Raw genomic sequence first — 60,948 nt, 5'->3', positions numbered from 1 at the left:
AGGTGGTCTTTCCGTGGCTGTGGCTGAGAGCCATCCAGATGGGGAGAATCCCAAAAGGACAGAGATCCAGGGACAGGTGACCTACATCGTTCTAACCGCTCCTCCTGGCCTGGGCTCCCACCTCATCTCAGAGACACTGAAGTGATGTTGCAGCTTTTCTGCCAAGTCCCTTTGCTGGGTGACCAGCTCCTTCTGCTTCAGGAGGTCCTTCATTCTTTCTTCCAGGTTTTCCTGCTCCTGTGCATTAGAAGATTGTATTCTCAGTGGACTTTTGCTCACTCACATGCACACACATAAAGTCATGGAAGCACACAAGTACATGTATGCACACATACAAGCACACTGTAATGCACTAACATGTTTAATTTCCCAGCTAATGCTAATATAAAGAGCAATTACCAGAAATACTATTGAGAGGAAGATTAACTTTTGTTGGATGAGAAACAAACACAGTGAGTATGAGAGATAGGCAGTTCAGACACTGAATTGCCTGTCCTGTAACCTAATGCACAGGCAGGTAGACCTCCCGGGTCCTGGCCCATTAGCCAACTCTGCTTAGGAAGTTCCCCAAGCTGTGCAGTTTAGGAATTAACCCCAGCACAAGACCACTGCATGGTGGTGGACCAGACCACTGGTCTTTTTCAGTGCTTCCCAGTTGCCCTCAAGGTGAGCAAATTCCTCCAAGAGAAGCTCCCTTTACCACAGGCTGCCTCACTTCAGACCCAAAGCAATGAGCTCAGGAAACTAGAAAATCTCCACAACCAGGATGCAAAAGGAACAGTTCCTCCCTGTAAGGTGATCATTTCAGAAGTTTGTATGAGTAACAAAAGGCTGACTAAATCAGAGTCAAATGATATTCCATGGAAGAGCTCAACCACACTGTACTACACTCTTCCAATAATGGACATCTAGATAGTTTCTACTAGAGGCTAATCTGAGGAACACTGCTAAAACTCTGCTGCCCTCTAGCTTCTCTAGGGACATCTACTTCATGTTCTGGATCACTGTGTCATCTGGGGATTGCAGTTCAACCTTCTGAAGAATTGTGTGTGGCTTCTCACTGCGCTATATCATTTTATATGACCAGCAATGTCTGAGGGTTCTCATTTCTCCCAGCCCTCATGAGGCAGATTTTAACTCACAATGAAGAACTCTGCAGAAAAGCAGTTACTGAGTGCTGCAGGCACAGCACATGGTGAGTGCTTCAGACCATCATGAGCCTAAGTTGGGTGTGCTGAGACAGCCCCCTTCTCACACCTCAGCATGGCTAGGGGACTTCTGCTGGACTTGGATGCAGAAAGATGCACACTGCAAGTCAGACTCTCTCAACCAATAACATCCAGTCCAAGCTCCACAGCCAAGGTAAACTGAGCCAAGGTTAGGCAAGTGTGGAAAGAAAGTGGTAGCAGGCAATGTGGATGAGGACAAGACAGGGCACAGAGAAGACAAAGTAAGCCACAGACCATTGAGTATGCAGTCACCATTCACCCCGGGCAGAGAAGGGACACAAACTCTCAGCCAGCCAATCCTGCCTCAAAGACACAATGGCCTCAATTTCCTGTACCAAGTTCCTTTGGTTTGCTCCAAGGATTTCCTTGCAGATAAAAGCTTTTGACTCTACATATACTGAAAACCACTGAATTACAGCAGTTTTTCTATCCTTTCATTCTAGAGAGCTAGGTGGACATGTAGAAAGATGGGCAAAAGAATACAGAATTTGATAGATGCCAAGTGTGTGGGCACAGTACATTCTCAATAATGTTGGGTCTCCATCATCATTAAAGATGCTCATGAATAAGTTTGGAGAAATACACACACACACACACACACACACACACACAAGTTTACACATTCACACACAGAAGCACATACTTGCACTCATAAGCACCCATACTCCCAACACACACAAGCACTTACCCCTACACATACAGGAAACATGGGCACAGAAACACCCATTAACCCACACAAGGTCATAAACACAAACATAAAGGAACACTACTGTAGAAAGAACAGCCAGAATTCACACACACAGAGGTTCACCCTCTCAGTTGGACAGAAATGCAAACACAGATACACACACACACACACACACACACACACACACACACACACACATTCCTGAACATATGGCCAAGACAGGACTGCTGCCTTGTAGCAGCTTTTCTGCTCTGGGGGAGGTCATGGGTCTTCCCTGCTGTGTACAAGGCTCTTAGATTCAGCCAGCCTCTGCTACCCTGGCCTGCACTCTTTTCCTTCCATAAACTTTATACATCCCAAGACTCATTGATTCAACAGGTTGCAACTTAATCCATCATAATCTCTTCACTAAACTTACCCTAGCTCCTCCAAGAAGACCTGGATAGCTCAAATGAAAGAGAGTGACCCATGGTCAACACCCAGGTGATTGTCAAAAGACTACAGTGCATATGATACGAATTCAGCCCAATATCAGTCAGAAAGAGGCCAGTGACATCACCTGCAGTGCTTTTCAGGAACACAGCACTCCACACAGCTATGAGAGGGAATCTGTTCTAAGACACAGCCTTGCACATGATATAGTCAGCAACACAATGTCAGCAAAGAGATGCACTGTGGGATTCCGTGGTGTGAAGTCAATGAGAGAAACCAGACATTTCCTGTTGTGTTAGCTTTGTGTAGTGAAAAGGAAGAAGTCTAATTTTATGTTTAAAATAGCTGTATTGTTTGATTTTTGTTATTTATTAAAAAACACATATATACCAAAGCAATAAAAGTATATAAACACAACAGAAAGCAATTTAAACTTACTACAATTACATGAGACAAGACAAAAGGTCCCCCTAGGGAAGAGGGGAGCCTGAGTGCTGGCCAGCCAGAATGGCCCAAACAGAAATTTTTAGGTTCATTGAATGACCTGGGCTCAAGGGAACAAGAGTGAGCAACAGATGACAACATAGGATTTCATTATGTAGCCTCTGAACACACACATATGCACACATTTACACATGCCTGCATAGATCACACACCGACCACAGAAATCAAAAGTGAGCAGAAAACAAGGAAGGGTACATCGTATTGAGTGAACAACTGAACTTAGACTATGCACATCACATGTTTCAGCAGAGACTTACAACACAGCTATCCGTCACTTGGGAACTAAAAATTCCTAGAGGAGAGCACACAGCTTAGTCAAACTATGTTGAAGTGATTGGAGAAAATGTTCTCTTGAAGCCTCAAATCAGTCACTCCAACCCTCAGGCTGTCAAAGTCCTCCCACATCTATGGTCATCCAGTCAGCTCCAGACTGGAAACTCCAGGAGGGGAGAACTGTCCAGCACCACCCACAGAAAACAGGCTGACAAGCTGATACTCAGGCCTCTGACAGTATGAACCAAGAGTTAAGCTAAGGGAAGAGAGCACACTGCAATGTAGGAAGAAAGGAGAAGAGCACATGCCACCCCAAAATTGACCCCAAAATGAGAACTACTCACTTTGCACTGGTCCTGGGCTCTAATTCTTACAAGCTGTTTCCTACCTGTGATCTCACATGACATCTGCAAAGCAAATGAGCCACAGGCCACTGACCTAATCAATGAGAGCTCTGTGATATTCTCCAAGTAGCTCTCTGCATAGCAGACTGGTAACATAATAACATGTAGGTGTGTTATAGCTGACTGACCCATCTCTCTGAATATACTGCAGCTTCTAGCAGAGCAGGAGGGTTTGTTTGCCAATCTTCCAGTATCTTGAAAGAGGCTAACTCTACAGAGAGACTTGTGAATGATCACAGAAATGAACAATTGGATGGTATGGAGTTGGGATTCTGGATGGATGGTGGATGGTTACATGGGAGTCTCTATGTTTATAGTTGGACATTTGGGCAGCCTGCCCCTACTGCCTCAGCCTACCTGCTGCTGCTCAGCACAGGGGTCACAGATCTTCTCATGGGCCTCCTTCAAGAGCTTCTTCACCTCCTCACAGGTCTTTTGCAGTTCAATCTGCTCTTTCCACAGCTGTGTGTTCTGGATCCTCAACACACGTACAGTCTTCTTTAGGTGATTGCACTCTCGTAGGAACCGGCCATGGAGGTAACTGAACCACCAAAGAAAGAAATGCTGAGCCTCAGAGAGGCTGCATTTGCCATCTCTACTTCTAATGCCACTAACCCTGAAAAGTCGGAGGCCCCCAGACAGCACAAGAATGGAGCTCTCAGTAGCCAAGCCAGCATCACTCAAACGCAGGCCAAATCCAGAGAAAAACCAAATTCCCGAGAGATTCAAACTACTTCTGAAAACCCTGGTACCAAAAGGGATCCTGTGCCTCTAAGAACAGGGTGCAGCCCACACCTGTGCTTAACTGTTCATGGTCTTGGGAAAGCAACAGCAGGTAGAGGGCAAATACTCTCTGAAGGAGGGCAGAAGTCTTAACCAGAATAAATTCTCTCTACAGATCCCAGGCAAACCAGAACTGTGAAGCTCCAACCAGAGCCCTGGAGGCCCTGGGCTTCAGGACATCCCCTTCATGATGCAAAGGATATTCCTATCTAAGGGCTCCCACTCCTGGACAATGATGGAAGGGCCTCAGTGTTTTTCCACACTTAGCAAAACTGAGTCCAAGAGGCACAAACCCAAGGGTCACAAAGGAGGATGCTGGCTAAGAGGCACACAGGCTAGAACCAGAGCCTTCACTTTGAGTCAAGGACCAAGAAAGGCAGAAACATTCCCTCTCAAGCTAGTAGGCACTTACCTAAAGTATTCAGTCTCCTCAATCAGCCCCTTGCACTTGTGCAAGGCATCACTAATCTCCATGGGCAATTTCTGGAGCGCTGACATCACCTGCTTGTGTTCCATTTCAAGCATCTCGAGTTCAAAATTTAGCCTGTGGTAGGGCATGGACCCAGGAGAGAAAAAACCCATGAACAAAGGCCAAAAAGAACACATGAAAGAAGCTGTGCCATGGACTACCCCAGTCCAGTGGATGCCAAAGCTTGCCACTTAAACAGTGGGACCTCCTGGTGCTTATTAAACATCCTATCCTGTCCCCAGGACAGAACAGCCAGGAGGTCTATGGGGAGGAATCCAATGATGCATGAGCACCCACAGTGGGCTTGGAGCTATAGATAAGCGCTCTAAGAAGTTCCCAGGAGTCTGTGTCACATATGTGGACTCACTAGAAACCTATGGGGACATTCTCATGTCTTCAGAACAGGGATTCTCATTCCTGGGTGTCTATTGCTACATGGAGGACCAGAGCACACAATCAGTATTTCCAGGAGGGAGCCCCAACTTCAGAATGGTTTTGTAAACTTCACATGTGATTTGAATGTTCTACCAAGGTGAGCACAGAGCTCAAAGTGGGGTTCCCTGGCCTCAGCAGTGCCATTATCTGGAAACTATGTTAAATCCACAGACCATGCCCTCAGACTCTCAGGAACACACACACACACACACACACACACACCCCACATGAAATCAGGATACCCAAGAAATATTGGCATGTGGCATTGTCACAGAGTATAAGAAGACCAGAGGGGAGCTGTGATGAGCTCCAGGCCTTCCAGCCACACCCTGAGACGGATGAGTGGACCAGGCCCTTCCAGCTGCTGCCAGGAGCTTTCAGCACACGGTCATCTGCTGTTCAAGCACAAAGACTCAACACAAACTCACCGCACCTAGCATCTCCCACAAGCCACACCTGTCAAGACCTCTTGAAATGCATGATGAGAGCTCACACACTACTGTCCGTATCATTAGACTGTGATTCAAGCTATATGCTCTGCTTTTCATTTGGAGGAAGCAGGCAAGCCTGAGTCCACATCTCACTCCTACCCAGGCTCCAAGTTCTGCATTTCAAAAAAACTCATGAAATTTAGTTTAGGCAACAGGACACCATGGTGTTTTACCCTCCGATTCCTCAGGAAACCTGGGCTTGATACTGTGGTGTCATGATGGCCAGCAGAGAACTGGGAATAAAACTACCTGTTGTTCAAATCCTTGTTTGTGTAATTGGCCAGGATTCCACGTAGCTCATTTCTCTCACATTCCATATCATGTAGACGAATGGTGAGTTTCTCTAGTTTTTTCATTTCCTGCACCTGCTCCTGCTCCTGCTCAGTGAAGGTGGAGAGTTGGGATGGTGCTTCCCGAGTAGTCCCTGCAGGTAGACAAAGACAAATGAACTTGTATTCTTGAATCGCATAGGACCAGGGGAGTCCATGCTGAGTCCCAAGATGAAGCCTAAGGAAGAAAAAATGCAAGGAACCCAGTGAAGCTTTGGAACAGCAGGGCAGCTATCCTCAAACTGGGGCCCCTGAGCTCTGTCTCTGTCCTCAAGCACTGTGGATAATCATGTGCCTCCCTCCTTAATGCAGCCCTCTGGTCCTGGAAGGCCTAAGCAAGCCCAGCCAAGTAGAATTGGAGGACAGTGTCAGGTCATATCTGATGTGATGCAAGTAAGTCCTGTTGTCCCTAGTACTTAGCAGCACCAAGGCTTAATCACATGTGCCCAGGACCAAAGCATCTGAAGATCTGCTGTGTGTCCAGGGGAGTTTCTTCACTTCCTATTGGCATCAGATTCCCATGGAAACTGAAGAAATCCACTGGGATGAAGTGCAGCCACACCCTACCCAGAGAGAGACATCTCAGCAGTCAGTCTGTTCCTCCTGCCCTTCTTTGCCTCTAAGAATGTAATGAAAGAATTCCCAGCTGCAGCCTGGACAGTTCATAGCTCTCCAGAAACTAACCATCAGAAACTCTTGACTCTGGGTCTGCTCTTTAGAAAGCCAGAGAAACTGGATTGGCCCATTGTTACTCAGAAACCGCCTGCTGCTGAGCTCTACTACCAGAAATCTCAGTTCAAGTTCACTTCCTCCAGCACACTTCTCTAACTCTGCTCGGGAGTCACTGTGCCTTAGACAGAACCATCTATTTCTCCAGGTTTGACACTGAGGCCAGCTTCCTTCTTCCTCTCTTTGGTCTCTCCATGTTCTCCATTCTCTCTCCCAAGCAGCCTGCTCAGTCTTGCCAACATATCTATGAGAGCTGAATGAATAACCCACAGGCATTGGTGTTACCACAACACGGGTGACATCATAGAGATTACCAAGGACTCTCCAGGATAGAATAGAATCACCATAGAAGGGATGATTAGGGTCACCTCCAGCAGACCTCACCTATCCACTAACTAGCTCTTCTCCGCTGCACCAGAACCATGTTGCCATTCCCAGGAGCCTTCCCAGAAACACAAGGGAAGACCTTCAACACTTCCTCCTTACAAAGCCAGAGATCTCTTTCTGTTTCATTAGAGTATAATCACTACTTCATGTATGGGAAGATGAAGATTCACTTCAAAACACATCCCAGGAAATGACTGGCCACTTGTTGAGATCCCCAAACAATAACATGAGAAATAAAGTTTGCTAAATAACATGAGAAATAAAGGTCAGGATGGAGGAGAGGAAAGATCAGTCCCCTGATGTCAACAAGCACATTGTGGAGGATCCACAAGGCTGTTACTGTATGTAGGTGTGGTGGGAGCTTATGGGTGTCCTGTCAGAACAAAGAAATGTCCCTTAGTTAGTGAGAAAAATTTCCCTGAATCATCAGTCCAATAAATTCCAGCCAACACAATATTAGCCAATGTGTGATCAACTAGTGACATGTCAGGCTGGAGATGCTAAGAACTGGGGTTCTCCAGGTGAGCCCTGAGACAAAAAGAGCAAACACTCCCATTAATCGTCCATTCCTGCACTCAAGTTTGAGGAAAGATGAATGGCTAGAGGCAGGCCAGACACAGATATGTAAGGGCAAATGTGTCACAGTCATGGGAGAGTATGTAGTGTGTCACTGCTATGTTGCTTCACCTAGAGCTACACAAAGACTAATTTCTTGATCTGGAGCCACCTGTGACAATGCACATGCCCTTAGGAAGGAAATGGGCACAGCCAGCTTAAAGAATACTCATCGGAGCATGTGAAGGGCAGGCAAAGGACACAGGAGACATATTATTAGGGTTCATTTGCCCTAGACCCTTCCCAGAGCCGCAGTTCACACTTGTGAATTTCCTGGCAGTCCTGAAATGAGGAGCTAGCACCATGTTTAGCCTGGATTGCAAATTCTTCAGAAGTCTGGAGTGTGGATTCAGAAGTGTACTTGGTTGACCCCAGAACAAATGATTGATGTGGGGTAAACCATGTCCATTCAGATGTTATATCACACTGACAACCAATTTAGACAAAGTTAAGTATCTCAGTAATTCCCTATTCTAGAAGTCAAAGCACAGTACCTGCCCTATGCACCACCTCATCTCAGTCAAACCTGACCCACTGAAGGATGCTCAGGAAGTAACTGGAAGATGAGACTTTGCTCTAGCAGCTTCTCAAAGACAAGACTTGAGTCTCCCCCTCTGTGGATGTCAGTTCTCCCATCTCTCTATAGGGAGGAGGATGTCTCAGAAGTCAGCAGGTTTCCTCTGTCTCCCTAGACAATGTGACCCAGGGTGCATTCTCCTAAGGCTTATTCACAGCTACAGAGAATGCACTGTAGCTTTAGAGCCCTCAGCCAAGTGCTTTGAAAAACCAGGAGAAAATTGCTACTGTCACACTCAGGTAGTGTATGGATGCCTGCCTCACTTACTCTATGCTTCAGACTCTCATGTTAACGGGGAAGCCATGCAGGGCACGACATGATCATCATTTCACAAAGCAATTGAGAAATTGTCCTCACTGACAATCCAAGACACCCAGAGCTGGCAGGATGGGGAGAGTATCCGCCCAGGTCCACTGAATCTAACAGCTTTCAGGGTGAAGTGCAGACCTGTGTGCCATCAACGGCTGGTAATTCAGAAACCTCAGGGGCCCTTGAAAGACAGCAGCACTTGGGGGATCCTGCCCTGCTAGTGGCTGTGATGTCAAGTATGAGAACCTCAGGCTTTGCCAGAGCACTCTCCTTTCCCTATTATTACTGGCACACAACTACAGGACTCCAGTGTGTGTGTGGCAGGGGGTGGGGGGGGACACAGTTATGGTACAGATATCTCATTAACTCCTCTGTGCCTCCTTCCCCACTCAGAGTGAAAGCAGATGGTACCCAGCAAAGCAGCTAAAGCCTTGTCAATTCCTAAATCTGCCAAACTAACCATCATGGATCCTTGATCTGGTTCTGCTCTTTAGGAACCTAGAGCAGGATAGGCCTATTCCTTCCCACAAGTTCCCAGCTCTTGAGCCCTAGCTCTGGAAGTCTCAAGACCATCACATCCAGAAAGCTGCCCAGCCCTACTGGACTCACTGTGTCTTCCCCAGCACCAGAGATTTCTCCATGTTTTCCAGTGAGACCTAGGGCCTGCTTCTTTCTTCCTTGCTCTGGTCTCTCCATGCTGTGTATTCTCTCTTTCAACTAGACGCCTCAGGCTTGACCACATCTCTGTAGGTGAAACTTACAGCACTGAGCTAATGTCCTAAGCTCACGTGGTGTTGCTACAACACTAGTGACATCACGGTATTCCAAGAGCTCTCCAGGATACAGTGGAATGCCAGAGAAGAGACTGCTGATGTCATGGGTCACAGCCTTTGCTTCCTTGCTAATTGTTCCTGAATTGACCAGAAGTTGAGGTTTCTTTCCAGGAGTTTCTGCTGTGACACAGGGAAGGAAGGGAAGGGAAAAGGGAAGGGAAGGGAAGGGAAGGGAAGGGAAGGGAAGGGAAGGGAAGGGAAGGGAAGGGAAGGGAAGGGAAGGGAAAGGGAAGGGAAGGGAAGATAAGAAGGGAAGGGAAGGGAAGGAAGGGAAGGGAGGGGAAGGGAAGGGAAGGGAAGGGAAGGGAAGGGAAGGGAAGGGACGGGAAGGGGAAGAGGGGACGGGGAAGGGGGGACGGGGAAGGGTGAAGGGGGAGGAAGGGGAAGGGGAGGAAGGGGAAGGGGGGAGGAAGGGGAAGGGGGAAGAAGGGGGAGGAAGGGGAAGGAGGTCGAAGGGAAAGAAGGAGGGAGGAAGGGAAAGAAGGAGGGAGGAAGGGAAAGGAGGGAAGAAAGGAAAGGAGGGAAGTGAAAGAAGGGAAGGTAAGAAGGGAAGAAGGCAGGGAAGCTCCTCCTCCTTCCAAAGCTAGAGATTTCTCTCTGCTTCATTAGAATCTTTTCACTACTTCACCCAGGAGGAGTTGAAAGCTCATTTATAAATACTGACAAGAGTTGGCCCTTCCCATCCTATGGGGAGGCTACTCATTACCCCCGCATTTCCCCAGAATACTCTTGAGTAGGAGCAGTAGCAAATATTACTTAGAAGTATAGACATCGAAGAAACAGAAAGTAAATACAGAATAACCTCCAGGGGGCCTGGCTGTCTCTGCCCTAGGGTATTAAAGGAATGCCAAGGGGTGGAGCAAAAGACCTCCCTGCAGCACAGCCAAGTGCAGACTATCTCAGACACCTGCACTCAGGCCCGTGGTCCAATCATCCTCTCTATGCAAACCGGCTGGGTAAAGCCACTAGGAAACCTGCCTGCAAGCCACTCTGATGGTGTAAGCACACAGTGCTTGGTATGAGGTCCATCTCATGGAGTGGGCCTTTAATCAAGTTAGATATTGGTTGGTTACTCCCACAAGCTTTGTTCCACTATCTTGGATGCAGTCACCATTGTAGCTGGGTTGGTGTTTACTTTTCTCCTTTGATAGTGAGCAGAGTACCTTCCAGGGCCATGGAATCTAGCCCATAGGTGGTGAGGGATCTAGGGAGACATCAGCTTGACTGATCCATGTTCAACGAGTTGTGATGGTGTCATCTTCAAGAATAGCACCTTCCTGTCAGTTTATGGAGAGCAACCAATAGCCTTACAATACCTTGGGTTTTATGGGGTCCAATTGGACCCATTAGGCCAACCAATTGACTAAATGTAACCCATTGCCAGTATTGGTAGCTTCATTTGGTGACAAGAGATATCCAGTTGGGGTTCTGTCTCCCTGCTTTTTGGATTTTTCTTTTTTTGGCGATTTCATCTAGTTTCCCTTCATATATGTATATATTTTAGAGTGGTTCTTCTCCACTAGGTTTCCATAAGGTCCTTCAAATGGCCCTTAATTTTACCTCTCCCTCCTTCTATTTCTTCACTTACCCTTTCTTCTCTCTCCCTTCTCATTTGACCATCCTGTTCCAGACTCTATCCTTCATCCGTCCGTAACAATCTATTCTATTCTCCCTTTATGGACATATATCCCTCCCTGAGAGTCTCTTACTCTATACCTAAACTTGGTTATGCTGATTGTAGCTTAATTATCTTTAACTCAACAGCTAACATCCATATATAAGTGAACACATACCATATTTGTCTTTCTGTGTCTGGGTTATCTATCTCACTCAGGATGACTTTTTCTAGCTCCATCTATTTTCCTTCAAATTTCATGGTTTTCTTTTTTCTTTTTAACTGCTTATAGTAATAGCCCATCTCTGTAAGTGAACCACATTTTCTTTAGACATTCATGTGTTGAAGGACACCTAGGATGTCTCCACTTTCTGGCTATTATAAATACAGTAGCAATGAACACGGTTGAGCAAGTAAGTGTCTCTGTGGTAGGTGAAGCATCCTTTAGGTTTACACCAAGAGTGGCATAGCTGGGTCTTGATCGATTCCTACCTTCCCCAGAAACAGCTACACCTATTTCCATAGTGCCTGTACAAGTGTGCATTCCCAACATCAGTGGATGAGTGTTTCCCTTACTCCACAATCTGGCCAACATTAGATGTCCTTTATTTTATTAATCTTATCTGTTCTGTCTCGTGTAACATGAAGTCTCAATGTAGTTTTGATTTGCATTGCCCTGATGACTAAGGGTACTTAACATTTTTAAAAATTGTTCCCAGACACAAGAATTTCCTCTACTGAAAATTCTCTATTTCTGTAACTCATTTTTAATTGGGTCATTCATTTCCTGACACCTAGTTTTTTTTTTTTTTTACTTCTTTACATATTTTGGATATTAGCCATTTATTGGATATATAGTTGATAAAAATCCTTTTCCCAGCCTTGTGATAGTAGTGTACACCTTTAATCCCAGCACTCATGAATCAGAGCCAGGCGGATCTGTGTGACTTCGAGGGCAGCCTTGTCTACAGAGCAAGCTGTAGGACAGGCAACAAAACTACACACAGAAACCCTGACTCAAAAAAAAAAAAAAAATACAAAAAAATCCTTTTTCCATTTTTTTAGGATGCCATTTGGAATAAATCAGTATTAGTGGCAGAATAGATAATGCCCCATGGGTGAACCCACAAGTGGACAGACACATTGGAGTTAACAGAATTCATTAAAGTTATTTAATAAATGATCCCTATATAATAATCCACTCTTTACATTAATAATTTAATGAATATACTTCAATGTATTTTTACTTATTCTTTGAGAATTGTATAGACTGCATTTTGATCATATGCACCCCACAACACCTCCCAGTTATTCGCCCCAAATCTGCCCTCACATCTGTGATGCCCAACTTTGCATCTTCATCATTGAATTACCTTTTAACAACCCCAGTGGCAGACTCTTGAAGAAAGCTGACTCTCCTTCTCCCAGAAGCCATTGTTCATCTGTAGGTCATCAGGTAGGAGGAGAGGCTCAAGCACCCTTCCCACTCTGTGCTGGAAAGTTGACCAGCTTGATATTGTATAAGTGACCACAGGTGCTGTGGGTCATGAGTGCAGTGGTCCTGTCATGGCCAGAAGACACTGTTTGCTCTAATTCTCCATGAACTCTGGCTCCTACAATCTTTCTACCCCATCTTTCATGATGGTCTTTGAATCTTGTGGAAAGGGTGTAATACAGATGTCCCATTAAATATGGCTGAAATCAGTGAAATAAAAAGAAAAATATAAAGATACAGTGAAACAAAGAGTCGATTCTTTTTTTTTTTTTTTTTTTTTTTTTTTTGGTTTTTCGAGACAGGGTTTCTCTGTGTAGCTTTGCGCCTTTCCTGGGACTCACTTGGTAGTCCAGGCTGGCCTCGAACTCACAGAGATCCACCTGGCTCTGCCTCCCGAGTGCTGGGATTAAAGGCGTGCGCCACCACCGCCTGGCTAAAGAGTCGATTCTTTGAAAACACTAACAAGATGGGCACACCTTTAGCCAAATTAACCAACAGGAAGAGGAGGATGAAAATAATAAAACAAGGAGAAAAAAGGAGACATGGAGGGGTCAATCCTTAAGAATCTTTATTCCACCAAACTGGAAAAAGCTTTTCAAAAATATTGATGAATTTCTAGATGTCTGTGATCCACCAAAATCGTATCAAGATAACATGAATAATTTAAATAGTCTCATACTAATTAATGATATAGAAGCAGTAATTAAATATTGCCCAACTAAAAGTAGCAAAGAGCAGGACAGAATCAGTGTAGAATTGGACCAGATATTTAAAGAATAACTAAAATTCCTCAGATTATACCATAAAATAAAAAACGAAGAATCTCTTCCAAATTCTTCTTTATGCCAGGAATACCCTGATGTTGCAAGGGGGAGAGAGATAGATACTTAGATAGGTAAGAAGGAAAATAAATAGATAGGTAGAATGATAGATAGATATATGGATGGGTAGATAGAATTATAGGACAATCACCCTGATGAACATATACAAACAAATTCTCAATAGAATACTTGCAAATCAAGTTTAGGGTCACATCAAAAAATAATCATCTACCATGATCAAATTGTTTTCCCTCCCGGACTGCAAGGATAATTCAACTGACATAAATCAACATATTTATTCTACCACATAAAAGAAATAAAGAAACTACATAACCATCTGAGTATATGAAAAAAAACGGCCTTTGTAGAAATCCAACCTCCGTTGATGATGAAAGTCCTGGAGAATCTAGGGATATAGAGGATATATTTAAACATAATAAAGTCCTTGTACAACAAGCCCATGGTAACATCATGCTAAATAGAAAACAAACTCAAAACAATTACAAAAAATTCAGGAACAAGAAATGGATATTCACTCTTTCTGCTCCTATTCAATATAGTACTTGAATTCTTAGCTAGAGCAATAAGACAACTGAGGTAGATAAAGAAGATACAAATAGAAAAGGGGGAAGTCAGAATGTCCTTATTTGCAGATGATATGATTCTAAACAAATAAAACTAAAAATTTTCAGAAGTCCCTTAAGGCTGATGAATACATTCATAAAGGTGGAAGAATGCAAAACTAACACAGAGTAGTCAGTGGCCTTCCTGTATACCAATGACAAACCTACTGAGAAAGAAATCAGGGAAACAATTCCACTCAGAATAGGCTTAAAACACATTAGACATTTGGATAGCATACTTTTAAAGACACTATTAATAAAACAGCTATGGAGTACCCAAGAGAAATCTAAATATATTCAAGACCCTTAAAGCTGATGTTCTGAGAGACCTTCAAGACTGAAATGAATGGAGGTTTTTAAAGCTTGGTGGATAAGTACGTAATAGAAAAGGTCATTTTGGCTAAATTGATAATACTAATGCAATAAATCTTGAATAAGGAAATGTGAGTATAATAAATCACCCTTTTCTGTGGAACTTCATAATCTAACAATAAATGCACTGTTATGTGGCAAAGGATAATTTATAAAGTGGAAAAGGCAGGAACATCAAAGGTACTTTTAAAGAGAGAAAAGTAGGGAGGCATGCCATATTAGCGAGAAATATGTCATATGATAATAAAAAAATAAAAAAACCACTTTAGTAGAGTTATGTAAGCAGTGGGTGAGATTGGTAGAATGGATATTGCAACAGATACAGTGTTTCCAAACTTTGTAATTGGTGAAAAAAGAGGCTACAGGCAACATAGAAAATGATGGAATATCAGAGTATGTTCAGAGAATATGTCAAATGTTCTAGTTAGCTTTCTGTTGTTCTGATAAAAGTCCAAAAGCCAATCTGGGAAAGTAAAGTGTTTATTCACCTCACAGGTTACAGTCCATCATCAAGGGAAGCCAAGGCAAGATCCCAAGGCAGGGGCTTGAAACCACAGAGGAACACTGCTCACTGCCCTGCTCAGCTACCTTTCCTCTATGGCCCACACTCACATGCATGGGGATGCCACTACCTACAGAGGACTGAGCCCTGCTCCATCAGTTAGCAATCAAAAAAATGCCAAAGAAGCATACCTACAAACTAGTCTGAAGAAGTCAAACCTCAACTACTTGTCAAGTAGACAGCAATGATTAGCCATCATAGCAAGCCATAAAGGGGAAAACATTAACTTCAGCCTACTGCAAAGAAAATAGACCCTCTACGAATAGAATTCTATGTCTAAAGTGAAGTTTCAAATGTATGAAGAATAATTTCAAAGAATTTATGTTGGAAAATGTATCTCTCTTTAAAATGAGTGACAATGACTCAAGCCACAAAGGAAAAGTTGGTAAACTTGACTATTGAAGCCCCTTCTGGAGGCTGCAGGGTGGACATGGGTGGTGGCTGTTGGCTGTCAGCACCTTGGACCATCCTTGCAGTGTTTTGGTGGAGGAGTTCCCATCAGTAGCCCTACCTCTTAATGCAGAGACCAGGTCCCAAATACAAGCCTGAGACATCAACTGGATACCAGAGCTTTTGTTCTAGAGAAATGGAGGAGTCCATTCTGCTTGATGATTTGGGGAAGGCTGCATCCCATTTTCAATGTTGTAGATGATGCAATCTTCTGAAGCAGCACCAGGAACATTGTCTAAAGCCAGTATTCTTGGGGACACACACTGCAGTGCCCTTGCTCATCATGGAAGTGTCAGTGGGAGCTCTGCAATAAGACTTTCTCTGGAGTATTATGTGCTTCCTGGTGCTGATGCTTCCAAATCCTGCCTCTTTAACCATCAGTAAACTTCAAATCCCAATAAAACATTTTGTGCTTTGAAAGCAATTGGAGTCTTCTACCTGTTGTATACAACAAAGACTCCACAGAAGTCTTCCCAGGTTCTCCTGTTTTTTTGTTTTTTTGTTTTTTTGTTTTTTTGTTTTTTTTTTTTTTTGGTTTTTTTGAGACAGGGTTTCTCTGTGTAGCTTTGTGCCTTTTCCTGGATCTTGCTTTGTAGACCAGGCTGGCCTCGAACTCACAAAGATCCACCTGCCTCTGCCTCCCGAGTGCTGGGATTAAAGGCGTGCGCCACCACCGCCCGGCAGGTTCTCCTGTTTTTAAGAGGGAGTTTTTGGCTTTTTTGTGTTGTTTTTCCATTTGTCTTTCCTTTTCAGGATGCATGGAGTGAGCAAGAAGGGGTCTGGAGGATTTAAAGTCCAAAACACATGGCCTGAGGAACCCCACTCTTTCTGACTGCTGCATTGTGTTTGCTGTGTTGGGCCTTTCTTCCTTTTTCTTTAAAGGACACCCATTTCTCCCTCCTGGAGCCCATTTCCACCACAGTTACTACCAGGCACATCGTACTGATTTCCATGTCTAATCTCCTATTGTATAGAAACTGGATTTCCAGCTGATCCCCTCCTTCCCAAGAACCAGAGATGGGTGTTTAGCCCTATTTCAGCCACCCATGGCCACAAGGAGGCCAATAAAGTCATCATGACCATGGGATCTACAGCTGAACCAGATGTAAAATGGTTATTGTCACTCCATCCTTTCACTCTCTAAGGGAGCCATTTGCTCAAGAATATTAGTGAAGAGGGAAATATGACCGTGATGGCTATTCTTGGTTGTCAATGAAAATATATATGATATTAACTAAAATCAAAATATATAGATCACATATATGGGGGATTTCATTTGAAGTAGGAGGATCTACTTCTAGTCCTGCTCTTTGAGGTAGGAAGTCCCACCTTGAATTCAGACTTTACCCAGATGTAATCTCGATCACCCCTTCTGCTAGAAGGTTGTATAATGAAATGGCAGAAGGAAGATTTACTCTTTCTCTGCCTGCTCTTGCCTTGTGAGCACATGCATTCCTTCACTGGAATTAGAACCTACTTCTTTAAGATTACAGCATAGACTACAGACAACTAAGACATCCAGTCTTGTGGACTGAGCAACTACTGGATTCTTGGACTTTCCATCATAGCCATCCTTGTATAGTCTGGACCACAGACTGGAAGTCATTCTAACAAATCCCTTTTCTAGACATAGAGAGCTTCAGGTTATAACTTCTGTTACTCTGGAGACCCCCGACTAACACACCAAGCATGCAGAGAGGACATTCTAGAGCACTTTGTGTCTCAGCTATGTCACAGATTCCCCAATGGCCACCTTCCCTTAACCCTTCTTCAGGTGATGCTCTCAAATGGAATGCAGAGTAATACAATTAAATGAGGGCCTCAGACGGAGAGATTCTAGGGTAAGTGAGGACCGGAAACAAATCCCCGTGTCTTAGCTTTTGTGGGCCATGACTGGGCACCCCCACCGACATGAAGATCAGAGGACAATTTGTCAGAGGTTTGTTGTCTCCATCAATCATGTGAGTGCCACGGAAGAAACTAAGGCCTATAGGCCTGGCAGCAGGTACCTTTGCCCACTGAGCCAATTGTCCAGGTGATCACAACATCCATGGAATTGAATGAGTTTTGTATCTATATTGATGATCTATTGTATATATGTTCTTTATTCATAGAGAGTAGATTTTTTTTCTACTCTTGTTTGACTGCACCAGTTTGGGATCCCACAGGATTAATCCCTCCACACATTAACTCTCTGATTCAGTCTCAGAAGTCAGATCTGGTCCAGGGGAGCTTCACAAGAATACAGCACTCATCTGGAAGGAACCCTTCTTCAATATACAGTGAGATCTGCTGTGGGAAAAGAGCAGCATCAACCATCCCTCACCCTTCCTAGCCTTGCACAGGTGTGCTCTCCATCAGAGGCACATGGCTTTTGCTGCAGGCTTCATCCACTCTGGCTAGTCTGAAGCTTCCTCCCAACACTTAGCTGGAGCATCAAGAGGGACTCCTAACCACACCTCCACCACCAGGAGGATCTTCTCATTTCTGCATTTTATCAGATGGCCCTAATCTTTATTGTCATCCAATGTGAGATGTGAGAGATCTGCTCCAACGCTGACAATAAGTGATGCTGGAGCAGGATCCTGAACCCATGAACACCTTGCATGGTTGCATGGCATCCTAAGACAATTACCACCATGCCTACATCATGTATTTGTCCCTATTGAACTCCTGAACTTTCTCTTTTTGCTTAGGGCTGATTCATTCCAACTAATACAGCACACGTGGCTAGAAAGAAAAAAGCCAAGTGTAGGAGCTGAAGAGATGGCTCCTTTATTTTGAGTAATTGTTTCTCTCCCAAAGAAAAAACAGAGCAGCTAAAAAGCATCCTTAACTCCAGTTTCAGTGGAATTTGATGCCCTCTTCTGGTCTCTGGTGTAATTGCATGCATGTAGTGTAGAGCCCTTCAGCAGGAAAAACATCCATACATATAAAGAAATCTTAAAAAAAAAAAAAAAAAAAAGTTGCACTAATGCATCATTAAGGCCTACAGCAGCAAAAAAAAATGTGAAAACTTATCTTTGAATTCAATCTGTCTGTTATTTGGTTATCACAAGAGCTATATTTTAAAGAAATCAGAGGCAGATAGCTCTGGTTTTTTAATTTGTTTTTATTTAATATTTTATTGATTCTCCTTTGGTTTCATATCCCACATCAATATTCCACTCTTCCAAATACCTATTCCCTTGCATCTGTGCTCTGCCCTTGATACTTCCCATCTAAAATAAAACAATATAAAGAAAAATGCAAAATCCAAAATGAAAAGAAAACAAACAAAAATCTTGCTGAGGAATCTGTATTGTGGCCCAGTGAGTCATACAGTACACCCTTTCGCCTATATATCTGTTCTTGCAAGTATTCCTGGCCTCTGACTTCTCCTACACTGTCAATAATCCACCCTCACTGGGGCTCCTCTTGGATATACAATTGATGTCTGTGTCATAGAGATCCTGTAGCTCTGATCTGCAGATCTGGGCCATTCACATGCTCCTGCAGTTCATAGATGAAGAGGGTGTTAGGGTGGGATAACTTATAGCCCTGGTTCTGAACCTGGGTGGTAGCTGGGTTAGTGAGCCCACCAGCTGTCCCTGATCGTCACACCTGAGCAAGCTCTCCAACTCTGCCCCAGCTAAATCACCAAATGTAGCAGGCAGAAAGAACAGAGGACAATTCTCCTCATTGCAGGCCCTCATATCTGGGTCACCCACATTTAGACCACAAGAACCAGCTCTGCTGTTTGGACTGGTAAGGTGCTGGGCCCACTCTCCCAATTGTTGCAGATGGTCAGGGGCAGACCCAGCTCTTCTGTTCTCATGGCCCAGAGGCCAACTCTCCACCAGCTTCAGATAGCATGTGCTCAGGTGGGGCAGGCATCTTTCCCTCACCCTTGACAACACAGGTCAGAAGAAGGGGAGCAGAGTCAGCTCTTCTGCTCTCACACCCTCAGGGCCAGCTCTCCTGCACCACCACTAACAAGGACAGCTCTACAGGCTGCTCAGTCCAGGTGCAGGATCCACTCTTCAAATGCTGCAGTTGGTGAGGGGCAGATCCAGTTCTCCCTAGTGCTGCAGCCCGTGAGGTGCAGGGTTAACTCTTTGAATCCCTATCCTGTCTTCAATGGTAACAGGAGCCACTGACACCAACATAAACTGAGGATGTGGCAGGGCAAATAAATGTTCCAGACATGGCCCTTAGCAGCAGCCTAGACCAGGAGGCCACCATGGCCCCTGGTGGCAGCACAGGCCACTGAGAGCTGTATGGCCCTGGAAGGAGGACAGCCCTTGAGACTAAGATGTTCCTGTGTGTCTCTTGATTGGCAACATGGGCCACAGACACTGGCTGTATTTGCAACATGGACCCAGACATGTTGCTAGGCTGCTTGCTGGGTCTGGATGTCTCCATAGCCTTTTTGGTAATGCAGGTCACTCAGATCAGCATGGACCCAGCAGCAGTACCTAAGTGGGTCCATGTGGTAGCCCAGATTCCAAGCATCTGAACTGTCTTTGATGGCGTCTGGAGCCTGGGACATCAATTCAGACCCTAGTTTAAGCAGGGCCGTGGACACAGATGTGGCCCTTGGCAACCATCCTGGCACAGATGTGACTATGGTTCTGTGTGGCAGCACAGTCCTCTAAAACACACACGTCACCTGTGGATCATATCCTTTAACAGTACCATAGTCACAGGTGGTTCCCAGACTGAAGGTGGCTGCAAAGCCCTCAGTGGTAACAGGAGTCACAGATATCAACACAGATGCCCACTTCTGTGTCAGGACCATGGACAAGATATGGCCCTTGATTGCCCATACAGGGACATCACCAAGGCCCGGATGGCAAGCAGGTCTAGGAGTTTTTGCATACTCCCTTAGTAAATGTTTGGATTTCCTGAGAGGCATTAGAGCAGTATTGTTGTGTTTCATTATTATGGTTCACATGATCATTTCATGAAATGTGTATACAGAATACTATAGTTTAGGGATAGCTAAAGTTATGTCCAGAAACAACAGTATGGATACTTTTTCTATCATGAAATGGGTATACACAGAGATGGCAACACCATCCACATCCAAAGTCCTGTATATCCCTGGCTTGGCTGGGAACTCACTATGTAACCCAAGCTGGGCACACTAGAGTTCTGGAGTTACAGATGGTTCTGGAGTTATAAGAGTAAAACATCACACACGACCTAGAAATTGATATTAAGAATGAAGAGTTGGAAACTGTCTGTCTAGAACAACTTGACATCAACACAGTCAGTCTTCCATAATGGATTTCACACCACACGGGGAGGTCTAAGGACTCAGTCAGCTTGCCAAAGTCATGGACATCAAACTGACAGAAAAAGTTTGCTCACCAACATCTCTACCCTTCACATTGTTGTATCCTTCACAAGGAACACATTCTGTTGAATGTCAGGGTTCTCAGTAACTCTTGTCTCAGGTTTTCTGTATCTCAAACTTATTTGTTATGCTTTCTTTTCTTCAGGAGTACTGAGTCAACAGACCATGGATCTGATGGGGCTGGACCACCTGGAGGTCAGCTGGTGTCTGTCTCAAGGATGAGATCTCAGCTGAAAAGGGTGTCTTCATCTGAAGGGACCTTGACCCTAGTGTGGAGAATGTCACAGGATCAAGGTGTATGCGGCTTCTTTGGCTTCCTCAGTTGTCCCTCAAGAGCTGCTGTCAGTGAAAGAAAGGCTATCATACCTAGAACAGCTTTGCTGGGACACAAGTAGACAAACTTTGAGCTCAGAGCAATACTGACCAAAGAAATCAGTCTTAAGAGTGAAGAGTGGGAAATCACATATTTATTAAAGAATATACAGTCATTTTACTCAATACTATATTAAAGAGGGAACAATATAAACAGTAAACAGCCTTATCAAAATACCAAACAACAAGAAAAAAAAGAAAGAACAAATGAATTAAAAACCACAAACCGTAACAAAGAAAACCAAAAAAAAAAAAAAAAAAACCCAAAGCAAACAAAACCCAATAAAAAAATCAAACAAAAAAATTAAGCTAAGCAGCTTTCTTAATTAAAAGATTAAAAGATTAGGTTTATCATGCAACAGATTTTGAGGCACAGTCTGACAGCCTGTGACTGGCCTTGGAAACATGGTAGAAAGGCAGACACAATTGTAAAAAGCCTTTTCAAAGCAAGTATAGCCATGCCTCCTTGGAATCTTGTAGGGTGTCATCTTCTGAGGAGGCTTCGATCCAAGGGTGGAGAACACCATGGGTTCAAGTTGTTTGTGGTATCTTTGGCCTCCTCAGTTTTCTCCAAGCTGCTGTGTGAGAAGGAAAGGCAATCAGTCCCAGAGACATACTGGCTGGGCCACAGGCTAGACAAAATCAGGGCCTATTCACACTGGGAGCCAATGTCAAGAGCCCCCAGTCCCCATGAATGCCATGGTTGCAGGGGTTGGAATGCAGTGGTGGCTCACTTGCCTGTGATACTTCCTGCTCCTGCTCCAGCAGCTCTGTCTGCAGGAGGCTCTCATCCTGGGCTGTGACATGTTCAGCTCAGCCTGGAGATTTTCTGACCTAGAGGAGGAAGGCAGTTAGGGAACAGGCCTGGTGGGGACCTGCTATGAACCAGCTCTAGTCAGCTGGACAGTACAGCGTGACCTTTCAGCAGAGGTCATTCCCTGCATTTCCCAGGAGAGTAGTGTCAGACTGCACCTTAGCTTGGATTTTATTCTGTGTTTTAATATCTGCTAGAAGATGAACAGAGAACTACATAGTGCTGGACAAGAAAATCGACACATTTCTCCAGTTGTCTAGATACATTATTTGAGAAAAACATAACAGTGTATCAATGTCTGAGTGACAGTTCAGGGCAGATGTACATGGCCCTGCTTAGATACCAGGTAAATGAGCGACATGGGAAACTGAATGTAGACCCCCTAGAGAGCTTACAAAATAAAAGCAGTGAAGGTTCTGATCATTCCTACAGCACAGAAACCTGCCTGAGATCATCACCTCAACCCCTAAATAATCTTATGTCCAGAAATGTCTTTTCACAGGAGACAGATGCACACTGCAGAGAGCCTGTAATCAGCAAGAGTGTGCTGCACACAGATCGACACAAAAGTAGGAACTTCTCAGTAAAGGCGATGTTCTGGAAGGAAAATAAAGTAACAGGAGCACACACTGTCCTCCCAAACTAACCCTCCTCCTGCTAGGTTGAGGACTACCACAGGGAGATTTGTGGGGAGACACAGGGGACACTGAGAAGATACCAGAGAGCTCAGGAGGGAATAAGGGGTACACACTCCTCAGTAACACTAAGGCTCAAACATAGTGTTTCCTAGAGAAGTTCTTGTTGACTGGGCCAGCATAATACCCTAAGGTGGTTTTTCCCTGGTTGTGTCTGAGAGCCATCCAGATGGGGAGAATCCCAAAAAGGACAAAGATCCAGGTACAGGTGATCTACATGGTTCTTACTGCTCTACCCATTTTGGGCTCCTACCTTATCTCAGAGACCCTGAAGTGATGTTGCAGCTTTTCTGCCAAGTCCCTTTGCACGGTGACCAGCTCCTTCTGCTTCAGCAGGTCCTTCAGTCTTCCATCCAGGCTCTCTTGCTCCTGTTCATTAGAAGATTGTGTTTTCAGTGGAGTGTTGCTCACTCACATTCACACACAAAAAGTCAGGGACACACACAAGCACATGTATGCACACATACTTGCACACTGTAATGCACTAACATGTTCAATTTCCCAGCCAATTCTAAAAGAAGGAGCCATCACCAGGAATACTATTGAGAAGAAGATTAACTTTTGTTGGATGAGAAATGAATACAGTGGGCATGAGAGATAGGCACAATACTTTCTCAATAAATTTAGTCTCCATCATCATTAAAAATGTTTCATGAGTAATTTCAGAGAAAAACACATGTGAGTTTACACATTCACACACACAAACACACACTTGCACTTTTAAGCACCCATACTCCCAACACACATACAAGCACTTACCCATAGAAGGTCATATACAGAAACCAAAGGAACATTAATGTCCAAATAATAGCCAGCATTCACACACATACAGAGGTTCACCCACACAGACAGAAATGCACAACACACACACACACACACATACAAATACACACACACACACACACACACACACACACACATACACACACACACTTCCTGAACCTAGGATGGCCAACGAGAGGACTGCTGCTTTGCAGCACCTTTTCTGATGCAGGGGGAGGTCATGGGTCTTCTCTGCTGTGTACAAGGCTCTTAGATTCAGTCAGGCTCTGCTACCCTGGCCTGCACTCACTTTTCCTTCCATGAACTTTATACATCCCAAGACTCACTGATCTCACAGGTTCCAAATCAACTCACCATAATCTCTTCACTAAACTAACCGTGGCTCCTCCAGGAAGACCTGGATAGCTCAAGTGAAAGAGAGTAACCCATGGTCAACACCCAGGAAGTTGTCAAAAGACTACAGTGCATATGATATGAATTCAGACCCAATGTCAGTCAGAAAGAGGTCAGTGACATCACCTGCAGTGCTTTTCAGGAACACAGCACTCTGCACAACTATGAGAGGGAATCTTTTCTGAGACACAGCCTTGCACATGATATAGTCAGCAACACAATGTCAGCAAAGAGATGCACTGTGGGATTCCGTGTTGTGAAGCCAACGAGACAAACAAGGCATTTCCTGTGGTGTTAGCACTGTGTAGTGAAAGGGAAGAAGTCTAGTTTTTATTTTTAAAATAGCTGTATTGTTTGATTTTTGTTATTTATTAAAAAACACATGTATACCAAAGCAATAAAAATGTATAAACACAACAGAAAGCTCCTCCCTCCTTTTTCTTTCTGAGCAATTGAAACTTGTGACAATTAGATGAGACAAAACAAGACAGATGGTCCCTTTGGGGACAGGAGACCCAAAGAGTGCTGGCCAGCCAGATTAGCCCAAACAGAAAATTTCAGGTTCAGTGAATGACCTTGGTGCAAGGGAACAAGAGATTAAACAACAGATGACAACATAGGATTTCATTATGTAGTCTCTAAACACACCCACAAGTGTACACATTTACACATGCCTGCATAGATCACACAGACCACAGAAATCAAAAGAGAGCAGAAAAAAAGAAGAGGACATCTTATTGAGTGAACAGTTGAGTTTAGATTATGCACATGAGATCTTTCACAGAGACCTGCAAACAGCTATCCTTCCCTTGGGGACTAAAAATGCCTAGGAGAGAGCACAAAGCTTAATCAAACTATGTTGAGATGATTGGAGAAAATGTTCTCTTGAAGCCTCAAATCTGTCACCTCAAACCTCAGGCTGTCAAAGTCATCCCACATCTATGGTCATTCAGTCAGCTCCAGACTGGAAACTCCAGGAGGGGAGAACTGTCCAGCACCACCCACAGAAAACAGAGCTGACAAGCTGATACTCAGGCTTCTGACAGTATGAACCAAGAGTTAAGCTAAGGGAAGAGAGCACATTGGGATGTAGGAAGAAAGGAGAAGACCACATGCCACCCTAAAAGTTGACAGTGAAAAACATTCACTTGGCATTGGCCTAGGGCTCTAGTCCTTGCAAGCTGCTTCCTACTTATGATCTCACATGACCCCGGAATGCAAATGAGCCACAGGCCACTGACCTAATCAATGAGAGCTCTGTGGTACTCTCCAAGTATCTCCCTGCATAACGGATTCCTAATATAATGACATGTAGGTGTGTGATATCTGACTGACCCATCTCTCTGAATGTACTGCAGCTTCTAGCAGAGCAGGAGGGTTTGTTTGCCAATCATCTAGTATCTAGTAAGAGGCTAACTCTACAGGAAGACTTGTGAATGATCACAGAAATGAACAATTGGATGGTATGGAGTTGGGATTCTGGACGGGTGGGTGGATGGTTACATGGGAGTCTCTATGTTTATGGTTGGACAGTTGGGCAGCCTGCCCCTACTGCCTCAGCCTACCTGCTGCTGCTCAGCACAGGAGTCACAGATCTTCTCATGGGCCTCCTTCAAGAGCTATTTCACCTCCTCACAGGTCTCTTGCAGTTCAATCTGCTCCTTCCACAGCTGTATGTTCTGGAGTCTCAATACATGTACATTCTTCTTTAGCTGAGTACACTCTCGTAGGACCCGGCCATCAAGGTAACTAAACAATCACCAAAACATGATGAGCCAAAGCAAGCCTCCATTTGCCTTCCCTACCTCCATGAAAAGTCGGAGGCCTGCAGACAGCACATGAATGGAGTTCTCAGTAGCCAAGCCAGCATCACTCAAATGCAGGCCAAATCCAGAGAATAACCAAATTCCACACAGATTCAAACTACTTCTGAAAACCCTGGTACCAAAAGGGATCCTGTGCCTCGGAGAACAGGGCACAGCCCACACCTGTTCTTGACTGTTCAAGCCTTGGGAAAGCATCAGCAGGTAGAGGACAAATATTCTCTGAGGTGGGCAGAAGTCCTAACAGGTATAAATTCTGTCTACAGATCCCAAGCAAACCAGATTACTGGAGCCCCTGCCAGGGCCCAGAGGACCTGGGCTGCCAGAATCCTCTTATGCTGCAAATGATTTTTCTGTTAAGGGCTCCTGAGTTTGGATGGACTGTGATGGGAGCCCTCAGTGTTTTCTTACACTTAGCAAAACTGAGTCCAAGAGGCACAAATCAAAGGTCCAAAGGCAGGCAACTGGCTCAGAGGCACACAGGCTAGAACCAGAGCCTCACTTTGGGTCAAGGACAAAGAAGGACAGAAACAGTCCCTCCTAAGCTATTGGGCACTTACCTAAAGCATTCAGTCTCCTCAATCAGCCCCTTGCACTTGTCCAAGGCATCACTAATCTCCATGGACAATTTCTGGAGGGCCGACATCACCTGCTTGTGTTCCATTTCAAGCATCTCAAGCTCAAAATTCAGCCTGTGGTAGGCATGGCCCCAGGAGAAAAGAACCCCATGAACACAGGCCATAAGGACAATATGAATGAGGTTGTGTCAAGGACTACTCCAGCCCAGTGGATGCCACAGCTTGGCATTTAAACAATGGGACTTCCTGGTGCTTATTAAACATCCTATCCTGTGCTCAGAACATAACAGCCAGAAGGTTTAAGGGGAGGAAGCCAGAGCTGCATGAGCACCCTCAGTGGGCTAGGAGCTATAGATAAGCGCTCTAAGAAGTTCCCAGGAATCTCTGCCACATATCTGGACACACAAGAAAGCTATGATAACATTTCTCCTGTTTCCAGAACAGGGACTCTCATTTTGGGTGCCTATAGCCACACAGAGACCAAGAGCACACAATCAATATTTCCAGGGAGGAGCCCCACTTCACAATAGTTTTATAAAGTGCACAGGTGATTCCAATGTTCTATCAAGGTGAGCACAGTGACCAGGAGGTGTGCTGTTCAAAGTGGGGCTCCCTTGCTTCAACAGTGCCATCACCTAGAACTATGTTAAGTCTTCAGACCCTGTCACATTCCCAGACTCTCAGGAACACACACACACACACACACACACACACACACACACACACACACACATACACACACACACAACCTACATGAAATCAGGATGCCCAAGAAATATTTGGATGCAACATTGTCACAGAAGACCAGAGGGGAGCTGTGATGAGCTCCAGGCCTTCCAGCCACACCCTGAGATGGATGAATGGACCAGGCCCCTCCAGCTGCTGCCAGGAGTTTTCAGCACACAGTCATCTGCTGGTCAAGTACAAAGACTCACCACAAACTCACAATACCTAGTATCTCCCACAACCCAACACCTGTCAAGGCCTCTTGAAATGCATGTTGAAAGCTCACATGCTACTGTCCCTATCCCCAGACTGTGATTCAGGCCACAGGCTCTGCTTTCCATTTGGGTGGAGCAGAACAGCCTGTGTCCCCATCTCACTCTTACCCAGGCTCTAAGTCTGCATCTCAAAGGAACTCAGGAAAATTAGTTTAGGCAGCAGGACACCCTGGAGTTTCAGCCTCCTGTTCCTCAGGAAACCTGGGCTTGATACTGTGGTGTCAAGATGGTCAGCAGAGAACTGGGCATAATGACTACCTGTTGTTCAAATCCTTGTTGGTGTAATTGGCCAGGATTCCACGCAGCTCATTTCTCTCACATTCCATATCATGTAACCAAATGGTGAGTTTCTCTAGTTTTTTCATTTCCTGCTCCTGCCCCTGCTCCTGCTCAGTGAAGGTGGAGAGTTGGGATGGTGACTCCCCAGTAGTCCCTGCAGGTAGATAAAGACAAATGAACTTGTATTCTAGAATGGCATAGGACCAAGAGAGTCCATGCTGAGTCCCAAGAAGAAGCCTAAAGAAGAGAAAATTCTAGGAACCCAGTGAAGCTTCGGAACAGCAGGGCAGCTATCCTCAAACTGGGGCCCCTGAGCTCTGTCTCTGTCCTCAACTGTGGTGGTATTGTGTTCCCCAAAATATTATACACCCTAATAAACTTATCTGGGGTCAGAGACAGAACAGCCACTAGATACAAAGGCTAGAAAATGGTGGCACTCACACCTTTAATCCTAGCACTCCAGAGGTAGAAATCCCTCTGGATCTCTGTGAGTTCAAGGCCGCATTGGAAACGGCCAGGCATGGTGACACACGCCTTTAATCCCAGAAAGCCAGCCTTTAATCCCAGGGAGTGGTGGTAGAAAGCAGAAAGGTGTATAAGGTGTGAAGACCAGAAACTAGAAGCATTTGCCTGGTTAAGCTTTCAGGATTTGGAGCACAGTTCAGAGCCATTCGGATATGAGGACACAGAGGCTTCCAGGCTGAGGAAACAAGATCAGCTGAGAAGTTGGCCAGGTGAGGTTAGCTGTGGCTTGTTCTGTTTCTCTGACCATCCAGCATTTCACCCCAAGAACTGGCCTCAGGTTTTATTTTATTAATAAGAACTACTGAGATTCATGCTATAATCAACCACTGTGGATAATCATTGCCTCCCTTCCTAGTGCAGCCCGTACTGGTCCTGGAAGGCATAAGCTAGCCCAGCCAAGTAGAAGTGGAGGGCAGTGTCAGGTCATATCTGATGTGATGCAAGTAAGTCCTGTTGTCCCTAGAGCTTAGCAGCACCAAGCCCTGATCATATGTGTCCAGGACCAAAGCATCTGAAAATTTGCTGTGTGGCCAAAGGGGGTTTCTCTCCCTTCCTATTGGCATCAGATTTCCATGGAAACTGAAGTAATCCACTAGGAGGAAGTGCAGCAACCCCCTACCCAGAGAGGGACAGCTCAGGTGTCCATCTGTTTCTCCCAATCCTCTTTCTCACTCAGAATGAATTGAAGAAATTCCCAGAAAAGCAGCTGCAGCATGAACAATTCACGGCTCTCCTAAAGTCACCCTCAGAGATTCTTGACTCTGGGTCTGCTCTTTAGAAAGCCAGAGAAGCTGGACTGGCCCATTACTACCCAGAAACTCCCAGCTGCTGAACCACACTACTAGGAATCCCAGCTCAAGTTCTTCTCCTCCAGGAAGCTTCTCATCCACTGCTCAGGACTCACTTTACCTTCCTCTGAACCATCTATTTCCCCAAGTATTACACTGAGACCAAAGGCCATCTTCCTTCTGCCTCTCTCTGGTTTCTCCATGTTCTCCATTCTCTCTCCCAAGCAGCCTGCTCAGTCTTGCCAATATGTCTATGGGAACTGAAGGAATAACCCACAGACATTGGTGTTGCCACAACACTGGTGACATCATAGACAATACCAAGGATTCTCCATGATAGAACAGCATCTCCATAGCAAGGACTATTAGGGTCACCTCCAGCAGCCCTCACTTATCCATTAACTAGCTCTTCTTCAGTTCACCAAAAGTCATGTTGCCCTTCCCAGGAGCCTTTCTGGAAATGCAAGGAAAGACTTTCATCACCTCCTCCTTACAAAGCCAGAGATCTCTTCCTGATTCATTATAATATTTTCACTACTTCATGTATGGGAAGTTGAAGACTCACTTCAAAACACATCCCAGGCAATGACTGGCCCCTTCTTGAAATCTCTAATCAATAACATGACAAATAAAGGTTGCTAGGGAATTAAGTCAGAATGGTGGGAAGGAAAGAACGATCCCCTGATGTCAACAAGAACATTGTGGAGGATCCACAAGGCTGTTTCAGGATGTGGATATGGTGGGAGGTTGTGGGTGTCCTGTCAGAACAAAGAAATGTCCCTTAGTTAATGCGAAAAATTTCCCTGAATCATCAGCACAATAAATTCCAGCCAACACGATATTAGCAAATGTGTGATCAACTAGTGACATGTCAGGCTAGATGATAAGAACTGGGGTTCTCCAGGTGAGCCCTGAGACACAAGAGCAAACATTCCCAGGAAGAGTGATGGTCCATTCCTGCACTCAAGTGTGAGGAAAGAAGAATGGCTAGTGAGAGGCCAGACACAGATATGGAAGGACTAATGCGTCACAGTCATGGGAGAGTATGTAGTGTGTCACTGCTATGTTGCTTCACCTAGTGATACACAAAGACTAATAAGCCCTTCATCTGGAGCCACCTGTGACAATGCACATGCCCTTAGGAAGGAAAAGGTCACAGCCAGCTTAAAGAATACTCATTGGAGCATGAGAAGGGCAGGCAAAGGACACAGGAGACATATTATTAGGGGTCCTTTGCCTGAGACCCTTCCCAGAGCCGCAGTTCACACTTGTGAATTTCCTGGCAGTCCTGAAATGAGGAGCTAGCACTATGTTTAGCCTGGATTGCAAATTCTTCAGAAGACTGGACTGTGGATTCAGAAGTGTACTTGGTGGATCCAAGAACAAATGATTGATGTGGGGTAAACTATGTCCATTCAGATGTTATATCACCCTGACATCCAAGTTAGACAAAGTTAAGTATATCAGTAATTTCCAAGTCTAGAAGTCAAAGCACAGTACCTGCCCTATGCACTACCTCATCTCAGTCAAACCTGACCCACTGAAGGATGCTTAGGAAGTAACTGACAGATGAGTCTTTGTCCTAGCAGTTTCTCTAAGACCAGACTTGAGTCTCCCCCTCTGTGGATGTCAGTTCTCCCATCTCTCTATAGGGAGGTGGATGACTCAGAAGTCAGCAGGTTTCCTCTGTCTCCCTAGACAATGTGACCCAGGGGACATCCTCCTAAGGCTTATTCACAGCTACAGAGAATGTACTGTAGCTTTAGAGCACTCAGCAAAGTGCTTTGAGAAAACAGGAGAAAATTGCTACTGTCACACTCAGGTAGTATATGGATGCCCACCTCACTTGCTCTATGCTTCAGACTGTCATGATAATGGGGAAGCCATGAAGGGGCAGAACAAGGTCATCAGATTCACAAAGCCATCCTCACTGACAGTCCAAGACACCCAAGGCTGGCAGAATGGGGACAGTCTCAGTCCAGGTCCACTGAATCTAACAGCTCTCAGGCTGAGTGCAGACTTGTGTGCCATCAACAGTTGACCCAGGAACCTCAGGGGTCATATGAAGACAGCAGCACTTGGTGGATCCTGCCCTGCTAGTGGCTGTGATGTCAAGTATGAGAACCTCAGGCTTTGCCAGGGTACTCTCCTTTCCCTATTATTACTGGCACATAACTACAGGACTCCAGTGTGTGTGTGGCATGGGATGGGGCGGGGACACAGTTATGGTACAGAAATCTCATTAACTCCTCTGTGCCTCCTTCCCCACTCAGAGTGAAAGCAGATATACCCAGCAAAGCAGCTAAAGCCTTGTCAATTCCTAAATCTGCCAAACTAACCATCATGGATCCTTGATCTGGTTCTGCTCTTTAGGAACCTAGAGCAGGATAGGCCTATTCCTTCCCACAAGTTCCCAGCTCTTGAGCCCTAGCTCTGGAAGGCTCAAGACCATCACATCCAGAAAGCTGCCCAGCCCTACTGAACTCACTGTGTCCTCCCCAGGACCAGAGATTTCTCTATGTTTTCCAGTGAGACCTAGGGCCTGCTTCCTTCTTCCTTGCTCTGGTCTCTCCACGCTGTGTATTCTCTCTCTCAACTAGATGCCTCAGTCTTGACCACATCTCTGTAGGTGAACCTTATAGCACTGAGCTAATGTCCTAAGCTCACGTGGTGTTGCTACAACACTAGTGACATCACAGGGGATTCCAAGAGTTCTCCAGGATACAGTAGAATGCCAGAGAAGAGACTGCTGATGTCATTAGGCACAGCCATTGATTCCTTGCTGATTCTTCCTCAAATGACCAGAAGCTGAGCTTTTTTTCCAGGAGTCTCTGCTGTGACACAGGGGAAGCCATTCAGCTCCTCCTCCTTCCAAAGCTAGAGATTTCTCTCTTCTTCATTAGAATCTTTTCACTACTTTACTGATGAGGACTTGAAAGCTCATTTATAAACACTGACAATAGTTGGCCCTTCCCAGTCTATGTGGAGGCTACTCATTACCCCCCCACATTTCCCCAGAATACTCTTGAGTAGGAGCAGATGGAAATATTTCTTAGAAGTTTAGAGGTGGGAGAAACAGACAGAAAATACAGGATAACCTCCTGAGGGCCTGGCTGTCTCTGCCCTAGTGTATTTAAAGGAATGCCAAGGGGTGGAGCAAAAGACCACCCCCCAGCACAGACAAGTGCAGACTATCTCAGACACCTGCACTCAGGCCCGTGGTCCAATCATCCTCTCTATGCAGACCTGCTGGGTAAAGCCACTAGGAAACCTGTAAATGGACTCTAATACCATTCTAATACCCACACCCAATAATATGAGAAGTAAAGCATTCCAAGAAATTAGTCAGGATGATGTGGAGGAGGAGGAGGATTGAGTCCCCTGAAGTAAACAAGCGCCTAGAGAAGGGTAAGGTTATGGGAAGGTGGCCATTGGGAGTTTGTAATTTACCTGAGATGCTTATGAGATCCAATCTGTTCTAGAATGTCCTCTCTATATGCCCGGTGTGTCAGTCAGGGCTCTGTAGCACAACAGAAGTTATAAAATGAATCTCTCTATATATTGAAAAGGGATTTGTTATAATGACTTACAGGCTGTACTCTGGCTAATCCAACAATGGCTGGCTATGAATGGAAAGTCCAAGAATCCAGTAGTTGCTCAGTCTACAAGTCTGGATGTGTCAGCTGTCTGCAGTCTATGCTGTAATCTCAAAATGTATACTCTAATGCCAGTGAAGGAATGGATGTGCTAAGAAGGTGGAGGAAGCAGAGAAAGGAAAATCTTCCTTCTTCCAGGTCCTTCTATATGCGTTCAGCAGAAAGCATGGTCCAGATTATATCGCAATTAAAGATCTGAATTAAAGGTGTGACTTCCTACCTCAAAGATCTAGACTAGAAATACATCTACCTCCTTCAAATGAAGCAGAAATGGCCCACAGCTGTGCCCTCTATTTTCTGGGTGTTAGTTGACCGTAGATGTAGTCACACTGACAACCAAGAACAGCCATCACAGTTGTATTCTCCTGTTCACTGATACTCATGAGCAAATGACTTAGAAAGTGAAAGGAAGGACTGATGATGATCAAACATCACATCTGCATCACTTGTAGATCTCATGTCATGATGATGTTCAGTGGCCTTTTTATGACCATGGATGGCTAAAATAGGATGAAATACCAGTCTGGTTTCTTGGGTAAGAGAGATCAACTAAAAACCTGGTTACAAAAGAATCCAGTCTATCTCTATAACTGAAGGTTTGGAATTCAAATAATTATGTTATGTCTGGCAGGAACTGTGTTGGAAAAGGGCCCAAGAGGCAGAAAATGGTTACTTTTTAAAGAAATAGGAAGAAAGCAAACACACTGGACCTGTCAGAAAGAGTAGGCTGTCAGGAGCCTGTGAATTTGGACTTGAACTCCTCCAGGCTACATCTTTTTTTTTTTTTTTTTTTGAATTTAAGACTTTACTTTATTCAGCAAAATCGTTTATTTACGGTGGGGAATACTGGTTTGATTTCGTCAATAAAGAAACAAAAGTCCAACAGAGACAGTACTGCACTGCAGGTGCTTCTGTAGCAGGCGACCACCTCTTATCCTTACCTGTTCTCGGGAACACCAAGGGTCACAGTGCCACAAGGACACTGCTATAACAACATACCACACACAGGCCAGCAAAACCCTGAGAATTTTGTAATGCAATCACCAACTTTTTCTTTTTTTATAAACGTATAAAAAAACAAAAAGTCGTGCCGGGTGGTGGTGGCTCACGCCTTTAATCCCAGCACTTGGGAGGCAGAGGCAGGTGGATCTTTGTGAGTTCGAGGCCAGCCTGGTCTACAGAGAGAGAGAGAGAGAGAGAGAGAGAGAGAGAGAGATCCAGGAAAGGTGCAAAGCTACACAGAGAAACCCTGTCTCAAAAAACAAAACAAAACAAAAAAACCAAAAAAAAACAAAAAAAAGTCAGCAAAACCAGCATTATGACGTAGTAAACAGTATCAGTGAACACCTTACCACACCAGCTAGTCACCAAGTGACCTGCTCTTAGCAGACCACCAAACAGTACAGAATCCCAAAGGTGAAAAATACACCACTTCTAGAAGACAGCAATGATCTGATAAGGATTCGATGTCATGAAGGAAAAGGGGGAAAATAAAGGGATTGCAGAGTATAGCCCCTATTAGAACAAGCTAACTTTCCAGATTTTCCAAATTAAAAAAAAAAAGAAAAAAACAAACAAAAACAAAAAACCACTTCAACATGAAGCTACAATACAAAGTTTTTCATTTTTCTTTGTAAAAAATTCAGTTTGCCATTCAATCCTGGGTCTTTAATGAGAAGGAAAGCTTTGGCCTGGACTTCCCCTTGCCACATCTTGCTTACTCCATGCATTCTGAGAAAGGAAAACACTCCTACTGAAGAAAGGAGAACCCTGGGAAGACATCTGTGGGGTCTTCATTGTAAACAACAGCTAGTAGCCTCCTACTGTTTTCTAAGCAAAAACGATTTATTAAGTTTGAAGTTTCTCTGGTGGTCAAAGAGGCAGGATTTGGAGACAGCAGCAACAGGGAACAAATCACACCCCAGAGTTAAATCATGTTACAGAGCTCACCACTGACACTAGCATGATGAGCATGTGTACTGCAGTGTGTGTCACCAAGAATAATGACAATAGACAATGTGCCTGGTGCTGCTTTAGAAGCTTGCAAGATTTATGGCTCTGAAAATGGGATACAGCCTTCTCCAAATCATCAAGCAGAAGGGGCCTCATCCATTTCTTTAGAACATAAGCTTATAAGGGGCAGGAATTCTGATGGGAAGTCTTCCATCAAAACACTGCAAGGATGATCAAAGGTCCTGGCAGCCAACAGCCACCCCCCATGTCTACCCTGCAGCCTCCAGAAGGGGCTTCAATAGTCAAATTCACCAACTTTTCCTTTGTGGCTTGTGTGATTGTCACTCATTTTAAAGAGAGTTACATTTTCCAATATAAATTCTTTGAAATTATTCTTCATACATTTGAAACTTCACGTTGGACATAGAATTCTATTCATAGAGGGTCAATTTTCTTTGCAGTAAGCTGAGATTAATGTTTTCCCCTTTGTGGCTTGCTGTAATGGCTAATCTTGGCTGTCAACTTGACACGTAGTTGAGGATTTGACTTCTTCAGACCAACTTTCAGGTATGCTTCTTTGGCTTTTTTTTTTTTTTGATTGTTAATTGATGGAGCAGGGCTCAGTCTTGTGTGGGTAGCAGCATGCCCAGGCATGTGAGCCTGGGCTATAAAGGAAAGGTAGCTGAGCAGAGCAGTGAGAAGCATTCTTCTGTGGTTTCAAGCCTCTGCTTTGGGATCTTGCTTTGGCTTCCCTTGATGATGGACTGTAACCTGTGAGGTGAATAAACTCTTTACTTTCCCAGATTGGCTTTGGGACTTTTATCAGAACAATAGAAAGCTAACTAGAACATTTGACATATTCTCAGAGCATGCTCTGTTGGCCCATCCTTTTCTATGTTGTCTGTATCCTCTTTTTTCACCAAATACAAAGTTTGTGGACACTGCATCTGTTGCAATATCCAGTCTACCAATCTCACTGACTGCTTATATAACTCTACTAAAGTATTTTTTTAATCTCATATGACATATTTCTCTCTAATATGGCATGCTTCCCTGCTTTTCCCTCTTTAAAAGTACCTCTGGATGTCTTTACTTTTTCCACTTTATAAATTATCCTTTGCCCCATAATAGAGTATTTATGGTTAAATTATTAAGTTCCACAGAAAAAGGGTCATTATTGTATTCACATTTCCTAATTCAAGATTTATTGCATTAGTTCTTATCATATAGGTCCTTCACTTGCTTGGTTAGTGCTGGAGAGGATATGGAGCTAAGGGAACTCTCCTCCACTGCTGCTAGGAATGCAAGCTTGGACAACCACTTTGGAAATCAATATGGCACATTTTTAGAAAATTGGGAATCAATCTCCCCCAAGATCCAGCTATACCACTCTTGGGCATATACCCAAAAAATGCTCAATCATACCACAAGGACACGTGCTCAGCTATGTTCATATCAGCATTGTTTGTAATAGCCAGAACATGGAAACAACCTAGATGCCCTTCAACTGAAGAATGGATAAATAAAATGTGGTACATATACACAATACTCAGCAGAGAAAAATAATGACATCATGAGGTTTGCAGGAAAATTGATGGATCTAGAAAAAATCATCCTGAATGAGGTAACCCAGACTCAGAAAGACAAACATGGTATGTACTCACTCATAGGAGGATATTAGATGTAAAACAAAGATGACTAGACTGCTACTCACAACTCCAGGGAGGCTACCTAGAAAACAGGACCCCAAGAAAAACACAGGAATTGCTCAATGACAGAGAAATGGATGAGATCTACATGAACAACCTGGACGTGAGTAGGGGCAATGAAGGGCAAGGTTCAAGGGAAAGAGAGCTTAGGGGAGTGGGAGATCCCAGTTGGATCAAGAACAGAGAGGGAGAACAAGGAATAGGAGATCATGATAAATGAAGACCACATGAGAATAGGAAGAAGCAAAGTGTTAGAGAGGTCCACAGAAATCCACAAAGATACCCCCACAACAGACTCCTGGCAATGGTCGAGAGACAGCCCGAACTGACCTACTCTGGTGATAGGATGGCTAAACACCCTAATTGTCGTGCTAGAAACCCCATCCAATGACTGAGGGAACCAGATGCAGAGATCCACGGCCAGGCGCCAGGTGGAGCTCCAGGAGTCCAATTGGCGAGAAAGAGGAGGGTTTGTATGAGTGAGAATTGTTGAGACCAAGGTTGGAAAAAATACAGGGACAAATAGCCAAATGAATGGAAACACATGAACTCTGAACCAATAGCTGAGGAGCCCCCAACTGGATCAAGCCCTCTGGATAAGTGAGACAGTTGATTAGCTTGATCTGTTTGGGAGGCATCCAGGCAGTGGGACCGGGTCCTGTCCCCAGTGCATGAGCTGGCTGTTTGGAACCTGGGGCTTATACAGAGACACTTAGCTCAACCTGGAAGGAGGGGACTGGACCTGCCTGGACTGAATCTACCAGGTTGAACTCAATCCTCAGGGGAGTCTTTGCCCTGGAGGAGATGGGAATGGGGGTGGGCTAGGGGGAAGGCAGGGGAGGGGGGATGTGCGGGAGGGGGGAGAGCAAGGGAATCCATATAAAATTAAATTAAATTTAAAATTAAAAGAAAAAAGAAAAAAGATTTATTGCATTAGTATTATTAATTTAGTAAAATTGACCTTTTCTATTACCTACTTATCTACCAAACTTTAAAAACCTCCATTCATTTCAGTCTTAAAGGTCTCTCAGAACATCAGCTTTAAGGGTCTTGAATATATTTAGATTTCTCTTGGGTACTTCATAGCTGTTTTATTAATAGTGTGCTTTAAAAGTATGCTATCCAAATGTCTAATGTGTTTTAAGCCTATTGTGAGTGGAATTGTTTCCCTGATTTCTTTCTCAGTTTGTTTGTCATTGGTATAATGGAAGGCCACTGACTATTCTGTGTTAGTTTTGCATTCTTCCACTTTTATGAATGTATTTATCAGCCTTAAGGGACTTCTAATAAATTATTAGTTTTATTTGTTTAGAATCATATCATCTGCAAATAAGGACATTTTGACTTCCCCTTTTCCGTTTGTATCCCCTTTATCTATCTCAGTTGTCTTATTGCTCTAGCTAAGAATTCAAGTACTATATTGAATAGGAGAGGATAGAGTGAATATCCTTTCCTTGTTCCTGAATGTTTGGGAATTGTTTTGAGTTTTTTTCTCATTTAGCATGATGCTGCCTTGGGCTTGTTATACAATGACTTCGTTATGTTGAAATATATCCTCTATATACCTAGATTCTCCAAGACTTTCATCATCAACGGAGGTTGGATTTCTACAAAGGCCTTTTTTTTTTCATATACTCAGATGGTCATGTAGTTTCTGTCTTTTATTCCTTTTATGTGGTGGAATAAATATGTTGATTTATTATGTCAAATTATCCTTGCAGGTCTGGGGTGAAGACAACTTGATCATGGCAGATGATTATTTTTATGTGATCCTGAACTTGATTTGCAAGTATTCTATTGAGAATTTGTGTATCTGCTCATCAGGGTAATTTCCTGTAATTCTATCTACCCATTCATCTATCTATCCATTATCTATCTATCTATCTATCTATCATTTTACCTATCTATTTATTTACTTTCTTACCTATCTATGTATCTGTCTCCCTCCCTCTCTCAACATCAGGGTATTCCTGGCATAAAGAAAATTTGGAAGAGATCCTTCATTTTTTATTTTATTGGATAGTCTGAGGAGTATTAGTTGTTCTGTAAATGTCTGGTCCAAATCTACACTGATTCTGTCCTGCTCTAGGCTTCTTTTTGTTGGGCAATTTTTAATTTTTAATTACTGCTTCTATATCATTAATTAGTATGGGAGCATCATGAAAGGTGGGGCAGAAAGATTGTAGGATCCAGAGGTCAGGGAGGACTAGAGCAAACAGTGTCTTCTGGCCATGACAGGACCACTGTACTCATGACCCACAGCCCTGTGGTCACTTATACAATATCAAGCCAGTAAATGTTCAAGCATAGAGTGGGAAGGGTGCTTGAACCCCTACTCCTAACTGATGACCTAAGGATGAACAATGGCTTCTGGGAGGAGAGTCAGCTTTCTTCAAGAGTCTGCCACTGGGGTTGTTAAAAAGTAATTCAATGATGAAGATGCAAAGTTGGGCATCACAGATGTTGGGGCAGATTTGAAGTGAATTACTTGGAGTTAGGGGGTGAATATGATCAAAATGCATTCTGTGAAATTCTCAAAGAATAAGTAAAAATACATTGAAGTATATTCATTAAATTATTAATGTAAAGAATAGGTTATTATATAGGAATCATTTATTAAATAACTTTAATGAATTCTGTTAACTCCAATTTGTCTGTCCACTTGTGGGATCACCGATGGAGCATTATCTATTCTGCCACTAATAGTGTTTTATTCCAAATGGCAGCCTAAAAAATGGGAAAAGGATTTTTTTGTTTTTGTTTTTTGAGACAGGTTTTCTGTGTGTGGTTTTGGTGCCTGTCCTGGATCTTGCTCTGTAGACCAGGCTGGCCTTGAACTCATAGAGATCTTCCTGGCTATGCCTCCCAAGTGCTGGGATTAAAGGCATGCACCACTACCACATGGCTGGGAAAAGTATTTTTATCAACTAATTATCCAATAGAGGGCTAATATCCAAAATATGTAAAGAACTAAAAAAAAAAAAAAACCTGGATATCAGGAAAATGAATGACACAATTAAACTTGAGTTACAGAACTAAACAGACAATTTTCAGTAGAGGAAATTCTTGTGTCTGGGAAACACTTAAAAAATGTTCAGTATCCTTAGTCATCAGGGCAATGCAAATCAAAACTGTTGAGACTTCACATTACATGAGGCAGAAGAGATGAGATTAATAAAATAAACGACATCTAATGTTGGCCAGGATATGGAGTATGGAAAACCCTCATCCATTGCCGGTGGGAACGCACACTTGCACAGCCACTATGGAAATAGGTGTAGCTGTTTCTTGGGAATCTAGGAATCGATCAAGACCCAGCTCTGCCACTCTTGGTGTAAACCTAAAGGATGCTTCACCTACCACAGAGACACTTACTTGCTCAACCATGTTCATTGCTGCTGTATTTATAATAGCCAGAAAGTGGAGACATCCTAGGTGTCCCTCAACACATGAATGTCTAAAGAAAATGTGGTTCACTTACAGAGATGGGCTATTACTAAGCAGTTAAAAAGGAAGAAGAAAACCATGAAATTTGCAGGTAAATGGATGAAGATAGAAAAAGTCATCCTGAGTGAGATAACCCAGACACAGAAAGACAAATAAGGTATGTTTTCACTTATATATGGATGTTAGCTGTCAAGTCAAAGATATATCAGTATAACCACAGGTTAGGTATAGAATTAGAGACTCACAGGGAGGGACAGATCTCCATAAAGGGGGAGTAGAATAGATTGTTATGGATGGATGAGTAATGGAGTCTGGAACAGGATGGTCAAATGAGGAGGGACACAGAAGAGGAGGTAAGTGAAGAAATATAGGGAGGGAGAGGTATAATTAAGGGTCATGTGAGGGATCTTATAAGCCTAATAGAATGGAACCACTCTAAAATATACAAATATATGAGGGATCTAGATAAAACAGCCAAAAAAAGAAAAAATCTAAAAAAATCAAGAAGGCAGAACCTGAACTGGATATCTCTTGTCTCCAAATGAAGCTTCCAATGCTGGCGATGGGTTACATTTAATCAATTTGTTGGCAAATGGGTCCACTGTAAGTAAGTGAAAGTGGGCCTGAAACTTCATTTGGTTTTCTTGATTTTGTAAGCAAGGCTAAATGAGGCTCAAAAAGAGTAGATGCAGAGTCAGGCATGGTGGCATACCCTTTAATCACAGCACTTAGGAAGTAGAGGCAGGCAGATTTTTGAGTTCTAGGCCAGCCTGCTCTACATAGTGAGTTCTAGGAGAGCCAGAGCTACACAGAGAAACCCTGTCTTGAAAAACAAAAACAAAAACAAAAACAAACAGAGTTGAGGTACTGTTTTCTTTTCTGTTTGGGAACAGCTGTCATTGAAAAGACAGTACAGAATGGGGCACAATGGTTCAGGCCTGTAACCCCAGCACATAGTTGGCAGAGGCAAGAGGATGACTGTAATGTTGAGTCCTGCCTGGTGTACGTAGGAGATTCCTAGGCCAGCTAGAGCCACGCAGCAGACGGTGTCTCATTTTAAAAGGAAACTGTCTCTTCTCTACAGTTTAACAGAGTTTAGAATTTACCTGTGAAGCAGTCTGAGCCTGGAGCTTTCAGGGTAATGAGGTCAATTACTAAATTAGTTCCTTGTTTGTTATGGCTTCACCACGATACCTGACAGAAACAATTGGGAGAGGAAGGGTTTATTAGGGCTCACTCTATCACAGCAGAGAAGGCATGTGGGGAAGCTCAGTCTGTGGAGTGGGAGGCTGAGGCTGTTTCTGTGGCACCTTCCATGGCAGCATACCAGGAAGCTGCCCATAGGCTCAAGGAGCTAGTCCAGAAGTAGGCCTAGGCTAGGCTTTATTGCTCAGAGGCTCAGCTGTAGGGACCTACTTCTCCTAGGGAAGTCCCTCCTAATAGTCCCCAAACTCCCAAGGTTGGACCAGCAGCTGGAGGACAACTGTTCAAAGCACCAGCCAACCCTGTGAAGAGGTTCCTGAGATGCTGGGAAGCAGTCTTTAGCTGGAGGAAGTAGCTCCCCAGGGAGAGAGGTAATCAGGGTATATCTTGTCCTATCTGTTCCCTTCCTGTCTTTATGTCTCTGCTTCCAGGCAGCCATGAGGTAAACAGCTCCCATTCACCATATATTCCTATTATGGTGATCTGCCCAAGTCAACCAGGAATTGAACTCACCTGAATTCACAGCAGGAAAAACCCTTTTCTCCTTAAGCCAGTGGTTCTCAACACTCCTAACACGGCAACCCTTTAATACAGTTCCTCATGTCATGGTGATCCCTGAACCATAAAATTACTTTGTTGCTACTTCATAACTGTAATTTTGATGCTGTTATAAATCATAATTTTAAATCTGATATGCAGGATATCTGATTATCTGATTAAATTTAAATCTGATATGCAGGATTTCTGTGAAAGTTTCCTTCCACTCTCCCAAAGGGTCTGTGGCCCACGAGTTGAAAACCACTGCCTAAGCCATGCTTTCTGCATTTTCAGAATATTATTATAAAATAGGATAAAATATTTTAAATAGAAGTCATGTCAGGCAATTTACTATAGTACACCAGCATATTATTTTACATCTTAACTCTTTATAGAGAAGCTTAATAGCTAATATAAAGTTTACACACAGTGGTAGGTAGCATCTGTTATCTGAAAGCTAATGTACATTTTGCCTCATGATGTATTTCATAGGAAAGATGAGGTAGTTAAGCATTTGTTATGAGTACATATAAAAGTCATCTTTTAACTTTATTTGAAAACGCCAGGTCAATGGGATCAGAGTCTGTCAGTTACCTAGGCAAAATACATCCATGGCAAGAGCAGCCTCAGATGACAAACATAGTTTACAGCTTTCTATGAACAAACCCAGTTCCCTATAGCACTCATTCCAAAAGCTGTTATCAAATATCCATTCTTGAGTAGTCATGAAAATATTAATAACAATTTCACATATTAGAGGAAGAGCTCTGCTCACTTTAGTAAATAAATTGGATGGCTTAGATGCAGGACTACAACAAGATTCAGAGTAATGGATTCAACTTCTATTGTGTGGCAAACGGCACTGTAAATATTTACTCAAGATCTTCCTTCCCCATCTAGATCAAGGCTGAATGGCAGTACCACCCTTTCAGTTCACAAGGCATTTGGACCACCAGCTTCCTGTCATTCCCCTGTAAGTCCTGTTTGAAACAGTGTGGCCTCTTCTTGGATAATGATTCTGATTTTAATCAAGGATGAATCAAAGATGTTGGTGTGTATACTAACTTATTTCCTCATATAAATCTTACATCATTTTACAACACAATACTAATTTCATTAGGTATATCACACAGATTTTTTATATTTTGACTTGTCTCTGCTAGTATATGCGTATGTTATTCCTAAGAACTAAAAATATTAATATTGTGATCCTATTATCACTTGTGTCCCTGAGAACCAGGAATTTAACATTCAAAGCCCTGACTTTGAACTCTGACTATCATTATGAACACATGACATATTTTACCTTTTTGGATTATAGAATATGCTCAAATGTAAAAACATCATAAGCCTTTAATATTGCCAAAGAACAAATGTCACATATCAATTAAAGGTTTAGATATTTAAATGTATTTCCTATTTAGTCTTGTGAATTTTGAATACATTCATCATCTGCAATTACAGGGACTTCTCATAAAACAACAATTGTTGGTGTTTGGACTTAAGTTATACCAGCAATATGATCCCTGCCCCACATTCAGCTGCCAGTGCTCCAAACTTATGGCAGACATGTTAGACTTCATCATGAGTGTATAGTCACAAAACCCAAACCATTAAGAACTACATACCAAACAGAGTTCTTCCACGCCACAGTTAAACTGTCAAGGAAAAAGGAGTCGAGAAAAATATGTAGGTTCTGAGGATTATCACATCAAGAACAATAACCTTCAAGAATAAGAAATTGTCTAGGGATGTATAGTTGGGTGGCAACAGAGACAGGTAAGAGATTACTTTAAGACTCAGTGTAGCTGTTGCTACTGGTGGGAGAGAGAACATTGCCATTGGATGGGGTACCTGAAGAGCTTCTGGGGGACAACAGGGTTCTCTCTTCAATCTGCCTGTTGATTGTGAGACATCCATTTATCATGAGCTGTAATTGGAGTTATCTCCAGTCCCGCCTGGGCTCACAGCCATTCAGACACAAATAAACACACAGACACTTATATTATTTAAACTGTTTGGCCTAATGGCTCAGGCTTCTTGTTATCTAGTTTTTATATCTTAAATTAACCCATTTCTATTAATCTATACTTTGCCACGTGGCTTGTGGCTTACTGATACTTTACTCTTGCTTCTCATGGCAGCGGCTGGCAGTGTCTCCTGACTCAGCCTTTCACTTCCCACAATTCTCCTCTCTCTTTGTCCCACCTATACTTCCTGCCTGGCTACTGGCCAATCAGCATTTTATTTATCAATCAATCGTAGCAACACATTCACAGCCTACAGATATCCACAGCAACAAGCCACTAAATCCTGCATTTGTTTTGGGTGTTTTAGCTGTTTGTTTTTAAAATACAGTAAGAGCTGGTGGGATATGGCCTAGTTGATAAAGAAACTGGCTGTACAAGCCCAATGAATATAACCCTAGAACTCACCTAAAATCCAGAACCATGGCATACATCTGTGATTCCTTCACACCTAGTGGAGAAATGCTCTGCAGAGACTGGAAATTGCCTGGAAGCTGGAAGGCCAGCTGGACTGGAGTTCACAGTACATCTAGGGAAAAGAGAGCCCCACCTCAACACGGTAGAAGGAGAGAGCCAACTCCTGAGTGATATCCTCGGACACCAACAGGTGTCCTAGTTAGGGTTCCATTGCTGCAATCAAACACCGTGACTAAAAGCAAGTTGAGGTGAACATGTTTATTTGCCTTACACTTCCACATCACTGTTCATCACTGAAGAAAGTCAGGACAGGAACTCAAACAGGGCAGGAACCTGGAGACAGGAGCTGATGCAGAGACCATGGAGGAATGCTGCTTACTGGCTCACTCCCCATAGCTTGCTCAGCCTGATTTCTTGTAGAGCCCAGGACCATTAGCCCACAATGGTCTGGTCCCTCCCCTATCAACCAATAATTAGAAAAATGCCCTAAAGTCTTGCCTACATCCTGATCTTATGGAGATTTTTTTCATTTGAGGCTCCCTTCTCTCTGATGTCTCTAGCTTGTGTCAAGTTGACATAAAATTAGCCAGTACAGCAAGTAAGCTGTGGGATGTGTGTGTCCACCTTCTCTCTCTCTCTCTCTCTCTCTCTCTCTCTCTCTCTCTCTCTCTCTCCCAACACACAATGTTCTAATTTTCTTTTATCTTGCTGTGATTCAACACTCTGGTCAAAAGCAAATTAGATAAAAAAGGATTTATTTCATCTTACAATTCCCAGGTCACAATCCAGGGGTGGGAGGGGAATTCAGGGCAGGAACTCAAGGCAGGAACAGAAACAGAGCCCATGGAGGAGTGCTGCTTACTGACTGGTGTTCTTGTTCTTACTCAGCTGCCTTTCTTATACAGCCAGCCCAGGCTTACCTGCTTAGTGATGGCACACCCACAGTGGACTGGGCCCTCCTATATCAATCATTAGTCAAGAAAATTCCCGCATAGACATGTCTATGTGGCAACATGATGGAGGTAGTAGTTCAGCAAAGGTTCCTCTCCAGCTTGTCAAGTTGACAGAGAAGGTGGCCTCACATACCCACAAATAAATATTAAAATACAAATAAAGAGAATTTGGTTTAATGAAATAAAAAACCCATGTTTTCTGCCTTATATTTTGCATTTTTTTAAACATGGAAGCTTATCACGCTGGGCAAGATTTCCAGCAGTGTTTTATATCCCCCAGGCCCTGTAACCTCTCAAGTGTGTTCATGTTGGGATGGACACGTGCATGGAAGCCAGAGGACAGCTTCCAGTGTTGTCCAACTTTCTTATTTCTTTTTAAAAACTAACGGGGTCCTTTGTTGTCTGGAGCGCTCCATTATGTGGTGGTATTGTGTTCCCCAAAATATCGTGTACCCTAATAAACTTGTCTGGGGTAAGAGAACAGAAAAGCCACTAGATACTTAGGATAGGCAGTGGTAGCACACGCCTTTAATCCTAGCATTCCAGAGGCAGAAATCCATGTGTTCAAGGATGCAGCCAAGCATGTTGACTCACGCCTTTAATCCCAGAAAGCAGCCTTTAATTCCAGGGAGTGGTGGTAGAAAGCAGAAAGGTATATAAGGCGTGAAGACCAGGAACTAGAAGCATTTGGCTGGTTAAGCATTTTGGCTGGTTAAGCTTTCAGGCTTCTAGCAGCACAGTTCAGCTGAGAGCCATTCGGATATGAGGACACAGAGGCTTCCAGTCTGAGGAAACAAGATCACCTGAGAAGTTGGCCAGGTGAGGTTAGCTGTGGCTTGTCTGTTCTGTCTCTCTGATCTTCTAGTGTTCACCCCAAGAACTGGCCTCAGGTTTGATCTTATTAATAAGAACTTTTAAGATTCATGCTTACACCATTAGGCTAGGCTGGCTCACCAATGAGGCCCAGGGATTGCCTTGGCCCTCAGTTTCTAATGACCAGCATACACCACCATCCCCAGCTTCTCCCCCCCCCACCCCCCACTTCCTGCCTGAGCTAGCTCCCGAGCCCTAACTTAACACACCTTTAATTCTGCTTCCCCACTGCCAGCTCGGGGGTTTTGCTTGTTAAACTTACACAGAGTCAAATTTATTTTTTTTAGTTTAGAGTTCTGAGTTTGGACATAGATGTAGTATTGTGTAACCATGACCAGAACCAAGAGAGAAGACACCTCTGTCCTCCCAGAATTCTCTATGCTACTATACTTTATATATACTATACTTTTATATATACTATACTATACTGCCCCCCACCCTGCCCTACCTCTTACAATTTTACCTTTTCTGGAATGTCAGGGGATGACATAATACAATAAATAGCCCTTTGAATCTTGCTTATTTCATTAGCAATAATGCATTTTGTGTGATGGCATGTATCCATTCTTGTTCATCACTGCGTACTAATTTATTTCTTCTTTTATTGCCTATTTCTCCTTTGGTTTCTTTACAGTTTTGTGAAATTGATATGGAGACTGCCTATATTGAGAGGAGAAAGGAGATACCAAAGATAAGAGACCAGACACCCCTCCCCACCCAGAAAGAGGGAGAACGATGGAGAAGGATATATCCTAATGATGTTCCTGTGCCCTCAACCCCAGAGGCTCTGGTGTAGTGTTCTGTGTGTATAACTTGGGGATTGCTTTTGAACTTACTCCCCAAGTGTGTTTCTGCTCTTTGCATACATAACGCTCCTCCATTCTCTTTGATACTGAGCATAAACTTTAATTTTTTTCCTGCAGAATTATATAGGAAAGCTGCCTTGTTTTGTATAAAATCCCCATAATAATCATCCCATCTGCAATGATGTTAATTGGCTTAAGTTTGGAACACATACATAAAATAGGGATGTTTTATGATTAAATGAACAATACTTTTGACACTGAATTGTTCTACAGTTACAATTCCTTTCTTGTACAACACCATGTTTCCTGCAGTGAATTGTCTCATTTTCCGATTTTCTGTTTCCCATATACTCTCCTGTTAGTTCATCAGTAGATGAACAGATCCTGACCATCCTTTCCTTTCTTCCCTGCAGTCCTCATCCCTGTCCTTTCAGTCCTGGTGGCAGGCTTCTTCTACACTATCCTGAGAACTACATTCCGTATGCTGTTGGCTGTATGCTTTCTGTGGCACCCTGTACTCCCTGTCGCTCTGTGCCCTCATGTCACTGAGACACCCCTTTCAGTGGCTCCCACTGGAAAGGTACAGGGCAGGTAAACTTTTTTAAAAAAATGGTTATTGCAAACCATTGTGTTCTGTGTTCATTCTCGACAGCTTGGGCATTCTTCCTGCCCACTGACGTCATTCCATCCTTTTTGTCTAAATCCCAGTGCAAATCACAAGAAGGCAGGAGCTGCTGTAATACAGACTAGCTTGTCAAAATTTCATAACGGCATCCCTGGTGTGATCTTTTCAGCCATGTTGCTTGATGCTCAGTGGACTGTACCTACACATGACTTCTTATATCATGGAGCCCTACTGTCTCATATTTCTTCTCTGGCACTTTCTATCCCTTCCCTTTCTCCATTCCTGTTCATGTCAGTGACTACTTGACTGATATCTTGGATTGATATTTATATTTTCTATCTGCTATTATTTATATCTTTGCCTTTTTGGCCACCTCTCAATGTAGAGTTGATGGCGTCATCTTTCTTGCTGTTTCCAAATAGCCTCTCCTTTACATAATTTTTCAGGTATGATCTTTTCTAATCCCATATATTCTCCTGCTGTATTCTCTAGGCTCCTTCTGGGAGATTTTCTCCTTGGTTGCTTGGTTTTCTCTTTTAAATGCTGGAAGATTTTCCTCAATTTTTTGTGTGTCCTCTATGTCTGTTTGTATTTTGCAGTGAGACGCTAAGAAACAGGACAGGGTTAAACTCTCCAGTGCACGGTCAGGGACTGTCTAATGGCTGGGGCTTCCTTACAGTGACTCAATGGAACATGTGTGTTGAGGTTTACGAATCTCTCTTGAGTCTGTACAAGAATGGTTTTCCATGTCAAATTTTAGAAATGAATGTTCTACAAGCTCCATATTTCATTTACACAGCTATAAGGAGAAATTGTGTAGGAAATTTACGTGGAAAATACTGGAAACTTCAACGATAACACATATGGTGATAATCAGCTAATTATAACACAACAGGAGAGAAAATTCAATTTCCCATGATGAATAAAGTTTATAACTTAAGCAAACAAACAATTAACTCTAGCAAATAGATTTTTCTATGGTATACAAAGGTTCAGGATTATGACTTATGATAACTATTGTGTTTCAGAGCTTACACATCCTGGAGACTGTCTGCCCTTAGAAAGCAAATATTTAAGAGGAGGTATAATTCTGCTTTCAGCAGTCAGAGCATGTGTAAACTCAAAAATCCACCAGAAGACAGAAGGAGGACTTTGCCCTTTTGGTTCAGAATCTTATTGTGTTCTTGATACCGTGAAATGTAAAGTCCTCTGATTATTCATCTCTCGCTGATGTACCAAAAATAACACTACACTGAATCTGAAATAGTTAATCTAATTAAGCTCTAACTTCTCATCAAATACATTTTGCCTTGTTAACTACTACCCCTTTGTCATTTTAACCACATATAAATTAAATTGTTTTCAAGATAATAAATTTTGAGAGATTAGTCATCTTCTGAAAAATGTCCAGTCTTCTGCTTCGTGTGGGGACAAGAGGATGTGAGGGCTAGAGGTGAATGACAATTATATCTGCCATCTTTCCTGAGATAAGAAAAGGAGAGTAGTAGGAAGGGACTTGATGTTCAGTGTGTCGTCTTTCCTTCACTTCATCCGGATTTCCAGAAAGTAACTCATTCCCATCTGCCTTATATTGCATTCCACAGCATCTTAGTGGAGTTCTGGGAGGAAGCAACCAGAGCAAAGACTGTGCCCGGTGGGACATATTCAATGGGAAGTTCTGATGAGAGCTTTTGAATATGAGAAGTGCCTTCACAGGATCATTCAGGGAAAAGATAAGAACAGATGTTATTTTATTCATTTATTTTTGCTCAGCTCAGCAGAGACTCCTGTCTCAATGCATACTCCTTTCTTCTCTCAGGAGCTCAGTTTCAGAGTACCTTGCTCTTTGTGGTGGTTACTCTGCATCATCAGCCTAATTGGATTGAGAAGTGCCTAGACTAGCAAATCTCACTTCTAGGTATGTCTGCAAGTGTTCTCTAGATTATCAACTAAAGGGGACTCTCCCTGAACGTGGGCCATGCTATCCCAAGGCTGGGGGTCTGGGTGGAATAGAAGAGGAATCGGGAAAGCCTCTGGTGTGTGGTTCTCTGTACATACTTCCTATCTATCATGAGGTGAGCTGCTTTGCTCCACCACATGCTGTTGCTGTCGTCACGTTCTGCTTGACCACAGGCCCGGGAGCATGCCAAACATCCACTGAGAGTCCTGAAACTGTTAGCCAAATACCAATCTTTCCTCCCTTTGAGTTGGTTTCCTGGGGTGCATGTCACAGGATGGAAAACTAGCACACCATCTGCCCGAAAGACGGAAACTCCAAGCTCCCCATCAGGATGGCAACTCCCAGCCTCTGCCGCAGCCACATGTGGCCATGTGTGTTCCAGTCGCTGGAAAAGTGTACAAACATGGTATATGGAACTTCTGGAAGGTCTCCTGAAGAGGAAAACAGCTTGCTTTCTTCTCTCCCTCTGTCCTCTTTCCTTATAATCAGGTGAAATCTGGGTTGACTAGCAGCCATCTTGAACCTTGATGACAGTGCCATACCCTGTCGGACTGATGAGTCTGACATCATGAAGAAGGCTGGGCCGTGGCATCTTCTTACTAAAACATGTATCATTAAGTGATTTCCCTAACCCATTTTGGGGCCCAGATAAATAAAACTGTCCTATTTTGTGTCTTCTAAACTTCCAGGATTCTGAGGGCCTGTGCGCCAGGATGCCTCTTACAGAATTTCCCTCCTCAGTCCTAGCTTACAGCTGTCCTGTTATCCAGGATGCTTCTCTAGAATTCCTGGTTCTGCAGACGTTTTGATCAGATAAACTTAGATCTCAAGTACAACTCAGCGATATTATACTCGGACATGGAGGTCAAATGAATTAGACCTACCAAACACTATCCAATACTATCATTAAACATAAACTCTAGACCAGGTCCAATCTTTCGGCTTCTCTGAGCTACACTTGATGAGGAAGAATTGTTTGGGACCAAATGTTAAATCTAACAGTGCCTAAACTGTGACTAAAGGGTTATGAGAACATACATATGTTTATTTTCTTGTAATATTGTGACAGGATACCGTCATCTACAAAGTTCACAGAGAAACATTCAATCAAATTATCAAAAAAAAAAAGGGGAAGAAAATCACAAAACTATCTCATTATGTTTTAAGATTTTGTGTTGGGCCACACTCATACCTAACCTGTGTAGTGGTATTTGCTCTGCCCATGACCTTGGACAATAATGACCTGTGCTTCTTACCTTTGTACATGACCTCTTAAAAAGAGAGGAGACAGCCGGGTGGCGGTGGCACATGCCTTTAATCCTAGCACTTGGGATGCCTTAGAGGAAGCGGGAATAGGGGGGTGGGATGGCAGGAGAAGGCTAGGAAGTGGAAGGAGGGAGGGGAAGGGATCTGTGGTTAGTATGTAAAATGAATAGAAAATTTTTTAATAATAAACAAAATTTTTTTAAAAGAGAGGAGAGATGGGTCACATGGTTCCTTCTTTTTTTTATCCTGTTGTGAATGGCAAAAAGCACCACCTCCTTTGGGCTGTATAGCCCAAGGTCATGAGCAGAGCAAATACGACTACAAACCTGGGTCATGTGTGGCCTGTAGGCTGTAGGTTGGATATCTCTACCTTAGACTCACCAACACCTAAGCTGCATCTCTGAGGTTTCCCTGTATCCAAATTCTCTCTACCACTCCATTCAGTGACTCTGATTTGTCTTCTGAAGTATAGGATACTTTCTGAGCTACCCATGTACAACTCTCCCTGTTTTGTTTTTCTCAAGTGATGATCATTTTGATCAGAGACACACATTAGGTAGGTCCTGGACTTCGTCTCTCTTCGCATCCCTCCTCACAATTGAATCCAGAGCCTCTAACCTTAATTTTGCTTGGGAGGTAAAATTTCCTACTGAGGCTCTAACAAATTACTACCAACTTAATAGCTCAAAACAGTATAGATTAATTACTGTAGAGTTCTGGTGGTCAGAATCTAAAATGGGTAAACTGGGTTTCACTCCCTGTTGGGCTCTAGAGCAGTGGTTTTCAACCTTCCTAATGCTGTGACCCTTTAATAGAGTTCCTCATGCTGTGGTGACCCCAACCATAAAGTTACTTGGTTGCTATTTTGCAACTGTTATGAATCATAGTGTAAATCTCTGATATGCAGAATATCTGATATGCAAACCCTGTGAAAGAGTCATTTGACCCCCAAGGGGGTCTCGACCCACAGATTGAGAATCACTGCTCTAGGAGCTAGCCGAAACACAGTCCAGGAATGGAGTCGCATGAGAATTCTGAGTGCTTGTTAGAAAACACCAAGAAAACAAGAGTTTCTTCAAAACACAGAATTGCTCTTGAAATGTGTTTTCATGTTCCTTCCGGGTGTAGCAGATAGGAGTGAGTTGACTTCAGCTGTCGTTATTCATGCACCTCTATGGAGAAACATGTTTTTGCCACATGCAGCTTGTTCTTGTGACTGTATACAGCTTGAACGCATGAGAATTTTACTCAGGTGAGCATTCTTAACCCTAGGGGTATAAATTGTCTGATGCTCTGAATGAAGTTGTCTATTGCATGAGACTTCAGTCCAACTCATTTTTAGACCCCGCCCTCCCAGGTTGATACTGCCAACTAGCGCAGTAGCAGAGATAATCAACTTCTTTACTTTCTAGACACCATCATCATTCGGGATTTACTCCAACTTCTCCTTCCATTAGCACATCTCAGAATTCAATCCTTCTGTCTCCCTCTCACAAGGCCTCTTATGGTTTTACTGAACATCTCCATCTCAAGATCTCAATCACATTGATACCATCCTGTATGCAGGTAGGGTAGGTAGCATATACAGAGGATCCAGGGACTGGAACATGGGCATCTTTGGAGGCCATTAGTCTGTCTACAGAGGCAGTGAACTCAGGCCTAGTGAAGGAATCATGAATGGTCTAAACCAATTTCAGCAATCCTGATGCCTTTCTCTGTCAGTTGTCTGTGAGGCAGGCTTGTAAGTCACTCTGTCTAGTAAGATATAGAGAGATGCCTAGAGTTCTGAGCAAGATTTTTCACTTGGCAGCTTATATGCCAGAGGAGGAAGCCTTCTGCTTTCGGCCATTCATTATCGTTTGGTTATTATTCTGTAGGAACATGGTTTGACCTTGAAGAATAGGCCAAAACAGCACATTGTAGTGCTACCTTAGCAACCCAACGTTGTTGAGTTATTAATCTGACCTTGGAAACACCTTTAGGCTTCTTCTTAAACAGTGTGCATAAATGCGCTTAGTTTAAACCCATTAGTGGAATGCTCTGTTATTGTGGCTGATGGCAATTGCAACCATACCTAGGTCTATGCAGCATGCTCTCACTTGGATATGACTCAGACTGTGCTACTTGGATTCCAAGAATCCTGACTCTTAGAAAACAAATATAATGTCCAGCCACTAAGAGAGAAAACATAAGTATGGGTGTATTGGTGATTTTAGCCTCATAAAAATCATATTTGAGCTTCTAAACTCATATAATAAAAAAGTTATCTTTTTTATAATGTTAATGCACATTCTTCCTGGCAAAGTGCAGGTGGATTGTTCTGATCTCAATTACACACTGTATTTATTGCTAAGTAAAGCAAGATAAGACCTGTAAAGTACTTAAAATAGAGCTCCGTATGGTAGATGTCCAGTAAGTTGCAGATGTTTCTCATATATTCTTTGTTTGACTACTAGCATTTTATTTTGACAGATTAAATCCCACAATTAATAATAGTCTCACCCCACACACACTTGATACATACTGGATGGAGAGGGTGCTTTGTACCCTGATCCTGTAATGGAGTATGGATAATTTTACTCAATATTGAAGAAATTACTCTGAGAAAAGTCTGGGGAAATATGATTATATTCCAGTTAGAGACCCGTGTTATAAATTAATGAGAGAAATTTTGAGTGATAGTAATTTGAGGATGGGTTTTTTCCACCATAGAAAAACCAGGCACCTCCTTCTCATTCATATTGTCAAACAAGTCTGGATCGGTACCTTAACAAAACCAGTCCTAGACAAGGGCAGACAAAAGGGTTCTCAAGTCCATTTGAAAGAAAAAAACAGCTGTGTTGTCTGGTGATCTACTGCTCTTCTAAAAATACCTCTTCAGAGAGAATTTCTCAATCTTTCATTTCAGTGAACTGTTGACAGACTGAAATCAATCCTGTCTGTACCTCCTTGGGCAAACATGGCCTCTTCCTTTAAAGTCCAGGGTGAGTGAGGACAACTAAGAGGAAACCGCCATCCTGTCATAAAACTTGGCAAAGACGACTGCAAAGAGGTTCCGGAGAAAGTGCAGTTCCATGCTATGCACTGAAAGCTGACTGGGTTCTGTTGAACACTTGGTCATTGTTGTAGGAGCAGGAAATGTGCGTCAGTGCACAATGGAGAATGGCATCCAGTCACTCACGCTGAATGCTGAGGACTCTCGTGGCTGCATTCCCAATGCCTAACGGAGTACCTGAGTGTGTGTGTGTGTGTGTGTGTGTGTGTGTGTGTGTGTATGCATGCATGCATACACTTGTGTGAGCATGTGTGTGGGGGCCAGAGGTTAATGCTAGGTGTGTTTCCCAACTACTCTGTATCTTAAATGTTGAAGTAGTGACTCTCATTTGGATCCAGTACTCACTGAATTGTCTAGTCTAGTTAGCCACCTTGTTCTGGGGATCCCTGTCTCTGCTTCACAAACGCTGGGAGTACAGGCAGGCTGCCATGTCCACTTTGCATTTACATGGATACTAGGGATTTGAACTTTGGTCTTTATGCTTGCCCAGAAAGTGTTCTACTCACTGAACCATCTCCCTAACCCCCTTATGTATGTATGCGTGTATTTATGTATATGTATCTACATCTATATTTACATTTACTTAAGTGTACACACACACACACACACACACACACACACACACACACACACACCTCTGGAGGCAGAAGCTGGAGTAGACACCAGAAACTGTGAAGAAATGCTACCGACTGGCTTGCTTCTTGGCTTGTTTCTTCTGGCTTTCTCAGATAGCTATTTTCTATAACCTAGGCCCACCTGCCTAGGGGTGACATCACCCACAGTGAGATGGGCCCTCTTTCATCAATTAGCAAGTAAGAAAATGCCTCACAGGCATGGGTGGCCACAGGCCAGTCTGATCAAATCAATTTTTCAGTTGAAGTTCCCTCTTCCTAGGTGTGCCAAGGTGACAACCAACATTAGCTATCACACACACATACACACACACACACACACACACACACACTTTTAAATAATTCTTGTGAGAATTTCACACAGAGCACTTTTATCATATTCTTCCCTCCTGCTCCCCCAACTCCTCCCAGATTCAACCCTACCTCCCTACCGACCACCAGCTTCATGACCACTTAAAAACAACAAAAACCCATCAAGGCCATCTTGTGCTGCCCATACGGCTCCTCATATATTTTTAATGGATTTTTAAAGCAAACCAGGAATACAGCAATGTTGACCAGGATAACCTACTGTTATGGTAGCTCTGAGACCTCAAGTCTCATTTTGAGGCGAACAGAATTTATCAGTTTGTTTCAGGCTCATTTGTTTGGGGAAATGGTCACTGGCTCATTTGCTGGCTGTGTCACACAGCATGGAAAAAAAAATCTGATGTAATTGTTTTCTGGTGAATTGCCTATTTGAGGAACCACAAGGGCATGCACACCTTTTATCCAACTTATCTATAAGACTGAAACTTAAGCTACGCTCTTAGAAGCATTTTAAATCCAAAGCACTTAGGGAAGACAGAAACAAGTAGATTAGCTCCATGGAGAGAGTCATTTATCCCAGGGCAAGAGGAAAGGAGCCCTCCCCACCCACTTCTGAGAGTGTAGCTCTCAAGAGAATTAATTGCACAAGGTGGTGTTTAGGTTCTTCTGAGGCCATTTATGCTTGGTGTTTATTGATTCCATTGCAGTACTGTTAGGCCCTGAACGACACATTAAAAAGTTCCTGCTTAGCCAGGGCTAACTTGCAAGAAAAATACCCAGGCGCCATTGCTATCACCCACATTTTCCTTGCTCAAGTCAGTATTCCCATTCTGGGTCAGAGTCAAGGTGGAATGATGAGCAAGTACACTGTCCTGTGGAGTCAATGATGTGACAATTCGGTCACATCTACAGACCTTTCACAAATCCCAGTCCATTGTTGTACCCTTGTGACCTGGATGACCTTTGCAGTGTTAAGACTCCAATTGGGTGAAAAACTCAACTCTTTTTCTTTTGCTGTGTTGGAAATCTTTTGGCTCATCCTTGGGAGGAGTTGAAATGACCTTTCTCCCTCTTCTAGGGACTGTGACTCTCCCAGGCGTGAGATGATCGGCAGAGAACATGTGCTAAAACCTCCTGAGAGAACGCAGCCTCACACGTTCCCTTCGCTTCCCTGCCTCTTGCTTTGGACAAGGGGATGGGAGCAGATGTGCCACTTTGGGAGGAAACCCTGAATTTTAGGTCCTCCAACCCAGCCAGCCTATTCCTCTTTCTCAATCATCAGGCTAGCACCAATTGTGAGATGCCCTACAGCCTCCGCCTGTGTCCCTAAGTGATTATGACAGCAGAGCCCAATTGACACCCACGTTTGACACAGGGAAAGAGTCATAAATTAGCCTTTGCTAATTTTTGTCCCTGAGACTTAAAAAAAAAATTTAAATCACACTCTGCTTCATTTCAGTGGAGGAAAATGAAGGTCTCCTGTATGGGAAAGGACTCAAGATGACAAGTGTCGTGGAAGCAAAGAAAGAAGGGAAGACTCTGAGGAAGAGTCCGGGAAGTCCAAAAAAAAAAAATCATTCTCCATCCTCCTGTTAGCATGCAGGAGGCCCGTGGGCACTGGGACATGGCCGCACTGTGCTAGGGCCAAGAGTAGGGTCCTTGCAAGAAAAGTATCCATGCGGCCAAGAACTAAGTATAGATAGAGAACGGACCTAGTGCAGGAAGCACATGCTGGGGAGGCTTCCGGAGTTCTCGGCATGCTCATTGCTGACAATCCTAGATGCTGTTGGACACAGAGGAAGCCGAGTTCATGGTCTATGCTGTCCAGATCTTTAGGAATCAATGGCTCTAAAGGAGAGTGAGGCAGGCAGGGAGGCTGAGATGTTTCAGCTCTAGAAAAGCTTCAGTAAATCTGAAATGTTCTCAAGCCCCAATCGGGAACCCTGCATTTTCTGGGTCCTGGTGTCTATTACCACGGGCTGGACACAGTCCTGGAAGCCACAGCTCGGTGTCAACCCTGTGCTGGATTTCAGATCTTGTCACTGTTAGTCTCCGTTACCAGGGCTGCTGCTGTGAGAGACTGGAGAGGAGGGTCTTCAAAGCCAGCAGACATCTGCCATCCATCCTTAGTCTAACGGGGAAGAAGACAAACGATTATGCCTGTAGATGAGCATTTGCTGGGGGCTGCCGGTACCACCTCCTACGTGTTTCAAAGTCCACAGCTGACCAAGTGCTCGCACGTCCTCTCTCCTTTGCAGTAGAGGGAATATCCTCATCCTCATTCATCAGGAACGGAAGCCCGACCCTCCCTGGGATATCTGCCCATGGGGTGGAGGTGGGGGGGGGGGGTCAGCCTAGTGAATGATCTCACTCTCAGTGTAGCCTCAGTCTGCTATAACATGAAAGCTCTCCCCCACCCCCCAAAACCCAGTGCTCCTCTGCAGAACATTCTTAAATGAGAATTAATTTTAGGTCACTTGCTCAACGCATTGCTTAAGAAGCAAAAACACATCCAAAGAAAGTGCCTCCTGTGTTCTGCCACCAGACATGGCTTCTGTGGGGGTAAGCACGGGTGCATTTGTGTCAGGGAAACCCATGGAGATGGACTGTGAAATGTCTGTCCACCAGCAAGGTTCTCCGGGAGGTGGTACTGGGCTGGAGTCTCTCATTTCCCGAGTAGCCCGTGTGGCTTCAAGATGGAGGAAGAGAAGTTGTAGCTGAGATGGTATGGCTGCAAGATGCAGATGGTGAAGAGAAGCCCCTCCTGAAGCCAATGTTAACTTCCTGGGCCTCATAACTGGCTTGTTTATGTGTGACTAGACCAGCATTTACGTTCATTTAACTTTAAGGGAGATTTTTTTGGTGAAGATAAAGAACCAAAAAAGTAAAACAGCAATTACCAAGGCTGCAGGAAACATCCAAACCACAGCTTCGTTTCACAGAGAGGAAGCTACGGCAACCCAGCATCTAAGTTCTGGGATACGACATGTATCATAAATACGACATGTGCATAAAACCTTCAAACGTGCAGGCTACACCATGTCCATTGTGGGACTGTTGATTTAACAGAAGCATCTGAAAGTATCAGCATTGTCATTACTCAAGAGAAACAAACACCGAGTCAAGACATTTGAAACTGAAATTACGTCCCAGGGGAATAAAACGTGAATCGTATCCATTTCCATAATGTCATTACTCCATCGGTAAGGTGCAAATCAATATTCATTAGGTCTCTGCAGGCTTGCTCCCAGGAGGGGAAAGTGTTCTGAGTGGAACGACACCCCCATTAAACAGTATCAGATCTGACTTTTTGGTTGTACTAAATCATTTCTCCAAAGTCTTTTTCTTTTTTTCTTTCTTTCTTTGTTTTTTTTTTGGGGGGGGGGGGTTCAAGACAGGGTTTCTCTGTGTAGCTTTGGCGCCTTTCCTGGATCTCACTCTGTAGACCATGCTGGCCTTGAACTCACAGAGATCTGCCTGGCTCTGCCTCCCGAGTGCTGGGATTAAAGGCGTGTGCCACTGCCACCTGGCAGAAATTGCTTGTTTCTTAACAGAACCAACTGATTTGGACAGTCTAGAGGAAACTGCTTTTCTTTAGACTTGAGTGTGATCATTCTATAGAACCGTATTCCACAGGTAAACAGACAAGATTTGAAATCTCTTGCAGCTCTACAGTTCTGCACTGGGCAGAGGGAGGGAGAGAAAGGCAGTCTCCTGCCGTAGCCTCTGTCACCTGGGAGCTGCTTAGAAGGGCAGACTGTTCCAGAAACCTAGTTTTTAATCTGTATCTTAACAGGGTTCATAAGAACCTGAATCAGAGCCGTTTTCAAATCCACATGTGAGAAGTAAACCCACTTCCTCCATGCTAGTCTGTCATCATCTAATCCAGTCTCAGGAGCCCATCACAGAAAATATTCTCCATTGTGCAATGACTCCAGTGTGCTGCCATTCTCCTCAAAACAGATGACTTGTGAGAATCACCACGTCACTATGAGTCCCTTTTCAAATGCAAGTTATGGAAGAGCAGAACAGTGGAAAGAGACTGAGAAAACGAGGGTGAGGGTGAGGGTGAGGGTGAGGGTGTGTGTGTGTGTGTGTGTGTGTGTGTGTGTGTGTGTGTGTGTTATGCAATGAGTGTCTAAGTATGTGATGTGTGTGTGTATGTGTATGGGTGGGTGGGTGTGGCAAGTATGTGTGTGGGTGTGTGTAAGGAGTGTCTGTGTATAAGGTGTGGGGACGTTGTTTTAATTCAGGTTCTGTATGCGAAAACACGGGCAACATTTGACTTTCTGGGTAGCTTATCTCACCAAACACGATCTTCAGTGCCATCAATACAAATAATACAATTTGATTGGCTTCAGTATGACTGAACAAAAGCCATGGCGTGTACACATTCGGCATTTCTTCACCATCCCTCTAGTGCTGTGTTTCTCAACATGTGGGTCACGACCCCTTTGGGGGTTGAATGACCATTTCATAGGGGTCACCTAAGACCATGAGAAAACACAGATTTTTACATTAAATTCATAACAGTAGCAAGATTACAGTCATGAAGTAGCAATGAAAATACTTTTATGGTTGGGGGTCAGCATGACATGAGGAACCATATTAAAGAGTCGCAGCATTAGGAAGGTTGAGAACCACTGGTGACAGGACTCTAGGCTGCCCTGGATTTCGGTCCTCATGAACAGTGCAGCAGTAGACCTGGATACAGGTATCTCTGTGGGATGCTTACTTTGAATTTTTTTATGAGTACACCCAAAAGTAGTGTAGTCAGATCATACAATAGTTTTATTTTTGGAGGAACCTCCATCCTTATTTCTATAGTGACTGCACAAGTTTATAATCCCCACCACTCTATAGGGACTCCTCTTCCCCACACCCCTGCCGGCATTTGTGTTCTTAGTGACAGTCATTCTGACTATAGTTTTAGTTTGCCTTTCCTTGACGACTAAAGACACTGAAAATTTTTCAAATATTTACTGCTCAGTTGTATTTCTTTCTTAACAATGATCTGCTCCATTCATTTGCCCACTTATTGATTGGATTATTTACTTTTTTTAGTGTTTTATTATTCTTTAGGAAACAAGGTGTCCACAGGTGGTTTGAGCATGGGTGCTGAGTGAGAGAGTGGAGGTCACGGACAGAGTTGGGAGGAGCCCTTTTTCTTGTTCTCGGTCTTGAGGCAATATGCAAGTCTATTTGCAAAAGGTGGCCACAATGACCTTTTAATATAGATAGATGTATGCTCCTCGGTGTATACTTCTTAAGATGTTGATTTCTCCTAAAAACTAGGTAATTTTTACTAATCATTCCTATGTTGTCAGTGTTTGAATATGTTCCCCAAAAGGCATGTCTTAGAAATTTAACCCCAACATAATTGTGTTAAGGAGTAGGCTCTAATGAGTGGTGCTTAGACCATGAGGGCACATGGACTAATGCCAATATCTTGGGAGCTGGCTTGTTATAAAAGGAAAATTTGGTTCCCTCTCACACAGGTCATCTATCTCTCTGTCTCTTTTTCTTCTCTTTTACCTTTCTCCATGGGATGATGTAGCAAAAGGCCCTTACAGAGCCCTGTCACTGTGAGATTAATGTAAAGTCTTCAGATCTTTGCCCTTGGAGACAAAGCAGACTGGAAAGGCTGTGAGGGGACCATGAGGGAACCGGGTCAGAGGGCGTTGAAGAAGGGTGTGATGAAGTAAATGAGGGCATTGGTCATGCTTCCATCTCTGTAACAGAACACCTGATAGAAGCAACCTAAGGATGGATTTATTGGCTCACAGTTTGGAAGGAGACAGTCCATCATAGGGGGAAGGGGAGGAGCCATGACAGAGTTCCAGTTGGTGGAAGTATGTGGTTGGGACTCTTTAAGTTTGGAAGGAACCAGAAGCAGAAGGAGGGGAAATTCCAGCTCTCAGCTGCTTCTCTTTCTTATTTAGTTCCGGAATCTAGCCTATGGGGACGGTGCCACCCACATACAGAGTCAATCTTGTTTCCCAGTTTTCTCTGGATAAGCCCTCATAGATACTCTCAAAGGCATGCCTCACTAAAACCCTAGGCATTTCTTAATTTAACCAAGTTGTCAATGGTGGTTAGCAAAGCAGAGACCCAAGATGGCAGTATGGCCATTCACAGACAAGAGTCAAGGAATGATGTTCAGGCAAGGCAGAAGAGAGCTACAGGAAGGCTGGAGAACACCAAGGATCCACATACATTTACCTGTGGATGTGGTAGTTTAAGCCATTTCTAGCCAGAGCCAGTTTTCCTACATGACACTAGGAAGTAGTTGTAAGGAATGAATATCTGAAGGGAAATGATCTGCGATCTGACTCTAGGGGATGCCAGCCTGCAACTTGGCTGGAATTGTCTTCCTAATTTTGAATACTTTTGAAAACAAAGGATAATGGGGCTGAAGAGATGGCTCCACGGTTAAGAGCACTGGCTGCTCTCCCAGAGGTCCTGAGTTCAATTCCCAGCAACCACTTGGTGGCTCACAACCATCTATAATGGGATCCGATGCCCTCTTCTGGCATAAAGGCAGACATGCAGGTAGAACACTCATATATATAAAATAAATAAATATATAAATCTTTTTAAAATATATAGTATATGTTATATGCTATCTTAAAATAGTGCCGAATGTGTATGTGTTCAAATATACATTCACATGGTATTGACTTGTAAATGCTATGAATCCTGT

At 43.6% G+C, this 60,948-nt stretch overlaps 1 protein-coding gene and 1 long non-coding RNA gene across 2 annotated transcripts; both read right to left on the bottom strand.

Annotated features, from left to right (window-relative positions):
• Window positions 1-3,124: 3,124 nt before the first annotated feature.
• On the bottom strand, window positions 3,125-9,459 carry LOC131919052 (uncharacterized). Its single transcript, XM_059273110.1, has 5 exons — window positions 9,264-9,459; window positions 5,958-6,132; window positions 4,726-4,857; window positions 3,888-4,071; window positions 3,125-3,145 (listed from the first exon to the last, which is right to left on the bottom strand). The coding sequence occupies exons 1-5, from the start codon at window positions 9,394-9,396 to the stop codon at window positions 3,125-3,127; spliced, it is 645 nt and encodes a 214-aa protein (XP_059129093.1). The 5' UTR covers window positions 9,397-9,459.
• A 12,417-nt stretch (window positions 9,460-21,876) lies between these two features.
• Window positions 21,877-25,656, bottom strand: LOC131920097 (uncharacterized). Its single transcript, XR_009381503.1, has 3 exons — window positions 25,389-25,656; window positions 22,901-23,016; window positions 21,877-21,972 (listed from the first exon to the last, which is right to left on the bottom strand). It is a non-coding gene; the product is annotated as an uncharacterized LOC131920097 (long non-coding RNA).
• Between the last annotated feature and the right edge of the window lie 35,292 nt (window positions 25,657-60,948).

This window comes from Peromyscus eremicus, chromosome 9 (assembly GCF_949786415.1).
Source record: "Peromyscus eremicus chromosome 9, PerEre_H2_v1, whole genome shotgun sequence".
In the NCBI taxonomy this organism is placed as follows: domain Eukaryota; kingdom Metazoa; phylum Chordata; class Mammalia; order Rodentia; family Cricetidae; genus Peromyscus; species Peromyscus eremicus.
This window is presented reverse-complemented; position numbering and strand designations above follow the sequence as displayed.

What these genes read in the sequence shown, in the direction of transcription:
- LOC131919052 (XM_059273110.1), bottom strand. Translation starts at nt 9,396, where the DNA reads ATGTGGTCAAGCCTGAGGCGTCTAGTTGAAAGAGAGAATACACAGCAT. An exon ending in CTGGTGCTGGGGAAGACACA is followed by an intron (nt 6,133 to 9,263) that starts GTGAGTCCAGTA and finishes GTCTACCTGCAG; the next exon opens with GGACTACTCGGGAAGCACCA. An exon ending in GAGGAGACTGAATACTTTAG is followed by an intron (nt 4,072 to 4,725) that starts GTAAGTGCCTAC and finishes TTGGTGGTTCAG; the next exon opens with TTACCTCCATGGCCGGTTCC.